We start from the raw sequence: 60,948 nt of genomic DNA on the forward strand, positions 1-60,948 counted from the left end.
TCTCACTAATTGTCTAGCTTCAACCCATCCACCTTTTATCCCTGTCAACCTTTTGACCTTGTTGACCAAATAGGTTCAACCTCTTGACCCGCTATCTAGAAACTATTTATACATTGTGTGAGGTTAGCAGACTGACAGTAAGACTGTGATTATGATATTTTATTATTTGTAGTGATAAATGTACACTTTAGTCAGTCTGTACCCTCTCGTACTCTATAGATATGTCTATTCCCCATATATGTGTGTGTATTTCCAGATCATATAGTATTAGGCTGTAGAATTCCACCAAAAGACAATCTCCACAGGGGGGTGATCAAGACATAATGCAATCAGACTGTGATTGTGTCTCTATCTTCATTTCCTTTGTGTAACGCTGGTCAAATACCAGACTTAGTGGAACCGGGCACCGCAGGGGGTGATCCAACTTCCCTTGCTATTTACAGGAAGGTTATGTCCACAGGGGGTAATCAGGACATAAACCAAATTACCTTGTGGTTGTTCCTCCTTATTGACACTCCTTTGCATATCTCTGGACTCTAGTAGACTCTTTGGAGCCTGACCCAGCAGGGGGGGGGGCAGCAGCAGCAGATGGGACAGGTGGGATATACCTGATTCTTGAATCCACCAATCCTGAACTTGGGCATGCCCACTGATAGTTCAGGTACCGTGGGAATTTAGAAGGTTTTAAAATGACTTGTACACATGCTAGCTCCTTATGTTAGTCGCAATCCTGGCTCAGGGGTCATACCCTCCACTGGATCTTGTGGAACACATCGTTTGCCCGGGGGGGGGGGCATCCTACTAAGCTCTGGTGTGGAGCGTCCGTGCTGTGTGGATTTACACAGGTTTCGGCTATCACTGCTGTGTGGAATAAGTGATAGTTTTGTGATTTGGAACTGCTGCTACAAGGACTGCCATTTTGGACTGCTACCCGATAACGTTTATATGCTACATTTGCCTCTTGCTCCTGTCTTTATCTATATGTGTGTGCTGTGATAAAAATAAACCATATTTTGGTTTCATCTGCTCGGTGTCTGAGTGATTGAAGAACTCGTATCCTCACATTTGGCGGCAGCGACAGTGGGATCATTCAGACACAAACCATCGAGCACAGAGAACAGAGGATCAGACCATATGTAAGGAAACGGAAAATGCAGTAAGGTGAAGTCAAGTGAGCAGGTGTCAGTCCTGTGAAAGGTAAAATGTTTCCAAGGAAAGAAAATCGATGCCTCAAGACCCCTGGAGCAGAGGAGCTCAGGGATGGAGGTTCTTCAGTGTATCGGCAGGCTGGGAAGCCGGATCTGTTATTTATTGTCAGAAAAATGCAGTATATCTGGGAGTACTGGGAAGAAGCTCAGCAGATGATCAGCGGGTGGAGAGTATCCAGAATACAGGACAAGTTGTGTTACCTGGGGGATGCATTCCTGCACTGTAAAGGTGAGGCCACCTCGTGGAATCTGCTGGGGGAGCCAGAGTTTGTAGAATTTACAGAGGAAGTGATTGCTACAGTTACCCAGATGCTACAAAGAGGACAATATTCTGAGGCTGAAGGACAAGTCCAGAATAAATTGATGCCCCAGATAGAACCAGAGGAAAGGTCCAGAAGGGAGCTACTGCAATCTGGGCAGACAACCAAGGGGTCTGACACAGAATTTTTTGTTACCACAAGAGAAGGGTCATTGTCAGGGGGGCCCCTAACTGCCCTTGAAGAAATGAGTATGGAGGAGCTGATAGCAGAATGTCAGCTGCGAGGTATACCCATCCGATCCTGCACTCACGGGGAAATCCTTCAGCAGATCCTTCAAGATCAGGGAGATCCTACAAATGCATTTGCTGATTATCGGGCATGGATCCTCCATTTTGGTGCTCAGTTGAGTGTGTGGGAACAATTGCAGTGTCTGGAGGAGTGCTTCGTGGTGGCAGAGGAAGAGGCGATTCATCGCGGGCTCTTGGATACCCCAGCATGGCAAGATCAGTTTTGCAGGGGGCGTAATGAAAGGCACCATTTGCAACTGCTTCTCCCCCATCCTAGGGAGGAAGCTGCTCAGTGTTCTCTGCAGGGGGAGGTTATCCCCAAAGTGAAGGAAGTGGGGCCTCTGAGCCAGGCACCCCGGGAGGAGCTGCACTACAGCTTCCCTTTTGCTGAGATGGAAGATGAAGAGCTATTATCCTGCTGCCGGGGGATCTATGAGGACTCGTCCAAGAAGAGATCACCGTGGGTAGAGGAGTATTCGCCAACATCCAGGCCACAAGAATACCAGTCACAGATGACGTCTGGTTTCAGGCTGCCCAGCATATTCAGCTGGGGAAAGAGGTTATCCAGGAGAAGGAGGTGTGCGCAGAAGTAGCTGCAGGTGAGCGACTGGCTTTTAAGGGGATAGAGCTGATACGGCCTGTCCTGCAGCCACCAGCGGAATTGTTCCTGATGGAGGGTCCCTCCTCAGCCCTGGGCATTGAGACCAAATGCTGTACTGAAATTTGCCATGCCACTAGTTTGGGTTGGAGGGAGGAAGGATGTGACAGAGTGGCGGAAGTGCCAGGGCCAGAGCCCCTATATTGGCCTGCTGTTTGGCAGCTGTTCCTTGTGCAAGAGGGGGAGGTGGAAAGTGCTCCCTGCCCCATTATGCCAGAGGCAAAAGTATTAGTACACCCTATAGGTGTACCCAGTGTAAAAGGTTACAATGTTGCAGAGAGGGGGTACCCAGCATCTGAAGAAGAGGCATTGCTAAATCCCTTGTTTGTTCAAATGTATAACTTAGATGGGTTTGGTATGATGTCACACTGTGGGACTCAGGTGGTGCACCTCTAGCCCAGATTCTCTGCTCTGAATCACACTGCCTCCAGGTTGCCGGAACAACTGGTACAGTGACTAAAGATGTAGGGGAAGCAGTGTGAGGTTAGCAGACTGACAGTAGGACTGTAATTATGATATTTTATTATTTTTAGTGATGAATGTACACTTTAGTCAGTCTGTACCCTCTTGTACTCTATAGATATGTCTATTCCCCATATATGTGTGTGTATTTCCAGATCATATAGTATTAGGCTGTAGAATTCCACCAAAAGACAATCTCCACAGGGGGGTGATCAAGACATAATGCAATCAGACTGTGATTGTGTCTCTATCTTCATTTCCTTTGTGTAACGCTGGTCAAATACCAGACTTAGTGGAACCGGGCACCGCAGGAGGTGATCCAACTACCCTGCTATTTACAGGAAGGTTATGTCCACAGGGGGTAATCAGGACATAAACCAAATTACCTTGTGGTTGTTCCTCCTTATTGACACTCCTTTGCATATCTCTGGACTCTAGTAGACTCTTTGGAGCCTGACCCAGCAGGGGGGGGGGGGGGGCAGCAGCAGCAGATGGGACAGGTGGGATATACCTGATTCTTGAATCCACCAATCCTGAACTTGGGCATGCCCACTGATAGTTCAGGTACCGTGGGAATTTAGAAGGTTTTAAAATGACTTGTACACATGCCAGCTCCTTATGTTAGTCGCAATCCTGGCTCAGGGGTCATACCCTCCACTGGATCTTGTGGAACACATCGTTTGCCCGGGGGGGGGGGCATCCTACTAAGCTCTGGTGTGGAGCGTCCGTGCTGTGTGGATTTACACAGGTTTCGTCTATCACTGCTGTGTGGAATAATTGATAGTTTTGTGATTTGGAACTGCTGCTACAAGGACTGCCATTTTGGACTGCTACCCGATAACGTTTATATGCTACATTTGCCTCTTGCTCCTGTCTTTATCTATATGTGTGTGCTGTGATAAAAATAAACCATATTTTGGTTTCATTTGCTCTGTGTCTGAGTGATTGAAGAACTCGTATCCTCACACATTGGAACCTAGGTGGGGCAAGAGAAGGGCTGGTCACACCGCTGCCCTGTGCTTCTGTCAGAAGAAGAATGTCAGTGAGAGAACGAAAGCAACATTACAACACTGCTTTAACCACACGACCTGAATGTCATGAGACATGAGCTCCGTTTCTTAACTTCCCCTACAATTTATTTTAAATACCGTCCTTTCAAAGATATTATGAAATTAAACCTATTGGGCTGGTTTATAACCATCCACATCCTCAGAAGGCGATGTGTTTTGATAATTTTGGCACATTTTGCAAAGCGATAATTGATTACATTGCGCAGATGTATAAATTAAACGCATGCATGAATAGAAGCATACGGGAAGCTCTGTACATGCAATGCCACTCTGCAGCCAAATTGGGGTATTTTTATTGAAAAATACTGAACATGAGCTGCACATGCACTGCTGCCGGATATCGCTGCAGGCACCCCCTTTTAACTTTTTAGGTAAATGGCTGCATAATGTGGGTTAGGAGAAATCAAGGAGATTTCAAGACTCTTCAGGGAGACAGGGAGATTGCTCCTACATATGGAGCCTCTCTCTGCCATTCTGCCAGTGCGCTAGATTTCACTAGCTTGTGATCGCTGGTGGAGGGCGGGCCAGCGGATGGGGGCGTGCATGCGCCTCACATGCTTGGGCATCCAATTGCGGAGAATGGGGCGTGCGTGTGCTACATTCTGGCATGTGGCATGGAACGGTGCATGGCGATAGTCGAGCCGGGAACCAATCTAATGACAGCGGCTCCATCTGTATTTCAGGGAGTCTCCTGCAGAATGAAGGAGGGTAGGTAACTGGAATACACTGTGTCCCATGGGAGCTGCCAGGGAGGGGACTCACTGCATGGCAGCAGCTCCCCTGGACTCAGCCTCCTACATGGCTTTGAGGAGATGCTCTGCATGCATGGCTGCTCTGGTCACATCCTATTCAGAGCTTTGGGGGCATCCCGATAAAACAGAGACAAATATCTCTATTTCACAAATAAAACCTGTAGCAATGGATCGGCTTGGAAGATGGAGTTTCTAGGTATTCATAAAGGAGATGTGCCACACTGAAATGATTGTAGCACTTAAAGACCCATTTATATGGATCGCATATACAATGTGATCTGGGCACAATATTACAGCCCAGAATCACATCATAATATCGCAGGGATGTATCATCCTGCACACCCAGGGACAGGGTTCAGAAAGGAGACCGTCCATGTGATCTGCAGTCAGGGCTGACCTGACTCCGACCCCGCTGACAACACTGCCACAGCGTCATTGTAGCCTGTAGCCCATAGGCTACAATGGGCTACTGCCATCTCAGAATGTCAGTAGCCCTGTTGCGATGCTGCCCGATGTTGATGGATCGGGCAGTATTGCATCACCCATAGAAACCTATGGGGGATGCAGCTGGCGGTGGTGCAAGAGGGATCTCCGATCCCTGCTGCGGTCCCTCCTGATAAATTCAGGTGATACTTAATATTTGTGGCTAACACCGGGAAAAATGGGTGTTTTCAGGGAATATGCTGCAAATATTAAATGATACATGTGCCCTTTAATGCCTATTTTTAAGATGTGAGAATACAAAGTTTCTCCAGAGTTCCTACATGGAGGTGGAACCAGTACTGAAGCAGGGACGTATGGCCTCAGAGAAACATCTGTCACTGTGAATGGAGACAAGAGGTGGCTTCCCTCCATCATTTCACCACACTAATATAAGAAAACAGTGAGACATCTCTGAGTTACCGCTAGGCTGTAGCACACTAAAATCTTCCTGAAAAATACTCAGATACTTTTGAAGTCGGACTGGTGGCAGAAATAGGGGGGTATTCGAATTCAATTGGTCCCCCGCGTGTTTGCACGGGGGATCGATTGTTTGTGACTGCGCATAGGTTTTTATGCGCATGTGCAGCCGCTGTGTACGAGCGCCCACAGCGCTCGCACACAGAAGTCCGGGTGGGGGGCATGGGGTGGCGGGTCGGGCAATTTGTATATGGAAACGCCCAGTGTTCCCATGCTAATTGCCCAGGGACGCAGGTGCGGGGGGCTGGCAACTGACATCAGCGGATGTCAGCTGCCCACCCTGTCCTCGCACAGGGCAGCATACAGGTGTCTCAGATCTGTGAGCACTGAAGAAATCATTTGATGTGTGGTGGACTGGCAAGGCTGCGAAATTCACAGCGAAATTCACAGCCTTGCAAGTCAACCAGAATAAGGGCCATTCGCGTGATGCGCATTGCACGTGCGCTAGCGAAATTAACGACTGAAAATGCGAACAATTAGCATTCGTAATGCAGTCGCAGTTTGATTGACAGAAAACCGGGGTTTGGGGGTGGAAACTTGGCATTTTCTAAGTGTGTCTAAAAGAATGCAGGTGTCCCAGGTGGTTTTAAGGTGGGTCTCTGACATCCCCCCCGTTTTAATAATTTTTGGATGTGTGCCCAGAGCTCACCTAGCGACTTGGCAGTACCCAGCCCCCTCCCTGCAGTGAAGTGATGTGCAGGCTCCCCCAACTGCGGGACATTGCCACCCATGAGCGGGACAGCAAGACAGTCTTCAAATAGTGGGACTGTCCCACTGTTATCGAGACACTTGGGAGGTATGTGTTTATATGAGAGGGAGGTTAAGATGGAAGTGAATGGGTAAGAGACCTTATAGAGAAGGTTGAATTAGGAGAGATTTGGTAATGGTCCTGGGAGTAATCAATAGGATTAGTAATTTGAAAGTAACACCTGTTTAGTACTGGATGTTTGTATAAATTTTAAGTGAAGTTTAATTTGATGGAGTATAAAATTTAGTAGGAAAGATTGTATGATAATACTAGATTACTATGTCATATTAACCATCTATGCAGGGGCGTAACTAGATATTCGTAGGCATCAAAGCAAAGGTTTTTACGGGCCCCCTATTTAGCAACTGATGGTGATAAATGTGTGTAAAACATTAATTAAATAGTAAAGATGGGCCCCCTTTAGCTCTGGGCCCCATAGTATTTGCACCCCTTACATCTATAGTAGTTACGCCCTTGTATCTATGACAATTCATGTTTAGTTGAATAATAAAACGTATCCATTTTGGCCCTTACCCTTACTCAAATAAAAAGAAAAATTAAGGTAGCCCACTATCCTTTGCAGGTCAGAGATTTGGGTGAAGCATATACCCCTTTTACACCAAAAACCCTGGTCGGACCCTGGTCTTTGAACATGGGTGTTTCCAGGGTCGGACACTGCTTCATACCACACAGCAATTCGACCTGGGTCGGACCAGGGACTGCACCATTAACACTGGACCTGGGTCAGCCCTGCCATTCCTTGTGGATGTCATTACATATGGCCTGCAGCAGCAGCACCACATCACCCCCCCCCCCCCCTGCACATCATCCCCCCCCCCCCCTGCACATCATCACCCCCCCTGCACATCATCAACCCCCCCTGCACATCATCACCCCCTGCAGCATCACATCACCCCCCTGCACATCCTCACCCCCCCTGCAGCATCACATCACCCCCCCCCCTGCAGCATCACTCCCCCTGTACATCATCACTCCCCTGCACATCATCACCCCCCTGCAGCATCACATCACCACCCATCGGGACACGGAGGCAGCGGGTCCGGCAGTGCAGGCTGGCAGGGAACATCATCACTCCCCACTGCAGCATCACATCAGCGCGGGGTCCAGCCTCCAGGCAGTGGGGTCCGGCAGTGCAGGCGAGCAGGGGGTCCATCCAGCATATATGAAGTCGCCAGCGGGGTCCCTCCAGTGTATGGGAAGTAACTCGTGGGGTCCCTGCGGCGGATGGGAACTTGTAGCGGTAGTTCCCAGCCACCGCAGGGACCACCGTCAGTTACTTCCCATACACTGGATGGAACCCCTGTCTGGCCTTCACAGCCAGTCCCCGCTGCCTGGAGGCTGGACCCCGTGCTGGGGGATGGGAGTGATGATGTCCACTGCCCGCCTGCACTGCCGGACCCCGCTGCCTCCATGTCCCAACCCGGGGCCATTTACACCGGCCTCGACCCAGGTCCTAGCCGGGTCCAACCCAGGTCAGGACCTGGGTCGAAGTCCTGTGTAAATGGGCACGGGTCGACCCCATTTACACTGCCAGTGATCCGGGTCTGACCCGCCTCTGACCCGGATTTTTTGGTGGTGTAAAAGGGGTAATTGTTGCCTACCCTCCTGCATTCTGCAGGAGACTCGCTGAAATTGCCGCAATCTCCCTATCTCCCTCATTAGTCTAGCAATCTCCCTTGTTTCACCTAACCCACATTATACTGTTCCATTTTTTGGGAAAAAAGGAATGAGAGATAGATACATTTACATTGAATCATCAGAACCATTTCCCAGCACTTTAGCAATATAGTATCTCTCACTAACGGCTTTGGGGCTCATCTACATTTGAATAAAAGTTATTTTAAAAGATTCCTCTCAGATGTAACAGTACACACTAACGTTTCTAGGTGCCACGTTCCCAATCTTTTTTCCAATCTCTCCAGATATGGAACTAGACACACCCTTTGGGTGGAGCATGATACGCCCCCTTAATGGGGCACTGTGCAAAATTCTATTACCAACTATAATCTCCCTGAAACTAGTAGGCAAGTATGCATACCTCCCAACTTCTGTGCTGATGAAATAGGGACACTCGAGCACCCGAAAAGGGGGTGGGTCGTATGCAAATGAGGGCGCGGCTTATGCTAATTAGCCGCAACCTCATTTTCATACGAGAATAGATGCTGTGCGCATGCGCACAGCGTCTATTCTATTAGATTGGGGGGTCTCCCAACTGCCACCCCTCGCAGCGGGACAATGCCTGCCGCAGGTGGGACAGCGGGACATTACCCGAAAATCGTGACTGTCCCGCTGTAATCGTGGCAGTTGGGAGGTACGAGTATGGGGTGAAGGCGTGATAATGATTACAGACAGAAGGTGGAGTTTGCCAAGTTTCATTTACTGTAAATAGTTTCCTGTTTATGTTATTTCAGTATAGCAAAGCCTCAGTAGAGTCAAGATGCGTTCATACATTTTCACCTTTGGCATTTGGATCTGTGAGTATTCTATACATTTGAACATTTTAGATAGAGTTTTCTGTTTAGTCATTACACTATTGTCTGATAATCAACGTAACACTTTTTTTTTTTCTGGGTTATATACTTGAAGCCCAAACTCACATATGTCTGAAAACTTTCTTCTAATCAAACTGTATTTATTAAACTATACTTATTGGGTGGGTTTCCTGTAGCCTTCTAAAAACGTTGTATCCTATTCCTCAAAGAAAAATGGGTACTTCTGTAGTTTCACGGCGCCAGCATGGCGCCGTGCTACTTCCGGGTTCTACGCTCGCCACGAAATATGTCAAAAAAAGTAACTTAACTCCATGCCAACATGGATAGCTCATACCCCCACTATCCATGTTGGCATGGAGTTGATTTTAAATAGCGTGGCGAGCCACCGAGCCCGCAGCGTGGGCGAGCGAAGCAAGCCCCGCAAGGGGACTCAGACGCATACTGGCGCCGTGAAACTACGTAAGTACCGAAAAATGTTAGTGTTACAAAGAAACATGAAAACTTAGGGCTTAATTCAGACTTGATCACAGGGCAAATTTGTTCTCAAAATGAGCAAAACGATGCTGCACTGCAGGTGGGGCAGATGTAACAGGTGCAGGACAATATGGCCCAAAACGAGCCAATTTAGATACAATCTCGACCAATTGTATGTAAATCGGGCATGCTTTGGGCCATTTCGCTGCCCTTTTGATGTGATCTCGATCCAATGCACGGCCCTGCGGGTATTTACCCTGCACAGAAACAAAATAACTCACCCAAATCTAACTCCCTCTCTGCATGTTACATCTGCCCCCCTGCAGTACAGCATGGTTTTGCCCATTTTGAGAACAGATTTGTCCTAAGGTCAGGTTTGAATTATGCCATTAATTCATAGGGTTATATTACAGCAGTGCAGAGATCAGAGATTGTATACATGTTTTATTTGCACAGGGGCTGCATCTGTTGGTTTCTTTTTATATACTTCTTGATTTTCCATTTGAAAGCCAGTGATAACATGTAGGGGAATAATTATCGAGTAGTACAGTGGCACATTTCTGGAATGTGTAGCCAGAACAGACACATATATAACATGCTTCATTATTGGTCAAATATGTGGGGTTAATGTGGAGGATACAGAAGTCCAGGGTTTTAGCAGCTATACTGTAAATACCTTCAAACTGTCCTGATTTTTAAAAGGGCATCCCGTCTTCCCAACTGTCAGCACCTTTGTTTCAATGATTGGAATATTGAATCCCATACCACAGTGCTCGTTATACCAACGTCAGGTGCGCATGGAAATGCATGTGAGTTGTTAGAATTGGTAAGGGTCCGTCTAATGCTCCAGATGCTCTAGAAGTACCTTGAGGGGAAGACATGCCATATTGCAACTTAATTAATACGTGCACACCCTCTTACCCCTTTCACACTGCACTTTTAAAACGGTATATTGCCGTCTTTTTTCCATTTTAAAACGTTTAAGGCTGCAGTGTGAAGGTGCCAGAGTTGATTTACCGGTTAAAGTTAACTGGTATTTCAACACGGTTAAAAAGCAGAGTCCTACACGTTTCAAAGCCGTTTTTTAGGCAGTGTGAATGGCTCTATTTTCTATGGCTTGAAACGTGTCCCTTGGGGGTTAAACAGGTTGAATGTGTGAATGGTATTAAATGCTTTTTAAAACGGTTTTCACTTGCAATGTGAAAGGTCTTAAGGTTCAGACCCGTTTTAAAGTCCCATTTAAGAATACAGGGTCAATACCCGTTTCTGCAATGTGAAAGCAGTGTCTGTGTTCCAAATCCGTGGTTATTCTGAATTACAAAACAAAATTCTTTTGTTAGTCCTTGCACATGTATAAGAGCTGCTCCTGCATTTTTACTTTCCTCTATTATTTGTCAATGACTGTAACTGTTGGTCCACCAGGCTTCAGCACAGATGGTTTAATCAGAATCACTCAGGTACTAATTAAGTCACCTGTGCTCAAGCCTGGATATATACAAAACCTGCACTGTTGGTGTGCCTTGAGGACCGTGGTTGGGAAAGCCTGAGTTAAGGGATGTATAAACTGAGTTATAGATCTGTCCAACCAACCAAAGGGTGAATTGTAACCAGGCTCGATGAAGATAATTTCCTGTGATCCTGCAGCTTAGTTTGGTTCTACAACCACTTAAGTTCATTAATTATTCTGAATCACGGCTATTTTTTTGCAAGAAGTTTCCAAAAAAAAAAAAGTCTGGTTCTGTTTTCATGGAATCCCTGATCTAATTGCATGTTTACTGTAGCAATTTGTCTATAGTGAAAAGCATACCTCCCAACATGACCCTCTCCAGGAGGGACACATTGCTCTGTTTCTGGACTTTCCTCTTAATTTAGGATTGCCATCACCTGTGCTGAAACACCTTTCTTATTAGTTAACCAGTTCAAAAACAGGTGATGGCAATCATACATTAAGAGGAAAGTCCAGAAGCAGAGCATTTTGTCCCTCCTGGCATGGGTCATGTTGGGAGGTATGTGAAAAGTTCTACAAAGATGCAACTTCTGTGGAATGTGACCCATTTCTGTATTTATTGTACATTTAATATGAAATTGCTGAATGTAACAGATTCTAAAAAATAAAATAATGATTGTACAAAAGTTGGCAACCTATTAGACACCTAAACCTCCTAATGTTTCTGCAGCATCCAAACGTGATGTTCCTCCATTCTTGAATTAGGGTTTGTATTTTCCATTGCTCTATGCAGAACTATTCTCACCTGTTACTACATGGTTGTTGAAGCATCACTCCTCATTGGCCAGGTTTGTGAGGGGCAAAAGAAAGCAGCACTCAAATGGAAAAACTAGTAAATTCTAAGACAAGTGTATCAAAAACACAATTTTAATAACATCTTAAAACATGTAAAAATTATATATAAATGGCTAAAATATTAATGGCTATCAGGACCATGCATGCAACTGAGACTAGGGACTAGAGTCCACATGTGTTGGGAGTCCAATTCCACAATGGGATGTACTCTGGATTCCACTGGTGGTAGGAATCTGGAGTATCTCCAATCGGTCCTATGATGGGTAGATACTAATTAGAAGCACGGCAGAATTGTCCAGATGGAAATGGTAGGTGGTCCAATCCTGAACAGGTGGAAAAGGCAGAAGATTCAGCTGGTAAATGTCCAATGTCCACAGTGTCCGTAGCCCATGGATCCTGAGATCATACCGATGCCTTTCGTTGCCTGCCATGGCAGCTTTATGTAGCTGACATTGCAGGCAGCGAAAGGCTTCTAATATTGAGGTTAGTAGTGACTGTATAGTGATATTCTAAAAATCCTATTATCTTACACTGTGATTTTTTTTCAAAACTCCAGATCCTAGTGTGAATGGTACTGTAGTGCACTTACCTTATTCATAGTGTAAATTATACCAAAGGGGAATAACACTCCGGGAACACTAATATATTGCAAGAGTAAGGTGTCCCATATCACCATTGTCGTCATTTAGACCAGGCATGTCCAACGTTGGCCCTCCAGATGTTGTGAAACTACACATCCCAGCATGCTTTGCCACAGTTTTGCTATTAGAGAATGCTAAAACTATTGCAAAGCATGCTGGGATGTGTAGTTTCAAAACATCTGGAGGGCCAATGTTGGACATGCCTGATTTAGACAGTTTGCTTATATCTAAGCATTAAACCTAAGGCTTATGCAGTGGTTACAATAAGAACAAGGTCTTGATACTGTTGAAACATCTGGGAACGAAGCCACACTGGCTATTGATCCTCACTAATAAACTGTAACCAAGATACAGTTAATTGTTACAATTTAACAGGATAAACACCATCCAGTGATGTTTGGGCTTAGTGCCAATAATATAATATCTGATGTAATTATCATAACTCCAAAAAGAGGGTAATTACTGACCTTGGTAATTGATAGACCATAATTTATGATTATATTGCTGAAATACAGATACAATATTTCAACAGTAAGGTACATTTAAAGCCCCTACACATCCTATTTGGAGATTAATCTGTGAACGAAATAAATCTGACCACTTGTAACACGTCAAAGGAAATTAAAACACACACATGGAGGTAGTGACATACACCTTATTTTAGCAAATATAATTTTATAGGAATCTATTCAAAGTTATATCTTAACAAATTGTTCTTTGATATTTGTGCGCCACTAGCAGACTCTATTCAGTCCTAACCTCATACCTCTGTGTATGTAATGGCCTGATGGAGTTAAGGTGTTATGTTAAGGTGCCCATACACGTACCAATTACTCTACTTTTTGTGCTAAAATAGCATCGCATCCCATGCACAACACATGCACAACGATGCTATTTTAGCACAAAAAGTACCGGGAAATTGGTACGTGTATGGGCACCTTTAGGAATGCCTGGCACTGAAGTTTTCTTCTAGCCTGTGTGTCGTGGAGCAAGTGTCTGTGGCACACTCTGGAGTACTATAACTGAGAAGTATTATCTGGCATCAATGTTGCAACTCTGAGCAACACTATTTATTACCAGTTATTTTATAGCAGCAGCTCTTCAGCAGTTCTGTACAGAGAATATTTGAACATTAATATCAGTCCCTGCCCCAGTGCAGCTTACAATCTATATTACTTACCACATACACACGGACATTCTAGGGTTAATTTTTGTTGGGAGGCAATTAACCTACCAGTATATTTTTGGATTAAGGCAAGACACCGGAGTGCCCTTAGTAAACTCATGCAAGCACAAGGAGAATATACAAACTCCGCACAGTTAGGGCCATGGTGAGAATCGAACCCATGACCTCAGTGCTGTGAGGCAGTAATGCTAACCATTACACCATTTGTGCTGCACTATATGATTCTCTTGGTGGTGTATACTAAGCCATTTTAGTATCCTAAATCTTTTTTATCAAAGTAATTTTTATTGAGAGATTTTTTGATTGCGGAGCATACAGACAGTACTGGGTATATGCATAGACATTAGTACATAGGTAATATGACTGGTTTCAATGCATAAAATACAAGCTTGAGTGATAGCAATCATTTGAATAACATATGAATAACATAAAACAATTGAAAAGGGAGAAGAGAGAAAATAAAGAAGGGGGGGGAGGGGAGAGGAGGAGAAGCATGATACCATTATAGGAAAATAACATTCCAGTTACTAGTTCTAAATGAGAGATGAGAGCAGAGTTACTTGCAGCCGTCTAATCAATTTAAGGAGGTTGTAGTCTCGTCAGAGAGTCGTAGTAGTCAGACCATGGGAGCCAGTTCGTCAAAGGGGAATTTGGAGACATGGAATATTTAAAACCTATGGTTTCCATTTCATAGCTATGCTGTATGGCTGTTATGATCTTGGGTAGTCTGGGGGGGTCTGGTCTCTTCCAATATTGTGCGATAGCTGCCCGGGCAGCTATGAGAATATGTCTCACGACATAGGTATAGTGTCTCGGGAGCTCTAGGGGGAATCTATGCAAAAATACAATTTCTGGGGATCTTGGTAAGGGTATTTTAGTGATGTGTTTGATTAAGTCAAAGATCTCCGTCCACAGTTGTTGGAGGACAGGGCAAGACCAGAATATGTGTATCAGTGAGCCCACCGATCCACATTGTCTCCAGCAGAATTTAGAGGATTCGGGCCAGATCTTGTGGACTCTCTCAGGGGTGAGGTAAAGGCTGTGTATCAGTTTAAACATCATTTCAGAGTGATTTATACATTTAGACATTTTGAATATGTTGAGAAAGGTATTGTTCCACTCCTCGTCTGACATAGAGATACTTAAATCAGTTTCCCATCTGGTTTGGATTAGAAGTTTAGTGTCTTCTTGAGGGGAGAGAAGAGTAGAGTACCAATAAGTTATACCATGTTTGTGGTCTTTGGTATTTAGTTTAGAGAGGATATATGGGGGGGGGGGGGGGGGCGGGGGTATAGATTGTGGGGTATAAGTCTGCGTCTGTACCCAGTGCCTAATACGTAGATATTTGTAGAAATCTTTTGTGGGGATATTATATTGGGACTGTAGCTGTTGAAAGGAAAGAAAGCCTGAGGAATCGAATAGTTCACCAATATGTAAGATCCCTGATTCTATCCAGTTAAGTATGGGCAGGTCGGGTATTATCTTTGAGACCGCCAGTAGGGACAATCTAGAGGAGGGAAGAGAGAAATCGCCCAGTGTGTTAATCAATTTATCCCAGACACGGAGGGTATGAGCTATAGTGTTTGTAGATTTAGCTAAGTGGGGTCTGTTGGAGGGGTTAGTCCAAATGAGATCCGATAGAGGAAAGGTCGAGCATAATGATTGTTCTATGTCTACCCATGGTTTAAAAGGTGCTGGCGACAGCCAATCCCTCAAGGCAAGACCTCCTTTAGTTTTGGATCTATATAGTCTAGCCCTGGCTATTCGTGGTTTTTTTCCTTTCCAGATAAAGCGAGATACAGCAGAATAAAACTTGTTAAGTACGTTAAGGGGGACTAGGAGTGGGATTGCTCGGAATAGATATAAAATTTTGGGAAGGAGCATAATTTTAGTTGAAGCTAAACGACCCATCCAAGATATAGTATATGACATCCATTGCTTAGTTAGGGTATGAAATTGGGCTAGTAGGGGGAGGTAATTGAGTGTGATCGCATCTGAGAGGTTTAATGGGATTTTAACTCCTAAGTATTGGAGAGATGAGGTTTGCCAGGCGTATTTATATTTTAACTTTAAGGACAGGAGGAGGGAGTCTTCTATGTCAAAAGGGAGTGCCTCTGTTTTTGTGGTGTTCAATTTATAAAATGAGACGTTAGAGTATTCTTGGAGAATGGAGTGAACAGCTGGGAGAGAGGAATTAGGATTTGTTACAAATAGGAGAACGTCATCGGCAAAGAGGCAGATTTTATGTTGTAGGGCGCCAATATGACTGCCCTCAATGGTGGGAGATAATCTAATTTTCTCTGCTAGTGGCTCTATTGCTAGCGCGAAGATAAGGGGAGATAATGGGCATCCCTGGCGGGTACCATTAGTTATAGGAAAAGGTTTGGACAAGAATCCATTGCTGAAGACGCGGGCTGTGGGGTTGGAATATAGTCGAAGAATGTTTTGTAGAAAGATGCCTGAGAAACCGAACTTAATAAGGACCTCATGCATATATTGCCAGTGGATCCTGTCGAAGGCCTTTTCTGCGTCTAGGGATAACATCAGCAAAGGCTTTCGGGTTCTAGAGCATGCCTCTAACAAGGAGAACACTCTTCTTGTGTTATCTGGAGCCTGGCGACCCAGTGTGAAGCCAACTTGGTCTTGGTTGACCAAGTTAGGTAGGAGGGGGTTCAGTCTAGTTGCTATGAGTTTAGCGTATAGCTTTAGATCGGTGTTCAGGAGTGCTATAGGCCTATAGTTTTGGGGTAGGGATGGGTCCTTGCCTGGCTTCTGTATTGTTACTATTTGTGCCTCCAGCATTTCTGCGGGGAAGGGGTTTTCAGAGATACCATTATAGAGGTTAAGAAGTGTGGGCGAGAGAGACTTCTGGAAGACCACATAGAACAAGTTTATAAACCCATCTGGGCCTGGGGCTTTATCTGTCTTTAACGATGTCAGGGCGTTGTGGATTTCTTCAATAGTCCATGGGGAACAGAGTGTGGCCGAGTCAGTTGGGGTTAACGAGGGTAGTGTCATAGAGTCTAGAAAGGCTCGTATTAAAGGGGCGGAGGGTTGGGGTGTGGATGGATCTTTTTTCAGGTTGTAGAGATTTTCATAGTAGGAAGCGAATAAGTTAGCAATATCTTTAGGGTTAGAGGCTGCAGTGCCATCTGGGTTAAAGAGTTTTTTAATTCTATTTATCACATTTTTACCCCTCAGTTTCCTTGCTAATAATTTGCTGGCTCTATTTCCCAAAGTATAGAATTTCTGATGTAGCTTTGAGAGTGGGTTTTGGTAAGGTATAAGTTGTTAAGTTTCTGTTTGGCTGCGTTTAGGGCAGCAGAAATTACTGAATCTTTGGGGGCCTGTTTATGTTGAGATTCTAGTTTTGAGAGTTCTAGTTCATAGGCTAATTGAACCTCCCGGTTTCTGCGTGAGATTCGAGCTGCAGCCTGGATGGCGGAACCTCTCATAACCGCCTTAAGGGCGCACCAGTGATTGGTGATGGATGTGTCAGCTGGGTCATTAAGTTCCAAGTAAGAAGTTAGGGCCTCTCGTAATATAGAGACCCCATCTTCATCCTTTAAAATGTAATCTTGCAATCTCCAAGGTCTGGGAGGGGAATTACTGGTGGTGTGCTGCCAAGACCATATAAGGGGGGCATGGTCTGACCAGGTTATGGGCAATATTTGAGCCATGGGGATTGATTGTAGTGACCATTTATCAGTAAGTAGCAGATCAATTCTCGAGTAGGACTTATGTACTGCCGAGAAATAGGTGTAGTCTCTAGATCCAGGGTTTCTAATTCTCCAGGCATCGTATAGATCAAACTCAGCGAGCAGTTGTGCAAAAGAAGAGGTCAAAGAACGAGAGAGGTTATTAGTGGATTTATCAGGTTTGGAAGATTTATCTATGGTTAAAGTCCCCCATGACAAAAACTGCACCTCTTTTCACCTCATGTAATTTCTGAAAGAAATTTTTAAGAAAGCGGGGTTGTCTGGAGTTTGGAGCATAGAGGGACACTAAGGTAATTGTGTGGGAGCCCATTTTGCCGACTAATATTAAGTATCTGCCATTATTGTCTATCCATTTCCCTTCTAGTTTAAAGGGGCAGGATTTATGAAACAGTATAGCCACTCCGTTTTTTTTAAAAGGGCCGGAGGAGATATAAGACACAGGGTAATTTTGATCATGAAATTGTGGGGGAGAATGTAAAGGGAAATGGGTTTCCTGAACTGCAATTATTTCTGCTTTCTGGTCTGCAAAGTATTTTAGGGCTAAACGTCTTTTCTGAGGTGAGTTCAAGCCTTTCACATTAAGGCTCAGAAATTTAACCATGGAAAGGGGAGTTATTGTGGTTATTAAGCAGCTTAATCAAACAGTATAGACAGTATGGTTTTTGAAGCAATATACATACGTAACTCTGGTGTGATCGAAATGTGTAGCTTAGTGCTGTAAAAGGTATCAGCAGACATGAAAAACAGGGAAAAAATTAAAATATGTATAAGGTTGAAACAAAAGTAGTCTCCATATAGGAGCTAGAAATGCCGTCACTGTAGGGTTCGTGACGGAAGGGTACTTACAATAGGAGGGCGGGCTAAGCTATATGCCCACCGCCACCTCCAAACTATCAATTAAGAACCTAAAAAGGGGAAATACAGCCGCCGCCATAGGCGGTAAGGAGTATAGCTATAACTTAACATATTCAACCGTGTAACTAATGTTAACTCTAAACAATCCCATAGTAGGAAACCTTAATATCAATATATCATTGAGGATATTTTAACGTAGTGTTCTGAAGTTAGAAACAGAGAAAGAAGATATTTGGCGATCTTCATGTCGGAGCCAATGCCCACTCCCGGGGGATTCGCTTAGGTGGAGCCGCCGTGGTTGAGGAAGTGTTGGTAAACGTAATCGACCATTTGTCCAGGAGATCAGGGCCTTCTTCGGGGGAATTTATAATCGTGGTGGAACCGTTTCGGAGAACGATTAATTTAGTGGGGAAACCCCATTTGTATTGGACGTTGGCTTTCCTTAGAGCTGAGGTGATATCGTGGAAGGATCTTCGTTTGGCAAGTGTTATTGGAGATAGATCTGCGAAGAGCTGGAGGTTATCCAGGGAGACCGCTGTAGGAGAGGATGGTAATGCAGCTCGCAGGATTTTCTCCTTAACATGGAAGAAATGGACCCTGAGGAGTGTGTCTTTGGGGGCATGAGAAGGGGCTTGTTTTGATTTTGGGAGTCTATGGATTCTGTCTATCAATAGGTCTGTCGGAGAGGCATTCGGCAGAAGCTTCTGGAAGATGTCTGTGGCGTATTGGTATAATTCGGCGTTTGTGACAGAATCGGGGATGCCTCTGATCTTTATGTTGTTTCTTCTGGAGCGATCCTCCAGATCTGTGAGTTTATCACGGATAGATACTAATTCTTCCTGTAAGGAATCATGGGCGGTTATCAAGTTGTTATGTGAAGTGACCAACTCTTCCATTTTGCTTTCAAGATGATCGGTTCTGTCTCCGATCTCCGAGATGTCAGTTCTGAGAGCTTGGATATTGGATTTAAGTTCAGCTGATATATCAGATTTAAAAGCGGTTAGCATGGAATGAATGGAGCGGAGGGTAACTGGACCATCTAGGGAGTCCATTTGTTCTTGAGAGTTAGATTCAGTGGGGTGGTGAATCGGTGAGACTGGGGGGGGTGTTGAAATCGGATCAGTCCTTGTGGGGGAAGGGCGGGTTTTTTTTCCAGCAGATGAGGTCCCGAAGAAATGTACCTGTGAGGCAGGCTTAGGGTCTTTGTTCTTTTTCCCAGGCGCCATTATGGCGGGCACAGCACGTGTAAATTAAGGTTAAGCAGGCGGCAGTATTCAGCTAAGTTTTATGATGGAGGTGGCGGTAGTATCCTAAATCTTACATACACAGTAAAAATATATGCTGTAAAATAATGAATTAACCCTTTGAGTGCCAAGTGAAATTAGGTCAGAAAAGTGCCAAGCAAACATTTTTATTCATCATAATGACCTGTAATATTTACCTTATATAGGAAATATAATATTGTTTTGCACAAAAAAAGTATTTGAATTTATATAACAAATGTGAGCGACACTGGCATTTTTAGTGGCTATTTTGAACATCTCTCACAGAGATGTTGGCACTCAAAGAGTTAAAAAGAGAGAAGAGAAATATACCAATAAAAAGAGGCCAAAATGGAAAAAAAGGAGGGGACTAGGAAGGGACGGGGAGGGGATCGCCATAGGGACTTCAATAAGGTCACAGGCTGTTCTCAGGCAACTTGTCAGAGGGAGAACTAAGGTGTACCTACAAGAGATTTGTATTGATCATGTCAGATTTACAGAATTCCACTCATGGAAGCCATATCGAGTAGGCCAAAGAGTGTGGATGACGCAAATGGCTGCCTAGGTGTTGTCAGGCAATAAACAATTAAACAATAAACATTGTAATATATTGACTTCCCAGTCATGATAATATTTTATATGTCTCTGCAGACCTCTATAGTATAAATAAAAGATGAAAGGGTGCCATACAGTTCTTGGTGTGTAAGATTCTTTCTGGTTCTATGCGTTACTGTATAATGGGCCTCAGAATGTCAAAACCAAGGATATCTTCGGTTTCTTCATGTAAGAACCAAGCTGAATCATCTTCCCTCTCAAAACACATTTGTACGCCTTCCACAGCGTAATAGGGGTTCTCATTATGAGAAACATAATCATCAGTAACCTGTTTCAGCTGGTCTCTACAAGAAGAATCTTGAAGATGACGTTCAATATATAGGCGCATGATCTAATCATGTAAGTTGCCAGATCCCTGAATCTGTAATCATGCGAAGGTGCTTATGTGCAGATGGCCAGTCCAGGAATAAACACTGTGGGGGTGGGAGAACATGGTATAATCCCAATCTACAGGATGTTATGGTCTCCAAGTGTCCACCAACTGATGCTCAGTGAGCAAGTGACATACTTTGCAATGCCACTTATCAGGATGGTTGGCAGATGCACACTGCTCCTGAGGAAGGTGTTAGCCTACACCGAAACGTGTTGAGCCCACCAATACCAACTGTTCTTGTTCTGGACCAGTATCTGCACCACTACAAATCTGGACCCTGCTGTCTCCGTTAATTGCCTGCGAAGTGCCATTTGCTAACAAATGGATCATTATGGACGGACTGCTTTTTCCTTACAACTTCAGGGTAACCACTTCAAACTAAAGCTGGGTATTATACCATAACTTTCTTTCCTTTCATTAAGCACACCGTACTCGCCCACCTGTTAAATCTTAATAGAGACTTAAAGCTCTCAGGTCTTAATAAAGACTGCACCATACCCTCAATTCACAGAATATTGCAGTACTGTAACATCTATTTGTTTGATATGCCTTCTGTTATTTTAACCTTGTTTATTTGAGTTCAAATAATTTTGTATTTTATTAAATAATTTTTTAACATATATGTTTGTCGTTTTTTCTCTCAGTGAAACCCAGAGCTTCTCACCAACCCTTCTTTTGGTTGGAGGATGCAGAAGACTAGGGAGATTGGGCTTTTGGATTCCGCACAAGGTTTTGCTCGCCACTAGAAAGGGAGGTCAAGTGAGGCCTCTCCACCTTGTTGTGGGATTCGGCCTGGGTAGCCTAGTACCAACTATCTTACGAATGTGAACCCCAGTGTGGGAAAGATTTAAGGTTGGTGGTGGTCCCCTGAAAGACGAAAGAGAAAAGAGGACTCTTTTTGTGGGGCACTCTTGAAAATGTATTTAGTGATTAGAATAAAATTTTACTTTTATTAGAATAAGAAAATGTGGAACGATGTGGCCTATTTTAATAGACCAAAGTTTGAAAGTTTATATGCAATACACTGGGGATTGGTTCAAAATAAAAAATGAAAGCAATCAATTATATGTGCATAGTGATGCAAATAGTTTTTTTTTGCGCTAGGACTCGTTTGAGGCAAATGGCAATTGTAGTAATTTGACACAGGTCAAAGTGTAATTAGCATATGACATAAAACATAAACAATGGTGAATTTACAGGAGAAGATATTCCTGTCAGGCGTTCTGTCAATATAATATAATATTCTAAGTATGTTATTAATCCCCAGAGATCAGAGAAAATTGAATAAAGTAGTGCAAGAAAAATGTATGGATCTGTACTTTTATCTAGCAAAGTGGCACAAAGTGGTCTCAGAAAAATGCACAGACCTGTACTTTGTATCTTGTAAATGGCAACAATGTTAATTCTTAGCTATCTGTCATTTGAAGACTGGTGTTCTATGTCAAACACAAACCAATATTACTGTATGTATCTAATAATTAGTCACAGAGTATTCCCCAACATTATTTGTTTTTAAGTATCAGTGCAATATTTCTCAATTACATGGAATGTCTGTGGATTTAGTGGTATTTCTGTCTATGTCCAAGTCTGATCTTTAGACCTTAAGGCCCCCATACATTAGTCCGACTTGTCCTAAGGACAAGTTGGACCTGATGTCACCCTGCAGCTCCCCGGGAGGGGGACACACGATTAGGCACTTGATGTGCCAAGGTTTGCATATGATAAATCGCATGGATTTATCATATGCGGTCCCCGGGGAGCTGCAGGAGGAGGGAGCCGTGCGGGGGGTCATCAGCGGGCGGGGGATGCCGGCTAATAGAGAGCCGAGCAGGGGGAGGCTGCATAGAGAGCCGGGCAGGAGGAGGGTGACAGCGGGAACAGCGCGCCCGGCAGGGAGGATGGCGCTGGCTGCTGGGCAGCGGCGGGAGCCAGGAGGAACACAGATAACTTGAAAAAAAAAAAAGCCCATACAGATCTGTATGGGCTTTTTTTTTTTTAAGTTAGTGTGTTCCTCCCGGCTCCCGCCGCTGCCCGGCAGCCAGCGTCATCCTCCCTGCCCGGCGCGCTGCTCCCGCTGTCACCCTCCTCCTGCCCGGCTCCCTATGCAGCCTCCCCCTGCTCGGCTCTCTATAGCCGGCATCCCCCGCCCGCTGTCATCCCCCGCACGGCTCCGGGGCTGGGCTGCACATAAGATTTAGCAAATCTTATGTGCAGCCCCTCCGACCTCCCGACCCCGATCCGATGCGCACGGGACCGCGCATCGGATCGAAGGGGATGTCTACAAGTGCGATTTGGGCCGATTTCACTGCTCGATTCATCCGAATCGGGTGAAATCGTGCCCAAATCGCATAGTGTAAAGGCCCCCATACACTAGCCGATTTTGGTCAGATTTCGGCCAGATCAGTCGGATCTGGCCGAAATCGGACCAAAGGGTGCTGAGCGTACGCGGATTACTTTACATGTACTCCGTGGCTAGCGCAGCGAGCCCCGCAAGGGGACGCGGAATACATGTAAAGTAATCAGCATCCCCTCGTGGGGCTCGCTACGCTCTCCATGCTTCGGGCTCGGTGGCTCGCTGCGTTCGCCGCACTAAATGAAATCAACTCCATGCGTAGTGGATAGTGGGGTTTTGAACAGGTACAAAATCGCATCGAATCGCAATCGCACTTGATATCGCATCTGCCGCCGTGAAACTAAACAAGTACCTATTATGTTATATTGACAGAACGCTTAACAGGAATATTTTCTCCTGTAAATTCACTGTTGTTTTTATGTCATACAGTTGGCTAATTAAACTTTGACCTGCTCACAAGCAGTCTTCACCACATTAGGGAATTTAACCCTTTCTAAAACATCTAATAGTTAATTACCATTTGCCTAAAAAAAAACTATGTGCATCACTAGGCACATACTGTATAATTGATTGGGTTCATTTTGCTCACTGCAAGACTGGAAATCAAATTTTGGTCTATTAAAATAGGCCACATCGTCCCACGTTTTCTTAAATTATTGTAATAAAAGTTACGTTTTATTCTAATCACTTAATACATTTTCAAGAGTGCCCCACTAAATGAGTCCTCTTTTCTCTTTAGTCTTTGGAAGCAGAAGACTGGTCTAGTATAGTATGAAGAACCCAATTAAGATCATCCCCGTCACCAAGATACCTGATTTTAAAGCTAGAACCTGTTCAAACAAACAACTTGTGGGTTGGTTCAAATTTGGGGCATAACTATTAACATATGTAAATTTTTGATTGTAGATCCTGCACTTAAGCTGCATTCCTCTACCTTTCCAACATACATTGCAGTGAGTCACGGTGTTTATTTTTATGTGAACAAAGTCACAGTGTGGTATAGCACACACCAGGTGCACAAACAAATGAGCAATTTTGAGTTGATTATTTTTTTAAATGACTGACAAGTCACTCTGGACTTATTTATATGAGGTATTGAACAAACGTAATGGGGTACACTACAGACAAGTTATACAAATAAAAACAACTACCATTGTGCACCGTCTTACCATCCCAATGGTGTGGTGGCAAAGAAAGGATGGCCAAGAATCAGCCATTCCACAAAATCCATTCTGCTATTCTGAAAGCAGAGGAAACCATCCCCCCATCCAGTATCACAGGCTATTCAAAATGATGTGATCAGTACCCATGCCAGCCCCATCCTAGCAGTTTAACCAGTGGCAGTTTTTACCTATGGGCTCCAGGGCTGCAGCCCCCCCAGATAAAATCTGCCACTGTAATGAAGCCAGATGCAGTCTGGGAGACTGCACTGGCTTGACTGTGACTGACCGTGACTTCCAATTGAAAGTCCGACCTGCCAGTCACCAAGGCAGTCCCAGTGGGAGGTGTTCCCTCCCTCCGGGATGCCTTTCTGCGGGCTGCCGTGTGGAATTGCCGATTGCGTATGCGCAGTATCTATATCGGTACTGCGCATGCGCTTGTCCTGGTGCCTGTCATTTGTATAGTACAGGTGCCAGGACCATGATTACTTCTTTGGCTGTGGCAAAGCAGCCCATAGAAACTGGCTGCATGCACAGTACAGAGCATGCGCCAGACCTGGTGCCTGTCATCAGAGCACAGGCGCCGGGAACTCTCTGCAGGGACCGGCGGCGACAGGCAGGGGGAGCGGGGGCCTTTGACTGAAAAGGTATGGGCCGCTACTAAGTACAACCCACCTGTTTTCTTATCAAAATCATTCAATTTCTCTTCCTCTTTGCTGTCACAGCCACAGATTACAGAGCAGATTAAACTAAACAGACTACTACTTCACAGTTTACACAATAAGCGTACCATCCCAAAACTACATTTATTAAATGTTACACAACTATGGAATTTGTTTTACTTCTTCATTTCACAATTAACCAAATTAGTGAGTCATTTTGAAAATCATTAAATACCAGTAATTTCCTATTATGGTACTAATTTTCATATATAGGCATAGTCTATATTAGGGGTGGCCAACCCATCTGAGACAAAGAGCCAAAAAAAATTCAGTTAAGACAAAGAGCCGCAACCATTCAAAAATGGGTGTGGCCTAGCTCCCAGACGGCCACGCCCCATTTTTAAATGGGTTGTGGCTTAGAATGACATTTGTAGGACATGACTTTGACTTTGACCCTTATTCAGATCTGATAGCAGTACAAATTTGTTCTCAAAATGGGCAAAACCATGTGCACTGCAGGTGGGGCAGATGTAACATGTGCCTGGAGATTTGAATGAGTTATTTTGTTTCTGTGCAGGGTAAATATTTATATATATTTTTTTAACTGAGTGTATGAAAATTTGTGAAGGCACATGTGTGAACCATTGTAAGAGATCGTGACCTAAAGCAAAAAACCCAGTCAAGCAGTGACCACCCCACTCTAGATATCCCCCCCCCCCCCATACAGAACATATACCTCTTGCTTAAATAAATATATATATATGCATGATAATATTACATACACTTGACTCCAGATGGCAGGAGGCTGCGGCGGTGAATGATGAAGCCAGGCAGAGCAGGGGCGGGTGGATCAAAGGGAGGAATAGATATGCCGACTGCGCAGTGTGACTAACATGGCGCCAGGGACACTGCTCCTAGTGTGACTGCGCATGCGCTTGCTCATGACTCGTCACACATGAAAGACAGTGTCTGAGCCGGCGCCGCACATCAAAGAGGGAATCTGCCGAGTATCAGCTGAAGGGAAGTTAGCCGCGGATTGGCCACCGCTGGTCTATATAATAAATTGAAGAGTGTGTATGCGTGTGTGCGTTTCTGTCGCATTGCAGACACGCCGTGGCACTCAGAGCCACCAAATTTAGCAACAAGGTACCTCTGGACCCGGTGGTGTGCATCTCAAAGCCGTTTTGGGGAAATTTGACTTAGAAATTTATAAACCACCAAGTTTTAATTTGCCTTGATTAATGATCTGGAAAAAGTTTGTCGATCTGGGAAACAGTTGACGAAGGAACAACCCCACACCTGAAATTGGACAGATACACACAACAGAACACACACACAAAACACACCACATAAAGTACAACACAAACCCACATACACTTCAACATACTGTACACCCAAAAACAGTACAACAAGCACACAGAAGCAGAACACACACAATTAAACATTGCACAGATACCTGTACAGAAACACACAGAATACACACACTTAAACATTGGCAGGATACGCACAGCACACTACACACACACAATACACACCACTCACAGTAAAACACACACCCACATTCACTACAACACACACCCAAAAATAGTACAACACACAGAAAATTTTGCAAAGATACACAGCACACTACACACACATATATACGTAGCACATCTTACGCATTTACACATTGGACAGATACACACAACAGACACACTTAACATACCTCTAACAGTACAACACACACCCACATTCACTACACAGACCCAAAAACAGTACAACACACACACTTAAACATTGCACAGATACACAAAGACACAACACATACTGTATATACGTACGGTATGCCAAGTCCCAGTAAAATTGGGGGCGTGGCCCCTAGTAGAGTGAAAAAACCCTCCAGGGGGGAGTGTTATTATCCCCCCACATCTGCAGCAGTAGCAGCACACACCTACAGCATGTGCTGTGCTGACAGCAGGCTCAGCATGGGCTCTCACACTGTCAGTGGAACGCTCATGCTGAGCCTGCTGTCAGCACTGCACATGCTGTACATGTGTACTGCTGGCTGCTGCTGCCGCCTGGGAGGGATGGAGGCGGTTGGACTAGGCCCTCCAGCAAGTCCGGGCCTGGATAATTAGAACCCTCTCCCCCCCTCTTGGCTGCCCTGTATATACGTAGTGCCCCCGGGACCCCATGGGGGTGCTATAGGTGTCTTACCCCACAGTTTATTTTTCTATATTCTAGCATTATGCTGGATACCTTGCTTACCTGATCCACTTTGTGTAGTGGCCGGACCCCTTTCTGGGCCCCTGGATCCCCCACGGGCTTGTAGGGGTGTATTATCCTCACAGTATTTTATTTCCAGATTGTAAGTCATATGTTTACCAAGTGTGGTGTAAAAATTGGTCCAGGCATTCCTGAGTTATGCTGGAACGTAGACACACACACATTCACATACAGTACATACATCCATATATACTGTATATATAATATACACTAAACATCGGCACTCACCTTTACTAGTTTTGGGGTGCCCTATGGCTTGTGACAACATTGTTTATATATAAATTGTAGGGGCTATGCACTCATTAAATTAACTAATTTTAATAAACAGTGGAGATTTGGTTCATGTATTGATCAATGCATTTAAGCCTGCAGCCCCCTTCACGGAACCCCACTTTTCTGCAGGTCCTACACTATTGCTTAAAATAATTACCATAAACATAGCTATCACATTAATGCTAGATTTCAGGCATGCAATCTGGTCTAATGCTCACAGCAGACTATGCTTTTAAAGGTGAGCAATTACCGCAGCTTCCTTCCACCTCATTACAGGTTCCTGTAGAGTTACCTCGAGGGCCCGTCACTCCTGCGGGATACTGTGCCACATATATCTCAGTGCTCGATTTCCAGAAGGACAGTCTAAGAGTTCGGGACCACCAGTGGCACCAATCCCGTTCCGTCAGCCAGCTTACTCCCCGTACTGAATTGATGCTAGGTGCATGTGCAGAGCATCTATTCGGCAATCACTGGCTGCTCTGCAGAGCAGTGCAGAAGTGATAGCCGGCTCCCCCAACTTTCCCCCTAACCTGCCCACTGGACACTGTGACCCGGGGGAGGGAGAGTGGGACTGTCTTCAATTAGTGGGATGATCCCACTATAATGAAAATTGGGAGGTATAAATTATGATTTTTTTTTTTATCAAATACACTAACATACTACTATGGGCATTAATATTAACTGTAACACTAGTATGGTTCAGGAAATGAACTACTGCAGAGTGGCATCTCTCAAAAACCAGTGGGACAAGGGCTGTTCCTTGTCAATTGAAAACCTCTGACTTCAGTATAAATGTAATACACTGTAGGAAGTTGAGCTTACAGCAGCTGTCATCTCTCACTTGCAAGCACAAATTATTCTGAAGATATGTATCACATTATATGGGCCAGATGCACTAAGCTTCAAAAGTTATAAAATGGAGAGTGATAAAAAAAAACAGCCAATCAGCTCCTCCCTGACATGTTTCAAACCCAGGCCCTTATTCTGGTTCACTTGCAAAAGCAAATTCCTTCTCAAATAGACAAAACCATGTTCACTGCAGGTGGGGCAGATGTAACTCGTGCAGAGCTAATTAGATTTGGGTGGGGTTTTACTTCAAAGTGAGATCTATACTGCAGTGTAAAAATGAAGCAGTCAGTATTTACCCTTCACAAAACAAATCGCCCAAATCTAAATCTCTGCACATGGTACATTTGCCCTACCTGCAGTGCACATGGTTTTGTCCATTTGAGAAGGAATTTGCCTTTGCGAGTGAACCAGTATAAGGGCCACAGACTGTAACATGGCAGGTAGGAGCTGATTGGCTGACTGTTTATCACTTTTAAAGCTTAGTGCGTCTTTTAGCTTGCGCTTTTTTCCGTATAACATATGACAATTTAATTCTTATATCAAAAATTGCATTGCAGATTTCCTTCTGGGTATGAAACAATGTTTTGCAAAAGGTAAGTACTGTATGGATCCAATGAAAAGAAATATATATAGAAGAAAGTTTTTTGGGGTGTGGTATGATTCACCGACAGTCGGGATCCCAACTGCCTGGTCTCAGACAGCGTGGCCAGCGCAACAAAGCCCCTTGCGGGCACGCTACGCTCACCACCAATTCTATTCTCCCTCTATGGGGGTCGTGGACTACCACGAGGGAAAATAGCCGACGACCGTTGGGAACCCGGCCGCCAGTGTTTTAACAGTCGGGATCCCGACGTCGGGTTAATGACTGTCGGGATCCCGACTGTCGGGACCCAGTCCGGCACCCGTTTTTTGGCCTATTAGTCATTTCTTTCTGTATTTGTTGGCCACAGCTCCCATGATCATACAACCCCGCTTTCCCCACATAGTCCCTGGGACCAGCCAGTCCCTCTACTGCCCTGGCTACATGAAAATTGCTCATACGTTTATATATCTAAAATGAGAATCAAGTCATCTTGAGTCACTCCAAGATCCTCCAAAATGTTGACAGGATACTGGCACCAAAATGACGACAAGTTATGAATGTTGACTTTCAAGAAGTTCACAAATACTGTCTTCATTGCCAAAATGTCGACATTGTGGACCTTAATGGTCACACAGCGGCCGTACATTTGCATGGGGATGATGTTTGGCGCATGTGCAGCCGCATTTCAGCCACGGCAAACAGACTGTTCACGGGTGCACGCACCAAATATTGCGGGCAGTGGGCGAGGGGGAGCGTGGAGCGGCAGGCCGGGGAACTGGCCCATGGGAACACGAGTGTTTCATTGGTGTTCCCATGAAAATGCTGGGCGTTCCCATGGTAATCACCGGGTGACGTGGGTGCGGGGGTGGGCAGCTGACATCACCGGATGTCAGCTGCCCGCCCAGTTCCTCCCAAATGTGCATGCATATATAAGTGACCTGAGAGTCCCTTTATATATGCATGCACGTACCACATACTTTGATAATCGGCGACCATCGAAAGATGTGGTAGTTTCCCCCCCTGGCCTGCAAATAGATGTTTATGGAAAACATTATTTTCCCAGGCGTGCAAATGGGGGCGGGTGGCATGTAATTCTCTGTAATATGTTAATGAGCCTTTCAGGAAACTATGTTGCAAATAATAACTTAAGGTATAATGGTTATTCTATCTTCCTTGCATCTTGCATCTGTACAAATGATTTCAACTAGGTTAGATGTACTAAGCTTTGGAGGTGGATGAAAGAGAGAGAGAGAGAGAGAGAGAGAGAGAGAGAGAGAGAGAGAGAGAGAGAGAGAACCAGCTAATAATTGCCGACAACTTGTCAAGTTACAGGCTGTTTTTGAAAAAGGACAGCTGTTTGGTTAGTAGTTTATCTCTCTACATTTTATCCCTGCAAGGCTTAGTACATCTGCCCGATACACAGGATATGTCTGACAACATCTCCAACTTTTTATCCCAGGCACACTTCACAAGCCAAGTCTAGAAGTTCTCTACAATAATACAGATGAAGTCATTGTCATTGGTGACACGGTACATTTCCATTGCACAAATTCATCTAATGCAAACAAGTTCTTTCTGGCGAAAGAAACCGCTGGTAACAATGTGACAAGAGAACAATTTGTTTCAATGTTTGCAATTGCAAAGGTTAATAATAATGACTCTGGCCTGTACATCTGCAAATACAGCTGGAATTCCGAAATCTCAGAACCCAGTGATCCTGTGGACATCTATGTCAGTGGTAAGTTGATCCCCTCCATCTCATTGTTATGACAGATAACAGAATAATGAAACATACACACTTATGGCATACCTCCCAACTTTTGGGAGTTTACAACTCAGAACCTGGCGCACCCACGAAAAGTGGAAGGGGCCTCATGGCATGACCTCCTTTATTGTAATTTTGGGGGTGTGCTTAGTGCTCCCTGAGAAGCTCCTGGATCACCTCCCATCACAGTTAGATGCTGTGCACAGAGAAATGTTTTTCATAGCCTCCCCCAACTTTCTCCCCACCCCACCTGAAGGACACTAAAGCCTAGGGATTGGATAGCGGGACAGTGTTGAAATACACTTATATAAAGGACAATTGGGAGGTATGCTTATGGGGAGAGTGTAACTAGAGCCTGAGTTAGCTAAAGTATATATTCCTCATCAATTTTGCTGCAGAATTTTTTAAAACTATTTAACTGGCTAATATATTTTTTTAAATGTCCCCAAATTTTTGTATTATTATATTTTTTTACTAATAGCTAAGGAAACCGATTCAGTATAAGTTTATTTAGAAATATGCAGTGTATAAAATATAAAATAATTGTTATACTTTCCTCTTGCCGCCGCCGCTCATCCCCTGCCTCCGGCAGTGCTGCTGGCAGTACTAGCACTGAAGGCTCAGGGACACTGCGGGTGGCCATCTTCTTCCGGCAGCAGCCGGGCAAGCAGGGCGGAAGTGTTAGGTATGTTGCTAGGCAAAGTCTTGAACTTCCACCTCACACACTGCAGCCGGGGACATTCACAGGGGCTGCGGCTGACATCACCTACGCCGGAGAAAGGTGGGAATTTCGAACAAAACCTGGCTAGCCCTTCTCAGAGGCGCCGGTTATAGCATCCTGTGTGCCTCTGGTTGTGCCTCAGTCAGCGTGTTCCTGGTTCCTGCTTCTGTGTTCCAGCCTGCCTGTCAGTCTGCCGTGTTCAACTGGTGTACTGGTCTGTGGTTCCACTTCTCAGATAAGTCAGGGGTTAACAGCTTCTGTTTATTATATTTCTGATGGTATCATCTTCTTGCATTGTTGCATTTCATAGTTATTGTCTAGTATTATCTGGGTTCACCTTGTGTATTGTTACACATACTGTCATTTGGGACATTGGTCCCAGGTAATTTATGCATTGTTGCATTGGTGGGTCTAAACCCGCATTTGGAAGGTGTGTGCTCTAAAGCCTGTTCATACCCATCTTGCGGCACTCTACCTCCAGCAGCAGCCTTGTCACCCATAAGACCTGGTGGCACCGGGGTGGAGGTGAACCTAATTTACCCCCACAAACGTGGCTGTTAAAGGTGAAGCCTTAGTTTGCTGGAGGCCATCAGGACAGTGGAGTTTCTGCAACAGGGTTCCTGGGCACACCCTACCTAACAATAATATAATACACACATCAAACTTTTAAAAAGTTTCCCTGATCTCCCTGAGCTTGGGCCATGTGTGTTTAGATTTCCCCATTTGGAAGTGCCCTTATTGTACCCTTACCACTTTGCTGCCCTGACTAAATCATGGTTATGTAAAGTGATAGCCTACAAGTATTTATGAGTATCACTATGTTTTACTTGTGCTTCTCTTTCCTCCACATCTTTACAGACAGATATCCACCACCAACAATTACTGCTGAACCACGGAACATTGTCCAGCCAGGAGAGGATATCACAATAACGTGTACTGCTTCCTATTCAGACGTGATATTTACCCTTTACAAGGGTGATACTTTACTTATGGATAATGCCAAAAATCCATTGTCTTATGTTATAATAAATGCTAAAGAGAAAGATGTGGGGCAATATAAGTGTAAATATAGGACCAAACCGGATAATGAATTTCAGATCCAATCTACTTACAGTAATCCTATGAGTGTACAGATTAAAGGTAATTCAAGTTTATTTTGCACAAATAAGAATGTGGCCACTCCTCCCCATAAACGACACAACACTTTCAGGAAAAAACAGAAATAATGACAGAGAAATGGGACTGCAGATCTAGGTGCCATTTGAAACCTAACAATGGGATCAGTATTGTGATAGTAGGGGAGATTTAGCAAAGCTTGAAGAGATAAAATAGAGGGTGGTAAACAGGGCTATTTTTGTGCAGGCTCCAGCAGGAACTGAGGCCCTTATTCTAGTTCACTCTTTCAGACAAAATATTTCTTAGATGGACAAAACCATGTGCACTGCAGGTGAGGCAGGTGTAAAACCCCACCCAAATCTAATTATCTCTGCACAAGTAACACCTGCCTCACCTGCCGTGCACATGGTTTTGTCCATCTAAGAAATATTTTGTCTGAAAGAGTGAACTAGAATAAGGGCCTCAGTTCCTGCTGGAGCCTGCACAAAAATAGCCCTGGTGGTAAAGTACCGACAAGCTTTTATCTTGTCATGTGTTTGCAAAATCAAAGGAGCTTATGGTTGGTTCTTTAGCTCTTTCCATCTTGGCTGTGAAACATGTTATGGCAGCAGGGGGCATCTGGTGTAAATAGACACCTTCTTCTGGCATCTGTGATCTGCTCTTGGCCATACACAGGTCTGACTTGTCTGAGGCACAAGTTGGATCTGTTTTCCTTTGAACTTCACCTGGCAGCTTCCCGGGAGGGCTCCATCCAACTTGGCACTTGATGTGCCATTTTTTACATGCGATAAATCAAATGCAATTTATCACATGTAAAAGAACTCCCAGGGAGCTGCCAGGGAAGTTCAAAAGCACCCGTGATGTGCAGCTGATGGTCCGATTCCAAATGATCCTATAAGATCTCTAGGTTCCAATGTGCATGGATCTGATGTAAAACACCTCAGATTTGGGCCAATTTCACCTGATATATTGCCCCGATTTGTCAGAAACAGGTGAAATTGGGCAAAATCGGACATGTCTGTGGGCACCTTAAGATGCAGCCTGAGGCTACTCCGATTGGCCGTTGCAGCTCCAGTCACCCGCAGCCTGCCATTTAGACTGCAGCTTTAGGGAAATGTCTTGCAGTAGAAGACATGCATAGTACAGGTCCTGTGCATGCACTAATCTTCTAACATTTAAATAGTAATTATCTATCAGGCCTGTGCACTACTCTGAATCAGGACCTATGTTTGAAATAACAGATAAAGGTCATTGGATCTCAAAATCATTTGTCGTGAGCGACCGGCGAATGATTTCCCCCCAGTGTGTAGCCGCATGCGAGTGGATATGTAAGTGTACACATCTGCTCAAATGGTAGTTAATAAGCACAGCTGCAGTAAGCGTGTGATTAATGCTAACGTTATAAATATATGCATCATTATGAATTATGTGTCAATATCACCATTTAGCGAACACTACGTATTGGGCTTTGTGTATTGTTTTACATTTGATGACATTTTCCAGAACTCCCCAGACCCTCACTTTCCTGGACCTCAGACTCTGACCTTACAAATAACACTTTGCTGAATATCAGCTGTACAGCACCGGTGAAATACAAAAGGATGTGGTTTCTACTGCTAAATACCAGCAAAGACATAGAAGATGAAATAAAAGGTGTCACTGAAAATCATGTCACATTTGTCCTCATAAATGCTGATCACTCCCAGAAGAAATACTACTGTATATATCGAATAAAGATGGGGGATCACTTTGCAGATTCTGTCATCAGCGATCCAGCCATTATGTGGGCAGGTAAGTGTAAAGAAAACATTATTACTATGATATAAATGTTATATAAATTGTAACATTATAAGGTACTTCCTCATCTTTACGTTAGCTGCTTTCTGAATAGCATTATTGTCCCCTCGCGGGCTCGCTTCACTTGCCACTCTTTGCGCTCGGTGCCTTGCTCTGCTCGCCACAACTTTGCTAAAAGTAATAGATGGTGGCGTGGACACAGGAGGGTGGCGTGGTCCCAGGGTGGTGCAGGTTAGGCTATGTTAGTTCCAGAGCGTAAGCTGTGGACGCAAAGATGAGGAAGTACTAATTATAATGTACAGTAGCTGATTGTTCAAAGCAATTTTGTTGGGGAAACAAGAAGGTACTTTGTTGTCTTGCTAATGGGAATACCACATGAGCATAAAAAGCAGCGCTAGACAGTTTTAAAATTAAACTATTTTAATACACAGTAATAAAATACATGAAATAAAATAATCACACAATAATTAAAAAGCACAAAAAAAATTGATTAGATCGGCCTGAGGTATTGAGTTGCCACATCAATATGTGATAGGTCTGGGGACATATGTTGTAGCCATATTTGCCAATTTATGAATGGAGGGAATAAGGGGTATCTCCGGAGGTTATCATAGTTACCAAGCTGGTCGCCACAAGTTGGATAGAGAGTTATCCTTGGACACGTGCAGTCCAATGCACTCCTTGTGAAAGGTTAAGCCAACAGCCTGTTTGGTATATTGCAGTTCCTCTAACAGAGAAATTCCACCTTGTGAAGTAATATCGTCCTCCTTGTGTATATTGGATCCTAGGCTGGTGGTGGTGGGGGGGGGGGGGGGGGGGGGGGGGAGAGAGTTGCCGCTAACCTCCATCCACAGGGACCTGCTCCTAACTGCCACCCTGTAGTGGCCGGTGCCTAAGGCTGCCTAGTGGCGGCGCCGGCTCTGGGTACAAGCAATAATCAAAATCTGTCAAATATATCAGTATACACTACATATAGCAAGGGATGAATTAAATACCCCACGGATGAACTGGATTATTGTGAGTCTTTGTTCAGCCTTAAATACTATGTAACTACAGTATGTAACTATGTCATTTAGGCCAAAAGCTCCACAGGTGCAGAGTGTAATGTAATGTTCTCTGTAAGAAGCAGCACTATATAAATACAGACTAACGTAATGCAGCTTTGCATACTGGATAAATCATGTCTTGGCGTAATGGGAAAACTCTGACTTCATACTGTAGTTTTTAGGTAATGATAATGATATTTGTGTTTGTTTCAGATCATGGAAATGATTATAAAGCAGGAAACACTATACGCCTCTTTCTGTCAGTATTGGTCCTGATTTTAATGAGTGTCATCATTGTGAAGCATTTAAAGAGTTTCCCGGAAACTAAAAGGCATCCACCTAATCTGCCACCTCATCGGGAGAAACAGGCGGTGTACTCTGACTATACACAGGTTAGAAACACAACCTTCATTCAGGCGCTTATGCATCTGTATATTGGATTATCTTTAAAAACACAATAGTTCTATGTAATTGAAGCGGCAGATAACACTAATACGCCTGTAAGAGTATATCCAGATGACCTTATAAACAGGTACCAAACAAAATGGAACAGCTTTGTATCTGCGCTAGAATAGTATATTGAGTTGGTCGTTAGGTCGACATTGTTTAGGTCAACACAAGCATTATGTCAACATGCCTAAGGCCGACATGGTTGGAAGGTCGACACAAGCATTAGGTCGACAATGGCAAGGTCAACAGTAAAAATGTTGATGTGGGATTTTCACTTCTTTTTGTGGACCTTAGCCATGTCAACATTTAGTGGTCGACACAGTGCATGTCGACCTAATATTGGTCAACCCAAAGACCCATACCCATTGAGTTAAGCAAGACTTATATGAAATGATCAAACCACACAATATAAACATACATAGATAAAGCAGATTTTGCATAGATTTTTCATTGGGATTTCTCCGATCATGATCGGCTGGTGGGCGGGCCAAACTGCTGCTCTGTGGGCAGAGCCAAAGATATAAACAGATGCTCGGCTTCTGTGAACAGAGTTCCTGTGGACCACGAGAAGCACAGAAGACAGTCCCTGGATTCTACAGGGACAAGAGGACAGGCCATTGGTGGACCCACAGGTAATGTATGAGTGGATGATTGTAGTATATTATTAAATTTTACTGTTTGTATGTGTCCATGTTTTTTTTAACTATTTGTACTGTTGTGGAACTTCAGGTCCCAGTGGGCCCTTTAATGCCCTGCATGCTGGGACTTGTGTTTCTCCAAGTCCTTGCATACGGTGCAGGCTTGCTGGGACTTTTAGTTTCACAGCAATACACAATAGTTTTCTCAATTTTTTACACAAACATCAGCTCGTTGCCCACTGCACAGGGGCACCAGGGACAGCCCTGGGCTTCAGCCTGGGCAGGTAAATTCTGGAGGGGGGGACCCCTTCTTTGGGGGGGTCCCCATTTCCCCAGGATCCCTGCCCAAGCTGACCAGTCAGGGGGTGAATGCTTTGACTGGGGGGGACCTGTATAAAAAGTCTCCCTCCCAGCTGTGGCATTACCCTGCCGGTGCTGGTTCTTGAAATATGGAGGACACCTACTTGCTTTGTCCCCTGTATTTTGGGAACCAGGACCGGCCATTGAGCCTGGTGCTGGTTTAAAAAAATCCAGGGGACCCCTATTTGGTTTACCTCATGACATTTTAAAAGTAGGTTATGGCCATGGGAGGGGACCCCATGCCGGTTTTTAAAATAATTTGTTAATTGATTTTGCACAGCAGATATGCTATTATGGTTTGATGTATGACCTGATGAAAAGCACAGGTCTTGAAACGTCGTCAAATGGATTACATGAAGCTCTTATGATTACCACAATACAAAAGCACCGTTAAAAACCTGTTTGAGTGCCGCCTCTTTTCTCATGGTTTCCCTACCAAGGATATGTATGGGAGTCTACAGATAAATATATATTTTAGACTGAAGCCTGCATGGATCTGACTGATCTGTGCAGGCTTTTGCCAAATACACCTGGGAAATGAGTTGTATTTTCCAGGCGTATTTTCACGACAATTATGCTGCTTTCCCACTGCCCACGTTTTTACAAAATGGGTCTTTAAACAGGTAAGAGCCATAAAGACCCTTTCCCACTGCAGCTTTTAAATGGTAAATTGGCGTCCCATTTCCACTTACCCGTATAAAGATCCGTTTATAATAGTAAAGATGGGGGGGCGTGGCTTGGCCGGCAACGTGAGCGGGTGCGGGGAGTGAGAGCTCTGACTAAATCCTCTATATACATCCTGCCCCGGGACCCCTGGACGCCGTATATTTACCCCCACTGGCTCCGGAGCTGCTCCTGTGTCCCCGGCATCAACTGTGACCCTCTTGTGCTGTGCACGGGGAGCCGTCCGATTGCCTGCTGAGGTCTGTGTGTCTTCTCCGTGTGCGGGCGCCATCTTGGATCCCTGGCGGCTCTGGCTGGGCTCCGGTGCTTCTGAGGTGCAGCCTCCTGACCTGACTGCGCTGGTGCCCCCAGCGGGTGTCTCGGCAGGTGGGGGCGCCTTGTGACCCACCGGAAGTTTGGCGGTGGAGTGCAGGAGTCATCTCTGCTGAGGCGCGCTGCTTGGCCGCACGGAGACGCCGGCGCCATCTTGCCAGTCTGGCTCCTGGCCTGCGGCGCCTGTGCTGAACTACTCATGCATACGCTTGGTTCCACGGGTGCCTCTGATTTATTTGGGGCTTGTGAGGTGGGGTCTATCTTTTGGTGAGGTGCTGTCTTTTACCGCAGTTGCTGGTCACTTGCTGGACTATATACTTGTGTAGTGCCTATCCGGTGCTACCTGCAACCTGGAGGACTCCTGTCAGTGGCTCTTACTTAAATTATCCTGCTTCAGTTAATGACATTTGTCGGTGCACTCTGATATAGAGGCAGTGTGTGGTGTGCTAGCCATCACTACCTTGCCTCTACTACTTCTGTGGAACGTGCGTTGGACATAGTGGCTTGGCGATGTCTGAAGCTCTGCACCAGATCCTGGAGTCCATCAATGCTTCCACGCGTAGGATCCTTGCTGCTTTTACTGTAGAAAATACTACTCTTTCACACCCTGAGCCTAAACTTCAAGTACCCTCTACAAAGACACCATTGCTGAATTTACCTTGCCAAATGGAGGCCTTCTATGATATCTCTACTACAGTTCCAGTGTCTGCGTTGAATTTCGTGAAACCCCGTCCTGCACCCCTAACGGATGTACTATTGTTGGAGGAACCCTCCCCTGCATGTTCATCTTTATGTCCTTGGCTGGATAGGACATTTCTGACATTTTTATCCTTACACTATTTTCGACTGTTTTCTGTGTGCTTTTGGATATACGATGGCGGGACTGTATTATATGTGGACTTACATGGGAAGCAGGCCTGGCCGGACTAGTATCCTCTGATTTCTATGCTTGCCGCTTTCAGTGTATCCCCAGGGCCCATGATTTTGTGAACCTCTCTCTTGGATAATGAACCTTTTTTCCTTTACTATACGCGTAGCTTTATATCCTGTTTTCTTTTTATGTATATCCATCTATATCTTTTACTATTTTATTTTTATTTAATTTTTTTAGGCTTCTACATTCGCGAAAAAAATATCTGTATAGATTTGCGATTTACTGAGTCGTTTCATCCTTAAATATCCTCACTGTCACACGTGGTATATCATTATATTTAGGGGGATGTGCTGTTTTATTATAGCAGGGGTTAGCGCAATATGTTTAGAGCCCTCAATGCATCTGTTGCTTCCTTAATATCCTGTGTTTAGCAATTTAGGGTGGGGGGTGGGGGGGGAGGGGGGAGAGTTAGTTTTTTTTAAGGGTAGCCATGAGTAGATTTAGATAGTGTAGTTAGCGGGTTAGTGGGACGGGCTCCAGGTATGCCTAAGTTGGGGGTAGGTTATACTGGGTGGGGGGTTAAGGGCGGGTTATTTTGGGAATTATTTTTGTTAGACTTAGGTAGGTCTATTTGGGATTTAGTATGGAGTCTCTGGCAGACGGTAACTTATTGCTAGCTCATTTTGAACTATGCAGTTGCTGAGTAATTTAATTATTTTTTCTTTTATTCTTTAACTTGTCACTGCACAAATGTGCTCCTATATATCCTGTTTATTGGTTGCTTGGATGGCGCCTTCTGGCAACTATTCTGTATTTATAAATATATATGTGAAGGGAGCCAGGATTCTTCCACGTCTCGTAAATCCAATGTAACTCTAATATTACGTTTACGTATAAATCACTGTTTGCGCTAATTTGTTATGTGCTTACCGTGCCTCTGTCAGGGCTTCAATGTTAATTTGTGTTTTTTGTTTTTTTCCCTATGTTTGAAAAACCAATAAAAAACTACTCAATTTATAATAGTAAAGATGGTGGGGGGGGTTAAAAATAAAGACGTGGGGTCCCCCCCACTGCCGTAACCAGCACCAGGCTGAAAGAGCCGGGGCTGGTATTAAAAAATCAGGAAACCCGACAAATAGGACTTCGCTGATTTTTTAAAACCAGCCCCAGGTTCCAGGTCCGGGGCTGGTTCCCAAAATACGGGGGACAAAATGACTAGGGGTCCCCCGTATTTTAAGAACCAGCCCCAGGCCAAACCAGCCTGCAGGGTAATGTCACAGCCGGGGGACACTTATTATATAAGGTCCCGCAGCCAAAACATTCATCCCTACTGACCGGTCAGCCTGGCCAGGGGCCCTGGGGGAGTGGGGACACCCCACTAAAGGGGTCCCCCTCTCCAGGACTTACCTGACCAAGCTGAAGCCTGGTGCTGTCCCCGGTGACCCTGTGCGGTGGTCACCGGGCTGATTGAGTGTAAAAGAATAGAATAAACTATTGTCTTTTACTGTGGAACTATGAGTCCCAGCAAGCCTCCCCCACATGCTGGGACTTGGAGAACCACAAGTCCCAGCATGCGGGGCATTAAAGGGCCCGCTGGCACTTGTAGTTCTACAGTAAAATAAATAGTTAAATAAACACACACTGACAACACAGAAAAATAAAAGTTGAATACATACATTACACACACATACTGATACTTACCTATCTTAAGCCCGTAGGTACAGTAGGTTCTGGGGTCCGGGGCTCCAGGGCTGCTAAGTCGGGGGTCCGGGGCTCCAGGGCTTCAGAGTCCGGGGCTCCAGGGCATCAGAGTCCGGGGCTCCAGGGCTTCAGGATCCGATGAAATCCATAGGGGGAACCTGTGGAAGGAAATCCTACTCACCAGGTCCTCTGGCGAAGATGCCGTCATCTTGTATGTAGTTATTTTTCACTCAGTGTGCAATTGGGATACAAAATGTTGTTTTCCTAACCAGAATTACCCCTCCCTTTTGGCACCTGAGTGACACACCTCTGATTGAGCAGCTTACCAACAAAAGTGTTGTGAAGATGCCGTCATCTTCTCTTTCTTTGCCGTAGTCCACCGCATCAGCCGCTGGTACCCGATCGGACTGAGAGGCACAGAGATGTTTAATCTTCCGCGCCTCTCATCCAAATGATTCTATTGGCTGCCCGAATTTCTCGGCTTCTGATTGGCCGCTAGGCGGCCAATAGAATCATTCGGATGAGAAGCGCGGAAGATGAAACATCTCTGCGCCTCTCAGTCCGTGAGCGGGGTACCGGCGGCTGATGCGTTGGACTACAGCGGAGACAGAGAAGATGACGGGATATTCGCCAGAGGACCTGATGAGTAGGATTTCCTTCCACAGGTCCCCCATGGATTTCTTTGGATCCAGGACCCTGGACCCTTCAGCCCTGGCGCCCCAGACCAACCCCGGAACCAAGGCCCCAGGACCCCGAACTCTGCAGCCCTGGAGCCCCGGACCTCAGACCCAGGGACCTACCTACGGGCTCAAGATAGGTAAGTATCAGTGTGTTTGTGTAATGTATGTATTAAACTTTTATTTTTCTGTGTTGTCAGTGTGTGTTTATTTAACTATTTATTTTACTGTAGAACTACAAGTGCCAGCGGGCCCTTTAATGCCTCGCATGCTGGGACTTGTGGTTCTCCAAGTCCCAGCATGCGGGGGAGGCTTGCTGGGACTCATAGTTCCACAGTAAAATACAATAGTTTATTCTATTTTTTTACACTCAATCAGCCCGGTGACCACCGCACCGCAAGTCTTGGAGGGGGGGACCCCTTAATTGGGGGGTCCCCACTCCCCCAGGGCCCCTGGCCAGGCTGACTGGTCAGTAGGGATGAATGTTTTGGCCGCGGGACCTTATCTAATAAATGTCCCCCGGCTGTGACATTACCCTGCTGGCTGGTTTGGCCTGGGGCTGGTTCTTAAAATACGGGGGACCCCTAGTCATTTTGTCCCCCGTATTTTGGGAACCAGCCCCGGACCTGGAGCCTGAGGCTGGTTTTAAAAAATCAGCGAAGTCCTATTTGTCGGGTTTCCTGATTTTTTAATACCAGCCCCGGCTCTTACAGCCTGGTGCTGGTTACGGCAGTGGGGGGGGGGGGACCCAATGCTGTTTTTTTTAACGGTAAAAGGGGTACCCCTTTCCCACTGCCGAAAAAACTGCTTTTAAACGGGTAAAACTCTGCTTTTTACTCGTTTAAAAAAAATCCGGTATTTTTAAACGGGTACAGCAACCTGGAGCATTCCCACTGCAGCTCTACTAGTTTAAAAAGGCAAAAAAAATGGCAAATTACCATTTAAGAGCTGCAGTGGGAAAGGGGTATTAGAGGCCGTGTCCCGCTAATCTACTGAATGGTGATTCCTACTCGTATTCTTTCAATGGTGTATGCTTTCATATTCGTAACTACAAATACGAATGTGCCATGAATACGAATTGACGTATTTTTGGCATAGTAAATGCTGAAAATACGTATAGGCAGTCGCATTTGCATTTTTCAGGCATATTAACCCTAGTAAATTTCCGCCTATGTATGAAGATAATATCCCATTGGTGGTGTGTGCAAGTATTAAGCAAGGAAAATTGGGGAAAAGGAAGAATATAAATTAACATATAGTCATATATCATATATCATTTACACCTCCTATTCCTGTATTACTGATGTATAGGTAATTTTTCTTTAACATGCCATTCTCCGCAAAACTGCACATGCAAGAGCTGATGGTACATCTGGGGTGAATTGTAATAGGGTGCGATTTTCTAGACATGTGTGATTTTTTGGTAAAAATGGCCGAATTTAACAGAGTGCGATTTGCGGTAAACATCACTTCTAGATGTTTTCTATTATAAAGTATACAACTTGCAAATGTAATAGGGTAAACTTTACCAAAAATCACCCCAAAAAATAGACCTGGTTCTGACTGGCGAATTTGACAGATCATTGAGATCTTAAAAAATGTGTAAAAGTAAAAAAAAAAAAAAAAGGCGTGGGGTCCCCCCTCCTTGAGCTGGTTCCAAAAATACGGGGGGACAAAAAGTGTAGCGGTCCCCCGTATTTCTGAAACCAGCCCCGGACTCTTGGACCAGTTATGGTTCCAAAAATACGGGGGACAAAAAAACTGGGGGTCCCCCATATTTTGGAACCAGCACCGGGCTCCAACAGCCCGCAGTGTCATGCCACAGCCGGGGGACACTTTTTACATAAGGTCCCCCGGCCGTATCATCTTCACTGTGGCTGGTCAGCCCTGTACAGGTACCTGGGGAGTGGTGACACCCCTAATGAAGGAGTCATCCCTCCAGACTTCACCCATCCGGGGCTGAAGCCTGAGGCTGTCTCCGGCGTCCGAGGGCTGTGGATACCGGGCTGATATGCGTTAAAGTGTAAAAAAAAACATTGCCTTTTACAGGTGAACTACAAGTCGTTGGGACTTGGCGAACCACAAGTCCCAACATAAGGGGCATTAATGGGCCCCCTTGGACTTGTTGTCCACCTGTAAAAAGAATATTAACTAAAACACAGACACAGAGAAAAGTAAAACTTTATTATGCACACACTAATTTTACACCTATATTTACAAATCCAGTCTCCAGCGTTATCTCCGTCTCTCCCCTGCAGCAGCTCACCCCGCACTGACTGCGAAGTGAGCTGGTTTCCTCCGCTGTGAGAATCGTGCTGTCACAGTGGTACAGAAGCATTCTGCCCTGCTGTAGGCGTGGACAGTTGTATTTCTGTGCTGATGTGGGCAGGGGAGCGGCAGCTGCCACAGATGTGGGAGCTGGAGCTTCTGTGGCTGACTGACCAGATGGGAGAGGGAGAAGGGGAGCAGGAGGTGCTGCGGACGGGGTCGGGCTGACGGACAGAAGGGCGAATGATGGTGGCTTTTCCTACCTGCTCCGTGCGGCGTAAGTATACAGAGCAGGGGGAGGAAGCTGCAGCACTTCAGGGGGAGGGAGAAGGGGAGGCAGAAGGGCGGTCCACCAGGCTCAAAGTGGCTAGTTATTCAGCCCGGCGGCCGTAGGGGAGAACACACAGCAATGATGGATGAAAAACCATCCATCATTGCTAGACTTGCTGGTAAAACCAGCCGACGTGAGACTTTGCTAGCGATGATGCAGGAGCACGCATCATCGCTAGTCTGCCATCGGTGGCCCATACACACTGGATGATTTTCAGCTGAAAATCACTCAAAATTGCCAAAATAAGCCATTTTCATCTGAAAATCATCTAGTGCAGAGGTAGCCAACTCCAGTGCAATAAGGGGCGTTTACAAAGTGTGATTTTGGGCCTTATTCTAGTTCACTCTTAGATGCAAATTCCTCAAATGGACAAAACCATGTGCACTGCAGGTGGGGCAGATGTAACATGTATAGAGAGAGTTAGATTTGTGTGAGTTATTTTGTTTCTGTGCAGGGTAAATACAGTCTGCATTATTTTTGGACGGCAATTTAGATTTCAGTTTCAACACACCCCACCCAAATGTAACTCTTTCTGCACATCTGCCCCACCTGCAGTGCACATGGTTTTGCCCATTTTGAGAACAAATTTGTACTGCCATCAGATCTGAATAAGGGCCTTTCTCCTTAGTCACCCTATATCGCACTTTTAAAAAATCGCACTTTTGCTGTGAATTCGCATATTTAATGAGATGCAAATTTGCGTCAAAAAGCGCGATAAAGTGCGATATTGTCCGATATTGTGCGATTTGTAGTCATGAAAATGTGCGATTTTCAGTCTTGAAAATCGCCACAATTTCAGAAATGTACGATTTTGTGTTAAAAGAAAATTGAAAAAAAAAAAAAAAACAGCGTGGGGTCCCCCCTCCTGAGCATAACCAGCCCCAGGCTCAAAGAGCCGGTCCTGGTTCCATAAAATCACGGGGCTGAACAAATAGGGGTCCCCAGGATTTTATTAAACCAGCACCAGGCTCAAGGGCCGGTCCTGGTTCCCAAAATATGGGGGACAAAATGAGTAGGAGTCCCCCGTTTTTCAAGAACCAGCACCGGGCCCAACCAGCCAGCAGGGTAATGCCACAGACAGGGGAAGACTTTGTTAAGCCCCGTGATTTTTTGAAACCAGGACTGGCTCTTTGAGCCCAGGGCTGGTTATGCTCAAGAGGGGGGGACCCCACGCCGTTTTTTTTCTACTTTTTTTGTTTAACTCTTTTTTTAACACCAGAACCATGCACAGAACCATGCACAGATCGCAGATATCTGAAAAAAATTGCCAAAAACGCCACTCCCTATTAAATGTCACCCATGATGCAATTTCAAAATGTTTCTAAAAATCGCATCCTATTAAATGTCACCCTATGTTTCCATACATGCCAATTAGGTTTTGTCCACAAAGGATAACATAGCAATTGCTTAAGGATTGTAGGGGTGGGTGCTAAATGCACAAAAAAAAAACAATATCTAAATTAAAATAAGTATGAGCACATGATCAGAGCAATATCTTATAGGACACATGGCTTTTTTTGATATACAGTACACAGCATGATATAGATGTAACATGCCAATGTTTTCTATTGCAGATGGTAATAATGAAGACTGGAGATGAGTTGAGTGAGGCTCTACCTGACACAGACAATTACTCCTCTCTGGAGAAGGTGGAGACTCCAGAAGTGCTGTAATCAGGGAGGATATCATGGAAAGGAGACAGCGGTGAAGGCTAATGTCTTCCAATTCAACTTCATGAATCAGCAGCAGAGCAAAGTGTAGAACATGTTTCTGGAGAGCAGCCATGCACTATACATAGTTAGTCATAGCCATATAAACCATATTACCATATACCAGCTGTGTATCTCTCACAAACAGTGCATTGGACCTTCATTGTATCCCTGATATATATTTTTATAAATACATTATGCTTTTATTTGCTAAAAAAAAAAATGATGCTGTCTTGAAAATATGAATTATATACAGTACCAGTTCCTTATATACTTGTCGTCTGTTATTTGTCTGTTTGTTTATCCGGTAAGCATTCGGACACTGTTGGACTGATTTGGACAAAATCAACTCGAGGTGGCTTGATTAGGGCCAGATTAGGCGTCCCGGGGGCCCAAAAAAGTGATCCGGCCACTACACAAAGTGGGTCAGGGAAGCAAGATATGGCAAAGTGACATAACATAGAAGGGGTCGAGATCATGAGGTTTAAGATAGCAATCTGGTCAGATCCAGGAGCCAACTGCAGGTGTACGATGGGCACACCATGGGCATGGGGAGCGTGTTCAGTGCCTTCCTCTGGACGGATTTGGATGAGAACTTCATATGACACTAGGCAGCCACCTCCTGGGTCTGCTGGAAGAGCTGTCAAACTTAACACAAGAGAAGGATAAAGTTCAAGTAATGCTACTGTAATTGCACAAACCCACGAACACCAAGTCCCTCAGCTAGCATTATTATATTGTGTTTTAATAATTGTGTTTGTTGTTGTACATATTAAATGATGCATTAAGACAAAAAGTTTGCTCATTGGGGTTTGTTTTGAGCTTCTTAATTGTAATATTTTCCTCAGGGTAATTTAATAAAATAAAACATTTTGCAGAGAACAGAGAAAATAAAATTGTCTTTATTTATAAAACCTTTTATTGCTCTACTTTAATGAGATGAGGGAGAAACCTTTAGAAAAAAAGATACGATTAAATTGTTGTTACTTACAAATGAAAAATTGTTACCCACAATGCACAGTGTGGCCTATGTACACTAATATAGAAGCTGACAAGGAACTTTAATGCTCAGCAGCTGTCACTGTCCCAGGTTCCTCACGTGGAGCTGAACACCATGAAACTGCTGTGGAGATCTGGGGCGAGATGCATAAAAAAAAAATGCTGTAAAATCCCCATTTTTCATATGCAGCAAAGCCCCACCTCCGGTTTGCTGCATATGAAAAAACATTAACATTAAGGTGGTATGCACCGATAACGCTAGGGTATCGCTCATGGCTATGCCATACCTCCCAACTTCTGTCCGTATGAAAAGGGCGCGCATATGCTAATTAGCCGCGACCTCATTTTCATACGAGAATAGACGCTGTGCGCATGCGCACAGCGTCTATTCTACTAGATTGGGGGTCTCCCAACTGTCACCCCCCCCCCCCGCAGCGGGACAATGCCTGCCGCGGGTGGGACAGCGGGACAGGACCCGAAAATCGGGACTGTCCCTCTAAAATCGTGACAGTTGGGAGGTATGGCTATGCGTCTTTGCAGCACACTAAAATCCTGCACGTGCCAGCCTCGCAGCATCTTGTTAACCTACACGTACTCTACAGCTTTGCAGTATCCTGAAAACCTGCACCTGCTCTACAGCCTCCCAGTAGCCATGATATAAAGATGCAGTAGCGCTGTTCTACAGGCCACCGGAGTTACAGACATGACAGGCAAAACAAGTGGCAGCCGGCAGCAACATTGTATACCTCGTTGGGCAGGTAATTGTATAACTCGTGGAGAGGATGCAGAGTGCATGCAATAAGGTTGGGCAGCAAGAAGAGAGGTGCAGCTCTGTTGCGAGGGCGGAGGAAGAAGTCAGGTGGCAGTCCAGCGCTGCAAGTATGGCGGTACGGGGTGGTACGGCGTACCATTAAAAGAAATACTGCCGGTACCCCGTACCGCCATAACAAATCTGCCCCCAAGTGTTTAATGCGCATGCGCGCATATGTAAGTGGCGGGGGGCGTGGTTTTCGCCGCCCCGCCACAGCTGATTGCTTTCGGAGCGGAGGGGAGGGGAGCGCATTGCGCTTCTCTCCCTCCCCTCCCTGTGTCACTCAGACCAGGCTGTCAGGCGACAGCCAATCAGCGCTCGCGGGCTGGCAGCCAATCAGGAGCCAGCCCGCGAGATAGGCAGAAGAGTCGGGAGATGCGCTCCCTTCCCTCCCCTCCCCAGGGATTCAGGAAGCAGAACAGCGGGGGACTATAGGGGCCAGGGGGGAGAGGACCTGACTGCCCCGGACACAGCCAGCACTGGTGAGTTGTGCTGCTGTGGGGGCATTTATGTGTGGCACTGTGGGGGCATATTATATCTGGCACTGGGGACATATCTGGCACTGGGGGCATATGTGTGGCACTGTGGGGGCATATATCTGGCACTGGGGGCATATGTGGGGCACTGTGGGGGCATATGTGTGGCACTGGGGGCATATGTGTGGCACTGGGGGCATATCTGGCACTGTAAGCATATGTGTGGCACTGTGGGGGCATATGTGGCACTGGGGGCATATGTGTGTCACTGTGGGGGCATATGTGGCACTGGGGGCATATGTGTGGCACTGTGGGGGCATATGTGGCACTGGGGGCATATGTGTGGCACTGTGGGGGCATATGTGGCAATGGGGGCATATGTGTGGCACTGTGGGGGCATATCTGGCACTGGAGGCATATGGGTGGCACTGTGGGCATATGTGTGGCACTGTGGGGGAATATCTGGCACTGGGGGCATATGTGTGGCACTGTGGGGGCATATCTGGCACTGGGGGCATATGTGTGGCATTGTGGGGGCATATATCTGGCACTGGGGCACTGTGGGGGCATATCTGGCACTGTGTGGGCCTATTAGTAATGGGCATCAGTTGTGCGGTGTAATGAGCATTATGGTGTGGGGAATAATGTGTAACGGGCATTATGGTATGGGTCATATGTATTGGGTGTGTGACGCGTAACAGGCATTACTGTGTAAACTTTGGCCGTGTGCCTTTGGCGTGCAATATTCCAGCCACTCCCCCTAGTGTCATATGACCACGCCCCTGGTCACACCCCTGACCACGCCCATTTTTCGCCGCGGCACAGTACCACTAAGACCTTTTTCCTACTTGCACCACTGGGTGGCACCAACAAATACTGTCTCCCCGCCGGGTCTCCTGCTCACAAAAGTTGAAGTAAGAGAGAGGGGGTGCGGCTCCTCGCTGGGTCCCCCGCTCACATGCATCGGTGGGTGGGGGGGTTTGGGAGGGGAGGAAAATTTCTCAGAATTTCTTTCATGGCGCTCCTAGGCCAAAAGTTTCTTATTGAGAAAATTATGAAACAATAATAAGATTAATTTAGGTTTGTTCACATATTTTATGATTGGAAAAATAAATAATTTTAGTTGGCCCTGGATCACACAAGGCACCCCTGCAATTATTCCAAGGCACCCCAAGGTGCCACGGCACACAGTTTGGTAACCTTTGGCTTACAATTATTCCTGTTTGACTGCACTGTATCATACTGTTCTATTAAAACCATCCTCTCTTTTTAAATGCCTAGTACTCATGGTAACATTGCAACTCATTACTTATCCTTCATGAGAAGGAACTATGGGGGTGATTCAGGTTGGTATGCAAATCACATTTGGGCCCTGATTCGGGAAGGCTCACTAATCATGAATATTCGCTGCTTAGCAAGCCCACTAACCCCACCCACCCGGTGAGTAAATGTCCACCCCCCGCCTCTGTGTGAACATCCCTGCCACAATGTGAATGGATGTTTAGCATAAACATCCATTTGCACAGGAGCGTATTGGCCTCCGACCATCAAATGATTTTCCCCCTGTTTGCAAATATAAGTGTGGCTCTGAGAACGGGGCAGGTGATGATGTCATGTGACGTCAGCTGCCTGCCCCCAGCAGGCATCGGCCCGCCTGCATTCGCATGGGGATGCACCTGGGCGCACAAATCATGCACCTGCCCCCATCCGGGTTCTAGTTGTCTTGCTATTTAGCGAGTTCGGCCCTGTCCCGATGTTTGGGGGACTGCGCATGCTCTATTATGCTCATGTGCAGCTCCACTTTGCGAATGGCTTTGGCAACTTGCATAGTCGCTGAGCTGTCCATAAGCATCGGGGTGGGCTGGGAGCGGATGGCGGTGTTGATAACCCATGGGAACGCCCGGTGTATTATAAGCATCCCCAGAAAAAGGATGGGCAGCCCCATGGGTATGCGGGCGGGTCAATGCCTGCCAGAGCCATCGCTTGATCCCGTCGCTCGCAAATAAAAGTTCGTTTCCACTGGCTTTTGTTTGATCTAATGATTTCAGCTGCAGCCTGTGCCATCGAGAGGGGGGGGGGGGGGGGGGGGAGCGGGTACTTTTTATCCAGGCCCGGGTCTGTTGGAGGGTGGCATCTCAGGCACACGTTAAGCTGTGATCTTTGCAGCTTATCAAGCCAACCTGCATCGGCCCCCATATGTGCTTTGCATACTAACCTGAATCACCTGCTATATACTAACACTTCCTTTTCATTTACTGCTTCTCCCATATTGTTGGAGACAAATCCACACCAAAACCTGACACTTCCCGACCATTACAATATTCACTTTTCACAGTAGAATCTACTACAGTGAATCACACCTGGAGCAGGGGAACGCCCAGCATTTTATGTCGATGCCTGCTATGGGCAGGTGGCTGACTTCACATTATGCCAGCCCCCGTCCCGAACTCGGAGATCAGTGGCCAACTGAAAAGTAATTATTGTCTTACTTTTCAGACCGAAGGCTGCAGAACTCATTCCATGGTCAGCGACCTTGCAATGATTTCTCCTCAGTTCGGTGTCATACAAAGGATGTGTTTACATATCCCCTCGCATGCTACTGAGGGGATTTGCGTGGCAGGAGGGGTGTTCCGTCCGGCTGCATTTACCTGTTCGCTAGGCTGCGAGTATATGCAGCTTAGCGAACCAGTCTGAATCAGGCCCTATGTAGCAGATGTATTAAGCCTTAACAAGAGATAAATGCAAGGGTGATAAAGAGACATAAACCTCCAGCCAATCAGCTCCTTACTGACTTTTTTTCAAACACAGCCGGTAACATGGCAGTTAGGAGGTGATTGGCTGGACATTTATCTTTCCTTATCACCCTTGCATGTATCTCTTGTTAAGGCTTAATACAGGAGTGGCTGGACTTTTCTAACCCGGGATCTACTTTTTGTACACTTAAGGCCCCCATACACTAGCCGATTTTGGTCAGATTTCAGCCAGATCAGTCGGATCTGGCCGAAATCGGACCAAAATCGGCTAGTTTTGATGTCCCCTCAGATCCGATGCGCGGTCCTGTGCGCATCGGATCTGCGTCGGGTGGTCGGACCTGCTGCACGTCCGACCACCCGACTTGGGACCTAGTGGGGCGGCGAGGCGGTAGAGGGAGCAGGGGGGGCTGGGGACGCTGCGGGGGACACAAGCGGCATAGAGCCGGGCAGGGGGAGCCGGCGGGAGCTGTCAGTGTTGAATAAAAAAAAAAAGCCCATACAATGCATGGGCGGCCTGTGATTGGCTGAGCGCTCTCTTAGCCAGTCAGCAATTGGCTGAGAGAGCGCTCAGCCAATCACAGGCTGCCCATGCATTGTATGGGGTTTTTTTTTTATTCAACACTGACAGCTCCCGCCGGCTCCCCCTGCCCGGCTCTATGCCGCCTGTGTCCCCCGCAGCGTCCCCAGCAGCGGGGGACACAGACGCTGTCCCCCACAGCGTCCCCAGCAGCGGGGCACACAAACGCTGTCCCCAGCAGCGGGGGACACAGAGGCTGTCCCCCGCAGCGTCCTCAGCAGCGGGGCACACAAACGCTGTCCCCAGCAGCGGGGCACACAAACGCTGTCCCCAGCAGCGGGGGACACAGACGCTGTCCCCCGCAGCGTCCTCAGCAGCGGGGGACACAGACGCTGTCCCCCGCAGCGTCCCCAGCCCCCCTGCTCCCACCTCTGTACCCCCCCCCCCCTGCTCCCCGGGTTTTTTACATGTGATAAACCGAGACGATTTATCACATGTAAAAAATGGCACATCAAGTGCCAATCTAATCAAGCTCCCCCGGGGAGCAGCCGGGGAAGCTCAGGGGGAAGTCGGGGGCGACTTGTCCTAAGGACAAGTCGCCCTAGTGTATGGGGGCCTTTACCGGTGATCTACTGGCATTTCCCCATGTGCAAAGAATATTCCCTTCTCAGTGCAATACGCCCCTTACACATTATGCCAAACACAGAAAAAGAGAAATAGACCCGCACTATATAATGTACTAGGATGCCAATGATTTGTGGATGGAAATAATTTTTCTTCAACAGAGAGGGTTTTTATATATATTATTCCTCTCCAATTGTGGGTGCTCTCAACTGGTTTAGAATATGACTTAAACGAAAAAAGAGAAAGAAATCAGTTTAACTAGGATGCACTCCTCATCCACCTTGTCCCGTGGGACCTAAAAAGTATATAATGTATGATAGTATCTTTATTAGTTGACGATTAAAGTTAAAAAGCCATCCTTTAATTTATTAATTGTTTCTGACCTGATATATTATGTCCCTGTATAAGGGGTATCGATGGCGAAGTATAAAAACAAAGTAATGAATATAGAATAGAAAGAAAATAAGATTAAAATCTGTAAACTGTTAATTAAGTCTGGTTTATTCTGGTACTTTTGTTGATAAGTAGCAGTGTTATTATACCGATGTGTGCCTTTCTATAGAGCGATATAGGGCCACTGTGTGTGCTGTATTTAATGCTAGATCTGTATCACTTCAGCCTGTATGGCTGGTTTGGTAATTGTTGTGGTTTAGAGTTATTGGCAAACACTGTTGCAATAAATTGGCATGCACTGTTGCAACAAATCGGATATTATTCTCTTTGAAGCCACAATTAATCTGTCTGGCTGGAAGAATTTTCAGTCAGGATTTATTACAAATGGTACTTTCTTTTACCTCATCAGGGTTGTCATGTGATATTTGTGAAAGGTTGTGCTTGGTGTACACACTTTATTTGCACATATTTTAAAACTGATAGCAAGATGTTAGTACTTGATATGCAATATGTCATAGGGGGGTATTCAATCTTCGGGTCACGGCAGACGAGCTTGCTCGCCCGCCGTGACCCAGTCCTGTTCTCAGTCAGCTCGACCGAGAACATGCAGGCGGGATTCAATGTCCCGCCTGCAGCGGGATGAGAAGGGGGCGTGGCCGCGAGTTGCGGCCGGGAAGTGACGAGCTGCAGCCGGCAGCTCGTCACTTCCCGGCTGTTCTCGGCAGAACGAGCCCGACAGCTAGAGATGTCGGGCTCGTTCTGCCGGGAAACCCTGTTCAATGCTGCCGGGGAAGACAGCATTGAATAGGGTCCGTCGAGCATCTCCCCCACGGGAGATGCTCGATGGCGATTGAATATCCCCCTTAGTAGGTGACACTTAGAATAAATTTCCTAATGTATATGCAGTAGTTTAATGCACAGTCTGTATTTCAACTGTGCATATTAGCCACAAATTACAGATCGCATCTACAAGCACTCAGAGCGGGCAGATAATTCAGATGGGGTGGCACTTAGAATACTATCCCCAATGTGCGGGTAGCAGTTGGATACACAGTCTGTATTTCTAGTGTGTACCCTGGCCGCAAATAGCAGGTCGCATCTGTAAGCACTCAGAGCGGGCTAGTAGTTCATATAGGGTGGTAATTAAATTAATATCCCCAATGTAAATGCAGCTGTTTGGTACACAGTCTGTATTTCTACTGTGCACACTGGCCGCACATTGCAAATTTCCTAATGTACATGCAGTAGTTTAGTGCACAGTCTGTATTTCAACTGTGCATATTAGCCGCAAATTACAGATCGCATCTACAAGCTCTCAGAGTGGGCTGATAATTCAGATGGGGTGGCACTTAGAATACTATCCCCAATGTGCGGGTAACAGTTGGATACACAGTCTGTATTTCTAGTTTGTACCCTGGCCGCAAATAGCAGGTTGCATCTGTAAGCACTCAGAGCGGGCTAGTAGTTCATATAAGGTGGTATTTAAATGAATATCCCCAATGTAAATGCAACTATTTGGTACACAGGGCCTTATTCTGATCGGTGCGGATATTCCCGAATTCTTTCGGTGCGGGCCGCACGCATCGCTGTGCGGCAGCGTGCGGCCATCGTCCGTAGAAACGCCCACGTGTCCTCCGCATTCGGACGGAGTCACTCTTTAAGAACAGGGCGTGTGTACGGACGACATAGAAACCGTGCGTGTGCGGGGGAAACGTACAGATTCTTGCACGGTCTTCCCGCACAAGCACGGTCTTACAGCGTCAGAACGTACGGAAAGCTGTCCGTACGCCCCGATGCGGAGTATTTACGCACAATCCAACACTTTTGTACTAAGTACACATAGCGATCACATGACCCACTTAGGCTATTAGGCAACCTCCTGAAAAAGGGATTGTTAGCAATTTCAATCAATTAAATGCTCATCTATACTGACCCACATTCCTACTACATTCATGACACACATTAACCCTTACAGCCTGTGACCCTAACATACATCTATATACACTATGTACATTTTGCTTATTTTAAACATTTTAAACAACTTACACATATACTTTAGCATGTTAGAAAAATACACTGACAACTTTCAACTTTAAATAACCATTTATTAATAAACAAATGCCAAAAAAAAAAAAATTTAATCTTCTGCATCTATTAGCCGGTCCATTTCTTCCAGCATGAGGCGCATCAGGCCTCGCAGTCTTACGAGGGCCCCACGGCGACCCTCCTCTGCTTGGGCAGGCTCATCTGTTGAGGAAATTAAAAATTAAAAATGACTAATGATATTCCTGCATACATTTAACATAGTCAAACCTACATTTGAAACATGCATTCTGAGAGGTGTGTGTATATATATATATATATATATAAAACTAGATATATATACACACATATCTACCTATATATATGAGACATACACCTATACATACATGCATACATACTACATAGAAAGCCTGATTTTGGCCCTCTACCCTTTACTCTGTAGAACACCTCACAGTCATACTGCTCCTTTTCAATCCAAACCCACCCATGACTAAGCTCTGAGAAGCATGCCACGCGCAGCCCCAATCACAAATCGGCTAACAAAGTTCAGTGTCTCTTATATGATGGAGCCTGGCAGGGGAGTGACACAACTCTCAGGAATGCTCAGTACATTTGTGCAATCAAGCATGGCTTGGCTGCTGATATTTTGCTCCAGAAATCATTGTCAGAATGCCAGTTAGGGGAAGCTGCAGCACTAACCCACTCCCATGCTCAAAAGCATTACTAACACCAAATACACACACAATTATGGTGCAAAACATACATGCAGACCGCAGGGGGTGGTTAGCTAGAGGAGGGCCCAGGGGCACTCACCACTTGTTACTCCAGTCTAAGCCACGCCTGGCCATACTCCATTTATGCCATACGGAATCTAGTTTACAAAGATCATTCACCAGTAAACTCTACTCACCTATATGAGCCTACACATTGTATGCAACCAGCAGGGACATGTAACCCTTACATGAGCAACTCATCTCTTTCTTCCTGGATACAGATTAACTACACAGGTTCAGTGGCACTTCAATTCGACCTGAAAGCCATCCGCACAACCTGTGTCATTAATATGTGTCCAGGATGAAAGGTATGGTTTGGGCACCCTATCTAACCCCAAAGTGTGTCTGTTGCTACCCAATTTGTTGTTTGCCTTTATAGTATTTTCAAACACATTTGAATCAACAGTGCTACATATCAAATAGTGGATGACAAAAGGAAGATCGAATCTTTATGTATACATACCACTTTCGGCCGCCTGCTCCACCACACAGGCCTCCTCATCCTCCCCCTCTTCCTGGGCCTCCTCGGCCGCCACGACCTCCTCCTCGGCCACCACGACCTCCTCCTCGGCCACCAGGACCTCCTCCTCGGCCACCACGACCTCCTCCTCGGCTGCCTCCACTGGCCACTCAGCCTCCTCCACTCCTTCACTTTCCTGGGCCTCCCCTTCGTCCTCGCCCATCGCTGGCTCCGCCTCCTCCTGTGCCTGGCCTGCCTCTGCCTCCTCCCGGGCCTGCCTTGCTCGTGCACGTGCTGTGTTTGGGAAAAACGAAAAAAGTGCCAATTAGTGGTAATTTGTATTAAGCCTTATCAACCTATAAATGCAAAGGTTAGAGGTACTGATACTTGTACATGCAAACAGCTCCTCAGTGGCCTTTACAAAACACAGCCTGTAACATGGCAGGTATGCTGTGACATTTGGCCCATTGTAAGCATCACAAGCATTAATCCTCCCCAATAACATATTTTATGACCATTACAGGGTGTCAATCAGGAAGTAGCACTCATATATTGTATGGCATGTTTAACTCATGATCAGGCTGCTGACCTTAGTGGATGAAATAATGTCAGGTAAGCAATCATGTACAAATACTGTTGAAATACTCACATCTAGCAATGCTGGCCCTTATGCTTTGAAGCCTCTCTGGCTCCCTGCGCCGGAGGTCGGACCACCGCCGCTCAAGCTGTGCGATGGTCCGCCGCACATGGGTGCGGGCGTATATCCGCCGGCGGGCCACCGCATAGGCAGAACGTTTCTGCCTATTTGTAATAAACGGGCCAGCACGGCCCAGCCTGTTCTCCATAACGGAGACCAGTGCCCTCAGTTCGGCTGCAGAGAAGGGTGCTGCTCTGCCATAAGCCGCCATTTTAGGAGTGGCACAAATTTAACAATCATGTGCTGTCATTGGTTGATCAGAGTGATATTTGGTATTAACTTTATTGTTCATTTTAACACTAACAGCGTGTATGCGCCCGAACAGACGGCTAACCCATTGCATCGCACACCCATCCTAAACAGTGTAAAATAAGATGGCAACATATATCTAATCTATAACATTCACCAAACATGGGTATAAGCAACAGGTGAAATAGTGTGCATCTCTAGACACTTGCACCTAACTCAACAAGGTACCAAACAGCTAATGTATAATGAAGGCAGACCTTTTCCCAAAATGAGCCCATGCAGCCATGTGTACACTTACCTTCTACTGGGCCATACTACAGAGGTGGAATGAAAAGTAGCTAGCTTCTAACCTGAATGTGGAGTGCTTTCACATGTGATTTGGATGCTAGCACTGATTACTTGTGGCTAAGTGGTGGACTGGATTGACATATGGAATGGGTAGTGTCAGTTGTACTACATAGCAAACAAGTGCACAGTACAGAAGTACATTCAAATATACATGTCATGTCTGACCTCAGTTGTATTTGGTCATTGGTGTTGGAATCTGCATTTAGCAAATAAATCAGACTTACTGAGTTTGCCAGGTTTTTGGGGAATATTTTTCCACACCAAGGGGCGGGCCGTATGCGCCGCACGGTTGACGCTGGCGTACGGGACGCGGCCGTACGGAACGCAGCTTGCAGCTGATTAACGCCAATTACAGAAATAGTATTTAAAGTGGTCCTAGAAAGGCAAACACTTGTTGCAAACATGCCAGGCTCAGACTCAGAGGAAGAGCAGGTGGTGCAGAATCTGTTGTCCCGCATGGAGGCCAACACCACCTATGTACCCCTCAACCCAGAGGACCGAGCTGGCCCATCAACAGCAGGCCAATCAGCAGCTGGGCCATCCTCAGCAGAATCATTGGGAACACAGCAGGTGGCTTCCCAACAGAGTAGCCAGCCCAGCACTTCAGGTACAGCAACCGGTGGGCGTGGCCGTGGCAGTGCCCGTGCCAGTGCCCGTGGCCGCAGTGGGGCAACACGGGAACCCACAACACGAAACATGGCATTTGAACCGCGGGAGCTTGACATCCTGGTGACCCGGGCACGTGATTTAATTGAGTGTCCAGCGGTGAAGTTGACACACACAAGGAGATGGAAGATCTGGGAGGAGATAACGGAGGAGATTAATGCAGTGGCTCCACAAGTTCGACAGGCAGAGCATGTTAAGAAGAGGCAAGTACATGTGTGTTACATTAGAGTAGTACAAGTCCAGTAATGTTTACATTCAATATTAGATCTAGTTGGGCAATGGGTGTTCACGTTGCTTGGAGGCACAGACATGTTGGCCATGACATTGAATTGATAGTTATTGGAGGGTGACTGTTTTTGTATCTGCTAAGGGTTGGTATGAAAAATGAATATAATGTAAGGTTGGTGTCAGTAGGCACATGTTGTATTATGTATCATATTGCAATGGGTGCTACAGCAAACATGAGGAGTTACATGTATTAATATGTACACTTTGATTGCAGGTGGCACGACTTCAAAGGCAACCTCAAGAAGAAATTGACCGACCGGTGGCAACACAGCCAGACCTCTGGGGCTGGCCCCATGCCATCCAAGCTGGAGCTCACCCCCCTGGAAGAGATGGCCCAGTGCTGTATTGCAGTGGAGGAGGTCCGGGGGGTGAGCACTATAGACAGCGAGTCCCCAGCGGAAGTGATGGCTTCTACTCTTGAAGGTAATTATTTGCCAGGCCATAAGTAGATGTTTTAAATGTTGCATGGAATGTGTGGTAATTGGAATTTTCTTGTTCAACAGCATCACCACCGCTTGGTCAAGATTCTCTTGAGGAGGTTGTGGAGTCTGTGCCACCTGGCCCCAGTAGCAGGCCCGTGCAGCAGCAGCCGGTGGGATTGTCCGCGGCTGAATTGTCCATGTGGGGCCGTGTGCTGGATAGTATTGTGCAGCAGGGAGAGTCAGCATTCGAGCGGGTGCGTAGGGCCGAGGAGGTGCTGCAGGGTTTGACCACCAGCCAGCAGATTATTGCTGAGAGCCTGCAGGCTATGAGTGCCAGCCAGCAAGCTATGGCTGCCAGCCAACAAGCTATTGCTGGTAGCCTGCAGGTGCTGGCTGATCAAGCCCTGCGGCAAAACGACCTCCTCCTCCGCCATAATGAACTTATGGTGGAGCTAGTTACCAGCAATAGGGCCCTAATGTCACCCGCTTTGGGTGCATTACCAACATCATCACTCCCTGCTGCCAGAGGGGGAAGAAGATCCACCCCCTCACCAGCATGTGCTCCACATGAGCCACCATCAGCCTCTGGCCGTGGACGAGGCACAAGAGCTGCTGCACGTGGCAAGGAGCCTGCCAGGGCCAAACGTGCTCGCAAATGAACTTGTGTCCCCATTAATCTCCACCGTTATGTCTTCCCAAATCTTCCATTGAGCTGTGTGTGTCAGCAGCCTGTGTCCAAATCCGTGCCCAGGGTCACCACTTTTGCCCGCGGTTCAAATGTCATGTTTGGTTCCTCTGTTGCCCTGTTTCAGTGTGCTGTACTTGAAGTGTTGGTGCTGTACTTTTGTTGTGAAGCCACCTGATGTGTTCCCAATGATTCTGCTGTGGCTATTTATTCTTTATTATGTAATTTTTGTCCTGGTATGGTACCATTTGTTTTGTTATGTATTTTAAATTTGTGCCAAAGTTTGTTTAATAAATGTTATTTTGGCCCCACAAATGTCTGTATTAATTTATACATGCAGAAGTGGCATGTGTATTAGTATTAATATTATTAATTTGTGTGCATAATTTGCAGTGTAAAAGTGTGTGACAAGTGCAGCATGTAATGTTCCCTTTAAGCTGCAATGCTTCCAATTGTAGCAGTGAGAAGCGTGTAATTAACAAGTCATGGGTAAAGTATGTGATTGTATTGGGTTCAGGTGACATTGGTTGAGGTGCGTCCGCCCTGATTAGGCTTTCCGATTGCCTAGCGCATGACCGAGTGGTGTCCGCAAAGCAAGAGTAACCTTTTGGACACCGCACATTTCTTCCCTTTTTGTTTGCGTGCATTCGGCGTGCTGTCCGAATGCACGCCTACCAAAATATGTGTACTCCCCCGTGTCCGCCCATGTTTCCGCCCAGTTTAGCCCACTTTGAAACTACGCCCCTGTGTCATTCCGCATGACGCCCATAACACACCCCTATTGCCCGAATGTATGCGGTGCACATTTCTGTACGGGATTAGTGAGGACAAGTACGGAGACCATGCGTGGCACATGCGCCTAGCGATCGCCACGCATGCGCAGACGGCTAAAAAACGCCATCCGAAAGAATGCGGAAAAGTCCGCACCGATCAGAATAAGGGCCACAGTCTGTATTTCTACTGTGCACACTGGCCGCACATTACAGATCTCATCTATAAGTGCTTAAAACGGGCTGACAGTTCAGATGGGGTTGCAGGCATTCAGCGCTTTTGCAGCCTGTGGAGATATTCCCATATGGTAGCTGCGTGCCGGCGTGTATGCACAGTTCAGTAGCGGAATCTCTGTGTGAGATCTCCATCTTCAGCACCTACACAGCACAGGGATATGTTCCCATACACTTGCTGTGTGTGCTAGCGTGTTACTCACGCTTACAGCAGTTAACGCTGAATCCCCTGCCCAGCATACCCTACTGCGATATGAAGTTATTTAACATGCAAATTATGGCAAACACATGGTATAACACAAAAACAGTTTACAGCGATATGCCAATGCGCATTTCGATCTCTTTGAGCTTTGTCAAGGCTCAATCTAAGTGTCCCATCATTTGCTATATTTAAGGGGATAAGTCCTCCTTTGGGAGTGGTTATCAAGAGCCAATCCCAAGCCTCAGTTCAAAATTTTAAAAGTCAATACGCGCTATGATAGGTTAAACCACTTCACTGATGTTAAGTTTAATGTGATGCTATTATCCAATTGTCTGGATCATTCACTAATGAATTGAAAGATTGCTGTTTTATTCCTAGTTATAGGTAGCAATCAATTATTTTATATGTTTATTGTGGGTTACTCACAATGTTCACATGCATCAACATTATTCTTTATTCTAAGTGTAGTTATTTAATGGTATACTATACTTATTATTGGGTGTTTGTATACTGAATTTTACATGAATTGCCGGTCCCCTGCATATGCTGATGGTCTGTGATCTGGCATACTGTATGTTGCCATATCTAGATCCTGGGTAATTATATACATATATGAATTAGTATATGGGTCCGATCCCCTTGTTCTTATTCCAACAGTGTGTTTCTTATTGGGAGTTGTCACTAGTTTGGGGTGATTGTTCGCTACGATTGTGTGGGGGATTTGTCAATTGGTGAAATAAATTGGTGCAAATAACAGGTGTCAAACAAAACAGTTCTTTAAGAAAATATGTGAAAAGTGCTTGGTGCGAGATTGAAGAACCCTATTGGTGTAATATTCAGTGCAATGTAGCGTGATATGAGTGTCTTATAGATGCAATCTTTGTTTTACTGTTGCTCCCTTTACGTTGTGCTATTACTGCCAAAGTGATAGTGTATTATCAATCTGTGCCGATCCAGAGGGATCGTACCAGTGTGCTGAGATGGGGAAATTTTTTTGAGATAAGGTGTATAATCATAAAGGGTTGTGATCTGATTAGAGGATAGTGTGAGGTGAGAATATTAAAAACCAATGTTGGAAAACCTGCTAGTATGGTGTTATGATTATCTTGTTGCAACTTGCAGAATTTATGGTATGAAGATCATATGACAGGGTACCATTGGTTTGTTTTATGCAGTTGAAAATGTATGGGATGGTTATACCCAAATATCTTATTCCATGGTGTCTTATACATCCATGAATATTGTTATGTTCTGCTGGATTGTCTTCATTTGATCATCATTGTTGGTGATGATTCAAGTATATGTGCAGTATTGGTTGATTCCATTATGTTTATTCAAGGTTATTTGTCCTTCTGTGGCTTTGTTGGATTAATGCGTTCAGAGTTGGACAGTGGTTTAAGTTGTAAGAGAGAACTTTTCAGAGGGAGTATCTGTTGGTGATGGCAGAAAGGTGGTTGATCTACAAAAATGCTGAATACATTATTTCTTCATTCAGGCAATTTGGTTTCAGACTATTCATGAGAAAAATATGTTTAGATTCCTTTTGAGGAGTTCTTCTGTTATGTTTCCACCCCTCAGGCCCAATGTCACTTTTTCAAG

The 60,948-nt window shown here is 45.5% G+C and overlaps 2 protein-coding genes across 3 annotated transcripts; one reads left to right on the forward strand and one right to left on the reverse strand.

Annotated features, from left to right (window-relative positions):
* The first annotated feature begins 8,814 nt into the window (after positions 1–8,814).
* On the forward strand, positions 8,815–45,807 carry LOC146042608 (osteoclast-associated immunoglobulin-like receptor). 2 transcript variants are annotated; one of them, XM_083162684.1, is made up of 7 exons: positions 8,815–8,900; positions 28,465–28,500; positions 29,950–30,228; positions 31,835–32,116; positions 33,596–33,883; positions 35,149–35,327; positions 44,805–45,807. In XM_083162684.1, exons 1-7 carry the CDS (start codon positions 8,864–8,866, stop codon positions 44,901–44,903), a joined length of 1,200 nt encoding a protein of 399 aa, XP_083018810.1. In that variant the 5' UTR covers positions 8,815–8,863; the 3' UTR covers positions 44,904–45,807. The 2 variants fall into 2 exon arrangements, with proteins under 2 accessions (XP_083018810.1, XP_083018811.1); XM_083162685.1 differs by lacking the exon at positions 8,815–8,900 and adding an exon at positions 23,625–23,651.
* Positions 45,808–53,567: 7,760 nt separating this feature from the next.
* On the reverse strand, positions 53,568–55,011 carry LOC146041547 (uncharacterized). The gene is made up of 2 exons (XM_083161504.1): positions 54,792–55,011; positions 53,568–53,759 (listed from the first exon to the last, which is right to left on the reverse strand). The coding sequence occupies exons 1-2, from the start codon at positions 55,009–55,011 to the stop codon at positions 53,650–53,652; spliced, it is 330 nt and encodes a 109-aa protein (XP_083017630.1). The 3' UTR covers positions 53,568–53,649.
* Between the last annotated feature and the right edge of the window lie 5,937 nt (positions 55,012–60,948).

The sequence above is a fragment of the Crinia signifera genome, chromosome 19 (assembly GCF_055691185.1).
Source record: "Crinia signifera chromosome 19, ASM5569118v1, whole genome shotgun sequence".
In the NCBI taxonomy this organism is placed as follows: Eukaryota; Metazoa; Chordata; class Amphibia; order Anura; family Myobatrachidae; genus Crinia; species Crinia signifera.

Excerpts from the sequence above, each read along its gene's own strand:
- LOC146042608 (XM_083162684.1), top strand. The coding sequence starts at position 8,864 with ATGCGTTCATACATTTTCACCTTTGGCATTTGGATCT. Across the intron at positions 32,117-33,595 it reads TATGAGTGTACAGATTAAAG|AACTCCCCAGACCCTCACTT; the intron begins GTAATTCAAGTT and ends GACATTTTCCAG. Across the intron at positions 33,884-35,148 it reads TCCAGCCATTATGTGGGCAG|ATCATGGAAATGATTATAAA; the intron begins GTAAGTGTAAAG and ends TGTTTGTTTCAG.
- LOC146041547 (XM_083161504.1), bottom strand. The coding sequence starts at position 55,011 with ATGGGCGAGGACGAAGGGGAGGCCCAGGAAAGTGAAGGAGTGGAGGAG. Across the intron at positions 53,760-54,791 it reads GGAGCAGGCGGCCGAAAGTG|ATGAGCCTGCCCAAGCAGAG; the intron begins GTATGTATACAT and ends TTTCCTCAACAG.